Source organism: Cydia splendana, chromosome 10, assembly GCF_910591565.1.
Source record: "Cydia splendana chromosome 10, ilCydSple1.2, whole genome shotgun sequence".
Classification (NCBI taxonomy): domain Eukaryota; kingdom Metazoa; phylum Arthropoda; class Insecta; order Lepidoptera; family Tortricidae; genus Cydia; species Cydia splendana.
This window is the reverse complement of record NC_085969.1, coordinates 4,645,065-4,700,000: the sequence shown is the minus strand read 5'-3', so window position 1 is coordinate 4,700,000 and position 54,936 is coordinate 4,645,065. Positions and strand designations below refer to the sequence as shown.

General features: G+C 40.0%; 4 protein-coding genes across 5 annotated transcripts; 2 read left to right on the top strand and 2 right to left on the bottom strand.

Moving 5' to 3' along the window:
- Positions 1-17,605: 17,605 nt before the first annotated feature.
- Positions 17,606-26,010, bottom strand: LOC134794169 (uncharacterized). Of its 2 annotated transcripts, XM_063765890.1 has the most exons (5): positions 25,855-26,010; positions 25,076-25,438; positions 24,436-24,527; positions 22,545-23,621; positions 17,606-22,150 (listed from the first exon to the last, which is right to left on the bottom strand). In XM_063765890.1, exons 3-5 carry the CDS (start codon positions 24,520-24,522, stop codon positions 21,416-21,418), a joined length of 1,899 nt encoding a protein of 632 aa, XP_063621960.1. In that variant the 5' UTR covers positions 24,523-24,527; positions 25,076-25,438; positions 25,855-26,010; the 3' UTR covers positions 17,606-21,415. The 2 variants fall into 2 exon arrangements, with proteins under 2 accessions (XP_063621960.1, XP_063621961.1); XM_063765891.1 differs by lacking the exon at positions 24,436-24,527 and having other exon boundaries at positions 25,855-26,006.
- A 725-nt stretch (positions 26,011-26,735) lies between these two features.
- LOC134794127 (mitochondrial proton/calcium exchanger protein) lies at positions 26,736-44,545 on the bottom strand. Its single transcript, XM_063765834.1, has 7 exons — positions 44,376-44,545; positions 42,743-43,962; positions 42,144-42,411; positions 38,775-38,922; positions 37,310-37,583; positions 35,550-35,726; positions 26,736-27,853 (listed from the first exon to the last, which is right to left on the bottom strand). The coding sequence occupies exons 1-7, from the start codon at positions 44,419-44,421 to the stop codon at positions 27,698-27,700; spliced, it is 2,289 nt and encodes a 762-aa protein (XP_063621904.1). The 5' UTR covers positions 44,422-44,545; the 3' UTR covers positions 26,736-27,697.
- A 411-nt stretch (positions 44,546-44,956) lies between these two features.
- LOC134794484 (probable oligoribonuclease) lies at positions 44,957-48,239 on the top strand. The gene is made up of 3 exons (XM_063766297.1): positions 44,957-45,100; positions 45,277-45,518; positions 47,791-48,239. The coding sequence occupies exons 1-3, from the start codon at positions 45,016-45,018 to the stop codon at positions 48,133-48,135; spliced, it is 672 nt and encodes a 223-aa protein (XP_063622367.1). The 5' UTR covers positions 44,957-45,015; the 3' UTR covers positions 48,136-48,239.
- A 1,496-nt stretch (positions 48,240-49,735) lies between these two features.
- On the top strand, positions 49,736-54,009 carry LOC134794549 (uncharacterized). The gene is made up of 2 exons (XM_063766360.1): positions 49,736-49,921; positions 53,071-54,009. Exons 1-2 carry the CDS (start codon positions 49,736-49,738, stop codon positions 54,007-54,009), a joined length of 1,125 nt encoding a protein of 374 aa, XP_063622430.1.
- Positions 54,010-54,936: the final 927 nt, after the last annotated feature.

Genomic DNA, 54,936 nt, shown 5'->3' with positions numbered 1-54,936 from the left:
CAGCCGTCTTCGGATCCAAATCTTTCTATCCTTCTTCTCGTTCCTCTAATTCTTAGAGAGACAGCTCTGATGATTGATATTTGTATTTTGACTTTGATCCAGTTGATTATTTGTGAGTATGGTTTCGACCATTTTTCATGGAGCTTAAGGGATGTTCTTTTTATGAAGGATTCATATTCCGTTCCAACAACGCCATCACAGGAGACCACAAGAGGAGTGAATGAGGCTCTGAGATCTTCTGCAGCCAGGTCGTATTTGCGATGTTTTTCGCGAGCGTGTATTTGGGCAATCGTGGGCCATGTGAGTAGACCATACGAGGCGGCGTCGGCATTTACAATTCGAACGTCAAAGAACGCCTTCCTCGCTGGCTCCCATACACTTTCCAGTAGTAAGTCGCTTATTAGCCCTGGTTGATCTAAGGTTGCGGCTCGCATTATTGGCTCAGTAGTAGCCGAACCCCATGCTGGTTCAGCCCAACTTTTGATATCGTCTCTGTGTTGGTCGTGGCCTCTTTTTATGAGCCCTCCCTTCTTGCAATTAAGTGCATGGTTTAGGTTGAAGTTATTTTCACCACAGCCATCGCAGGTTAGTGGCAGGCTAGAAGGTTCATGCCCGTATCTGATCGCAAGGCCGTCACGAAACTGCGTTGCTGTTAGGTCGGTATCATCAGCTTTGGTCGGTAGTACTGTTAGCCACTGTGATGATTTTTTGTTAATTACCCTTTGGATGCAATTCTTTGTTTTTATTGTTAGCTTATCCATGATTGATTCTAATAATTCGTGTTGTTCATTATTTTCTCGTTTTTAGGGTTCCGTACCCAAAGGGTAAAACGGGACCCTATTACTAAGACTTCGCTGTCCGTCCGTCCGTCCGTCCGTCCGTCCGTCCGTCCGTCCGTCCGTCCGTCCGTCTGTCACCAGGCTGTATCTCACGAACCGTGATAGCTAGACAGTTGAAATTTTCACAGATGATGTATTTCTGTTGCCGCTATAACAACAAATACTAAAAACAGAATAAAATAAAGATTTAAATGGGGCTCCCATACAACAAACGTGATTTTTGACCAAAGTTAAGCAACGTCGGGAGTGGTCAGTATTTGGATGGGTGACCGTTTTTTTTTTTGCTTTTTTTTTGTTTTTTTTTTTTGCATTATGGTACGGAACCCTTCGTGCGCGAGTCCGACTCGCACTTGCCCGGTTTTTTTTTCTTTCTTCTTTTAAAGTTTCATATACATGTTTTTGATGGTCTTCTATGTTAATTTCATCGCCGGTTCGAATTGCATCTATTAGTATTTTGTTGGCATTTAATGATATTGCATGTGAGGTTTTAGCTTGCTTTGTGGGATCATTAATTGCAAGGCCTCCGAGCCTCGCTGGAAGAGCAAAGAGTTCATGTTCTATAGATGTTATTTCTCTGCCTAGTATGGAGGGTGTTGAATGAGTCTTGATTGCGTTCTTTAGGTTATTGTAGTCTTCGTCTGTAGTTATTGTAGTCATAATCATAACATATAGGGTAAATCAGTTTACCGTCCGGTGTCAGTTTCCGTCCACTTGCCGTATTTGCTACTTGCGAAATATATTTTTTAGGTAGATAGATAAATTGTTTCGATATTAAGGATTGCAATAATTCCAAATTTGTGCAGCAATAAAGGATTAAATTCAAATTTCGTCAAGTGGACGAAAACTAAAGCCGGACGAAAACTAGCGCAACGGCCCTACACGACATGTCGTTAGTCAAGTAAAATGTATTGTTTAGATACATGTATATACGTTACGTTAAAACTGTTTTAACTACTAAGTTTCTTTGCTCATCATTAAATTAAGGTGTAGAAGATTCAGCCGCATGACCTAGAAAGGCAGATTATCTTGGGCCAAACAGAGGGCAAGCGAGCGCGAGGAAAAGCACCCACGAGATGGCCTGATGTTGTGAAGAGGGTGGTTGGCGGCAACATGCAGTGCGTGACCCATATGGCTTATGATCGCACACTGTGGAGACGGAGCATACATGGTCGCGAATTCGCGATCCTCAGCAATGAGAGACCGAGGAAGAAGACGACGAGAAGGTTCAGCCGGCGGCTTTAAATCACACGGTTGCCTAAAGATATTAATAGCAATCTTGAGACTTTTCCACGCTTTTCTCTATTAACTTCATGCATTCGTAACCTGATTTCGTGACTTTCGCTCGATAGAAGAAACGAACATGGGTCTAAAAGGCGCCTTATAAAAATGTAACAATTTTTGCACAAAACCAAGCAAAAAATATGGAAATTGTCAATCATCATTTTTTTGTTTACATAATTTTTCAAAATAGACGAGCGTCCAGTCTACGTTTACTTCTAAAAGGACAATGAAAACAATTTTTAATGTCAATTTTTATTTTGGATCGTTCGAATTGAACGGCGCGCGGCGCCACTAAAAACAAGCTTTTATCTGCTACTTTAAAAGACTACAGTAGCCTTTAGTATTAAGTAGTTAAGATCGATATTAGGACTGCTTGTGAGATTGTAGGTGTAAGTATAAGTTGGTATAGCGGCGTGACAAAGGGTCCAATTGTAGCGTATCTGGGATCGCGGGTGATTCGCCTGTCTATGTCGGATATCGAATGGCTGAGATTTAGGTGTTTACTTGAACTCGGCTCTTTAGTCTGTAATTGGTATTTTACTATTTTCCTGTGTATGAACGCCAGTATTACAACAGTATTATAGATCATAGTATGAACGCCAGTATAGATCATATAAAGACAGATAGTATCATGTAAAGACAAATAGGTATGGTATAGGTATGTTACGTTTTGAGTTTGCTATAATTACGAAGTCAAATTTGTTTTCCTAAGCACAGCAGTTTAATTTCAAATTAGGTACCATCGTCCACACTGTTAACTGTACATCGGTGGACCTAATGCGTTTTGTAATTTTTAAGTCATGTTTTTGCATTTTTTCGAGAACATTTTTTTACAGCACAACAGAGGTTTCGGTTTGAATACCTACACGGTTTTTGACCACCGAACACATAGGTAAAGTATGAAAGGCTGAGTAGATTACCGCATAAAAGTATTTTCGAAAATAATGGCCTCCGAAATGAAATTCGTACGTAAATTTTAATTTCCAAAGGATCCAATTAATCCACATTTTTAAAGTATCAGGAGCTTAGGTATCCTTGAATTTTTACCTTGACCAAAAAGCAGCCAGCCGAATAAGAAATGTAGCCTATTTATAAATACCAGAATAAAGGTTTTTTCCTAGAACTAGTGGCTCAAAGACCGCGCTTCCTCGCTTTGGCGATACTTAGAATTGGTCGCTTTGACATAAAAGCACAAAATATAATTTACTAGCTGTTGCCCGCGACTTCGTTCGCATAGATTTTGATACTAATTTAATAAAATAAATACCTAATAATAAATTAGGAGCTTAATAATAAATGGACCCGGGTATGTCCTTAAACTACGTCCAAGACCACCGGTGGACGGGCAGCAGCGTCCCTCAAATTCGGTGTACTCGACTGCGATCGCCAACCCGCCTGCCAAGCGTGGCGATTATGGCATTCACCCCCCCAAATGGGGAGGCCTATGTTCAGCAGTGGACGTCTTATGGCTGAGATGATGATGAAATTAGGAGCAAAATATTTCAGTTGGGTTAATAATTTTACAACACGTCATATTAGTCTGGTTGTCTTACCTACTAACGAAATTTCATCCTTCACTCATTAAGTAGTTCTTATTACTAATACTTATTATATTAGTTCTCGATACAAACTTTCAACATCCTCTTTTTAAACGGTTCAGGCGGAGTATGTCACTTTCTTAGGACGTCACATTCTGAGGACGTCACATTCTGAGTTCGTCACTTTCTGAGTACGTCACTTTATGAGAACGCCACTTTCTGAGTACGTCACTTTCTGAGGACGTCACTTTCTGAGAGCGCCACTTTCTGAGGACGTCACTTTCTGAGTACGTCACGTTTTTTAGCATAGGTACGATATCATCATCATCATTTTTATTTTATCCCTAGTTTTAATTAAAATTTACTTTAACATAAAAAAATAAATTAAAACAAAAAATTTAAATTTAATTTGTAAATAATTACACAGTACTTAAAAGTCACATATTTTAATGTGAATTTAAATATTTACCTACTAGTTATGGTGGTATTAACTACTCTATACAGGGTGGTATGGTACAAACCTCGATGTCCAAAATTTTTAAGTGAAAACTTCTTTAGCGGCGCTGTGCACTTTTTGTGATGGGGAAAAAATGTTAAACTCGCGACAGGTCACGTGACCGTAAGATTCGTAAGACGTAAGACGGACACGTGGCCTGATCGAAAAAATGTTACAATGTCATTGAGTTTTCACTTCTGCCGGCACTCCCGGAGTGCAACCCGTTGTTTTTTTTTTAGATTCTTCACTACGTGGGCTATCAGATTACTAATTTGGGAACTTTCCACCTCGATTCCTTTGACCGGTGACTCTGTCAAATTATGACTATTGTCACTTTTTTTTACCTTTAAAAAAAACTTAGGGACTAGCAGTTTCTAAAATAACCAAAAGTCGTTGAACTCGCTTGTTTTTTTTTAATTAGGTAAAATCTAAACTTGACCTGCTTGAACGTAAAACTTTGACTTTTGTCTTTTTTTCCAACTCGCAGCCAAGTGAGGATGCTGATTTTTTTAGCAACTGCGTCGTTTGTAAAGGATTATGTTATAAAAAGAAACATTCAAAAAAGTTCAATAGTTTTTTTAAATAAATTAATTGGTTCGGCCCGGAATTTCTTAACAAAAGTTAAAAGTTCAAAAATTTATAACTCGTAAACTACGAAAAACCGGCTAACATACATATTCTATAATTGAATTGAGGAACCTAAAAAAAAATTTGGACGTCGTGGTATAGACCACCCTGTATAGTTTTGAGTATTGGATTGCAAGTTGCAACTAAATCAGTACGACGCTGTCATTTTCTATTACGCGAATACGTCCGATTTTACCCGAAAAACGAAGTTCATTCAAAGAGTTAACGGACTGTAAGTGGTCAAACAAATTTGTCATTAAATAAGAACAATAAAAACTACACTCATCCTTTTCTTTTGGGTGCTAGTACTAGTGTAAGACAAAGATAGTATGTTTATCTTTGTCTATGTTTGAAATGAGACAGTCCTTTGACAAACTTTATAACCTTTTTGTAGTTTCGGATTTTAAATAGAAAAAAATCAGCGATGTCAAATCGGCGACATGATAGATTTTTATTATCAGGCTAAAAGTACAATGTAATATTAATTTAAAAATTCATCATGTAACCTATATAGGAAGAAAACAAACAAATAAATTACATTAAATATATGCAGAACATGAGAACTATGAGAGTATGGGAGTGATCCATACGCAGAAGTGATTGATGGCTGAACATATATTCTGAATATGCCGTTGCCGATATGAAGAAAAAATCCTTTGACGCCTATTCTCCACAGGTGACACGAGAAGAAATATTGTCTGAACCAAAACTGCAAGAGCTGATTTTTATACGCAGATATCCAAAATGTACACCATCATCAGAAAAAAAGACGTGAGTGTATGGAGACATGACAGAAGACGCGGTATGTTGAAGAATATGTTGTCACGAAAGGAGCGGCAGTCCGTTTAAATGTAAATATGTGGGAATGACCTTCTACTGGTGTCAGCGAGCTTGCCGTGATACCTTCACCAGCTAATCACAGCGGCGAATGATAAAATCATGGTTCCTACTGTGCGAAACATTTATGTGTATTGAATCGAAGCTGTTGCCGGCCTAACTCCAATCTGTGGCTAAATGTTTTGGTGCTTGTAGTTTCTAAGTATTCTGAATTAAATAATGATTTAAACATAATTAGATTGTTTTTTTATTATTTATTTCTCTATTTTCACTTTATTGCACGAAACATAGGACGTTTTGCCAAATGCCAAAACCAGTCACACAGTTCTGTCACTCTACCAGTCAGGCGTAAGGCAAACAGAGATTGGTATTGGTATGTAGGATATAAAAGCGACCGTATGTCGAACAGCTAATCTGGTTGCTGGCAGTATACATTTTTCGTGCAGGTATATTATACTGTTAAATCGTACCTATGCTAAAAAACGTGACGTCCTCAGAAAGTGGCGTTCTCAGAAAGTGACGTCCTCAGAAAGTGACGTACTCAGAAAGTGGCGTTCTCAGAAAGTGACGTACTCAGAAAGTGACGTACTCAGAAAGTGGCGTTCTCAGAAAGTGACGTACTCAGAAAGTGACGAACTCAGAAAGTGACGTCCTCAAAAAGTGGCGTTCTCAGAAAGTGACGTACTCAGAAAGTGACGAACTCAGAATGTGACGTCCTCAGAATGTGACGTCCTAAGAAAGTGACATACTCCGCCTGAACCTTTTAAACTTACTAGTACGGCTACCACCCGTTTTGACATTGACATAACGCTCACGTTTACGTAACTTACTTTCTATGCATCTCGCTCGTACTCGCATATGCGAGCAATAGTGGAAGCGAGATGTACAGAAAGTAAATTACGTAGACGTGAGCGTTATGTCAATGTTAAAACTGATGGTAGAGGCTTAGGTATAGGTAGATGTAAAGTTTAATGACATAAGTGAACTTTTTTTAGAGAGAGAAGAAATTTAGTCAGTCATCGACGTCATCGTTTAGTCGTTTACGTTAGTTATGCTTATGCTCTTATGCTTAACCTGTTTCTGTAATTTGAGCTATGCGACATAAATGTCACAGTTCTTTATGACTAGAAAATGTAAGTAAGGTTAGGTTTATGTTCATTTGAAGCCATTACAAGTGTCCAGCTGGCATTCAAGGTGATAGATCGATAAAATGGAAATTTTATGAGCCGGATTGACATGACATACAATTTGTTTTTCTCGCGTCGCTCTTCTAGAGTCGGTAAAGTTATAACTGACATTATTAACTACACAGTCTAACCTTAATTTATAACACTTTACAGGCCTGATTTAGTTAAATGTTTTATCCCTTTCTTACAAATACATAAGTCAAAATGACAGATTCATAGCTATAATTCAGTAGGGCTAAGATTCGGTTTTTTATCATCTGCCATCATGCCTGTCACGTTCTAACAAGTATGTAAGGGGCTGTCCATAAATTACGTCATCGATTTTTGACCCCCCCTCCCCTAAAGTCATCCAAAAATCATGCTTCGAATGACCCCGTTTCCTCCTACGTCATGTTACCATCATCCGATGTCCAGCCCCCCCCCCCCCCCCCCCCTAATTTGAAATGACGTAATTTATGAATAGACCCTAAGTGCGAAAGTGACGCATGACATGACAAGTGATAAAAATGCGACCTGCTGACCATGGCTGGTCAGTAAGTAACGCGTTTATGTATAACGCCAAAAATACCTATAGGTCCACACGCCCCGCGTGTAAATTAGTAATTTTCACCATAGGTACTATTAGCTCGTAAAGGCTCTCAGCCACCATGAGTAAACAATTTAAATTTGCATCAAAGATATAGGGGTCAGTGGATACGCATATGGGGTGAAAAGTTACGATATGGTATATATGTTTAAAAGAAAAAAGTTAAAAACTTTGTACTGTCGAGTTTTTAACGTCATAAAAACGAATTCCACCACTTTAAGAAGCGACAGCATGCAGCAATCAGTTGACCATGCTGATTCTAACGATACCATTTTTCGGTATAAATCTTTTCGGTCCTACGAAAATCGTAAATAAGGTAGTTTCTACGAATTGGCCTCTCCTCTATAAGCCCACGTCAGTTGGATTAAGTTTGGCTCCGATCCGAAATCCGAACACTACTTTTATCATTTGAATTATAAGTAAAATCGTCCTTTAAAGTTGAAAATCGTCTTTATCCACCCCGTTTTACGGAATATGTAGAGTAAGCAGAGCGGAACGCCGAAACGCATAATAAATTATAAAGACTTTACAAATAGGAATACTTAACCTTAAAGAGGCAAACGAATATCAAGCTAAATTTAATAAACGCTCAGCTAAATTTTAAAACAATGGCAGATAAACCAACGGCATTGTATTGCATCTTTGCAGTCTGGACCGCGAAGAAAGAACCAACTGCACGCGTTTCAAACGTAGTTAATACCTTTTACAAGAGTATTAACGAAGCACAAATCAGGCTTATTAGTGTTCCTAGATTCTAGATAGCCTTAGATGAGTCCTGGCTCCTTGGATCTCATTACAATCGCTTCCAGAGTCACGTGAACCAGTCTGAGGATGATCTTTGACGACAAACATTTGTTATGTACTTGTAGTTCGAGTATAAACTGGTGAGTGCTTGGTAAGGACTTGGAATCAAGACCAGTAATTACCTATTGTCCACACCAGGCTATAAACACGATGTGTGCTTTCACTGATAGGAATCGGACTGATATTTTGCCGCTTATCGATAATCAAATGCTTCCTTCACGGCGCTTGCGTTTACCATGTTTGATAGAATTTTAAAAGATGTGTTTGATTTCTCTCACGAATATTTGCTTACATGTGTAGAGTAGGATTTAAAGTAGGGTAGAACGGAAGATGCAACGCAAAAATAAAACGGGTTTTTTTGCTTATTGAGCTGACACCCCTGAAGGTTCCAATAAATTGTGTCACTCTGTATATTATGGTCGTCTAGTACAATCGCCATCAGATATATCAGAGCGGCTAAGGCGCTCACAAATATCTGAACACGCCTCTATTGTCAGGGCGTTAGAGTGCGTGTTCAGATATTGTGAACACCTTGGCCGCTCCGATATATCTGATGGCCACTCTACTACCTATATATCTATCTTCGATACCGTCACATGGGCGTTCTAGGTGAAAAATGTATTCACGGTTCATTACTTTTCTGTTATGCAATAGTGCTTGTAGTATATTTTGACTAAGGTGTAGAGTTTGTAAAGTTAGGGCTTGTAGAGTTAGGGCGTGTCGAGTTAAAAGCTTGGCTCTACATGAATTCTGATAACATTTTGACAGTGCGAGCCATTATGGTTTCGTTATGGCAATATTTTACATGAAAATATTTTGATGGGTCTATTATACACATAAAGCTTACTGTGGCATTAAGTCAAGATTTTACAGATGAGCGTGACCTGTTTAAAATAGTACTTATCAATTTTGAACAGGTCACGCTCATCTTAATTTACTATGCGCAACGGCACAGAACAGAACACTTGCTGTCTAGTTGACTTACGACGCATGTTCTTACTTAACTAGGACTTACAAAGGACACGATTAATTAAGAACACTGAAAGCACCAACCATTCTTCATCAAGCAATTTACGTTGCAGTTCTCGTGAACAGATAATCTAAGTTGCGTACGAGGTAGTGTCGAAACTGAGGGTCTACCGCGAACGAAGTTTTGCCGCTCTGTCGCACTTGTAAATTCGTACGTAAGTGCAACACAGAGGCAAAACTTCGTTAGAGGTACGAGTGTCGAAACTGCACCGTTTCCCGTCGGTCTAGATCGCCTCTTGATTCTTATCTCGGCTATTTGGCCGTCAAAGACGTCTTCTCACGTCGACGAAAAGTCGTGCCTTAGCCTTAGACCAGACGCCTGAGACGCCACGACCACGGCGTCAGTCGTTGACGTCAGTAAGTTCCGGAAAATGTAAAAGGTATATACATACCTAATCCTACAAATGTATGAGTTTGTTTCTGTGCTTTAATTATTGCTTTTCTTCTTATCTGCCTTTCAAGAAATGCATGAACAATACATAATCCTTTGCTATCAATAGTTATGTTGTCAATAGTGTAAGGTAATTCAAACATTTTTCTTAAACTTTATTTTTAATGCGTGCAAAAGCATAATTTCCGGTTTCAACCAATTTTGCTTATCCTAGATGCGATAAAATTTCCTCATTAACGCTTACTCGCAGCCTACAATTCCAATTTGTGCATGTCGTAGTTGGTTTCACGCATTTGCGTATCATGTTACTATGTGTACCTATACCTATTCTATCGCAATAGTTACCTACTTGAGTGTTCAAGTAAGTATGCAAATAAAAAGAAATTGACATTATTTTACTTATATTTGGGACATGTCAGTAGATATCACAAAGCTGTCGACATGGTATTCCGATATGTGTAATGCAGTTTCTATGCATTTATTAGACGTGTTTTCCACACTGCGGGTCCTACACACTACACACTAGACTTCACACGCGTCATCCCGACGTCTGTCTGGTCTGTCATCACTGGGGCAGTTCCATTAACTTCTGACTGGCGGCGGTGAAATATATCCCGACTAGTTTTATATAAGAGTGAAACGGAGATTTAATAACGACCGATTGAATCCTCTAACCCACTCATCTTAAGGTTCAGAACGCCATAAAAATAAGTAGTTCTGGATATGGGATAAACGTTGACTGATATGCTTAGAAAAAAACCGGGCAAGTGCGAGTCGGACTCGCGCACGAAGGGTTCCGTACCATAATGCAAAAAAAAAAAACGAAAAAAAAAAGCAAAAAAAAACGGTCACCCATCCAAGTACTGACCACTCCCGACGTTGCTTAACTTTGGTCAAAAATCACGTTTGTTGTATGGGAGCCCCATTTAAATCTTTATTTTATTCTGTTTTTAGTATTTGTTGTTATAGCGGCAACAGAAATACATCATCTGTGAAAATTTCAACTGTCTAGCTATCACGGTTCGTGAGATACAGCCTGGTGACAGACGGACGGACGGACGGACGGACAGCGAAGTCTTAGTAATAGGGTCCCGTTTTACCCTTTGGGTACGGAACCCTAAAAACATCGCGTATATCTTCCTTATCTACTGTGAAATGGCACAGAAAGAAGCAATATTTCCTCTCCCTTGCAGTTAATATAATGTGGCGAAAGACATGATTTAAGATAAGTAGGTCAGAATGGTCAGATAGTATTTAGGATAACGAAATATAAACCACATAAACACCGTTGTTTTACCAGAACTTGTCTACGACGGTTTATGCTTTTCTCGTAAACATAACAATAATGTTCTAAATCCGCAAATTCTAGATTCGCAGACAAACATAACGGTAGAATTCAAAACATAAGAACACTGGCACAGTAGATAACTCGCGTATTTATTCAAACTAAATTACCATTCCAATTTTGAAATGTCCAATATTTTTGAACTTTGATTCTATGATTTGTCAACTAGGTACAGCTACCGTCAACTGAGATGACTGGGGATGGAGGGGTGAATAGGGATAAAAACCGGGAATGTCAAAATTGGAATATCACCGCTGAGGCTAAGTTCAAGTAGATATAGCTAAGTACGGCGCTCTATGATCACGATTCGCGTTACTCTAGGTGTCTATGCTCGCTATCTAGCATCTCCTAATGACTCAGCTTTGTTACTTCGTGCCTCGTTGAACGACCTCTCGATGTTCCTAAATTACTGTATCCACGTGACGTGAGACTTTAGTTTTTATTAGAAAGCTTACAAACTAATCACAATGACCTGGGTTGTTCGATAGCAATGTTGATTGAAAGGAAATTATAATGCGGAGGGGACACCATTATTTCTCTTAGCAGAGTCTGTGGGAACGAGTTCTTATAATTGTGTGTAGACAGTACCTTAGTAGGTACCTATAAGTACCTAACTAAAGAACTTGAACTTGAAATACCTATATAAGTAGCTTTTCAAATATCATATGTCATAATTGTATAAAAATACATTCGCGAACTGATTTGCGTATTTTTTAATTTTTTTACACCCTCTTGTCTTGTCTTGTCTTGACCCTCCCATTGGGCATCCGGGATCCGATCCGGCGAAAACGCCAGACCGTCAAAATCTCCTGATTCCTGATGATGCCTCGTAGAGAGGCGAAACACGTGTCGTTTAGTAAGTACTTTTTTAATACAGTTGCTCACAAAGTGCTACTTTACGTAGCTGTTTAGCGTGCGGAAAGTTGGTTATGTCGAACTAGTGCTTTTTACTTTTCCAATTTTTTTAAATTTATACTTGTTCCAATTCACGACTACTTATTGATGAGTGTTAATATTAGTTTCCTTTAAACGTCGTAATCAGCATAAAAACCTACTGTTAATGTAAGAATATGAAAAATATACATATTTCATATTTTAATACTTACCTCTTCATCATTATAACACGTTTATTTTTTAATATTGAATATTGAAAATTCCGTTCTTAATAAGGTGTCTGAATGGAACGGAATAGCTGCCAAACGCCCATAGATATAATATACTTAAAGACGACGTCTAAGCGAGCTGTCACTGTTACCACTTTTGTTTAGTGTACGATTAACAATGTTTTACTTATTTTTTCGCAACTGTATTAAAAAACGTCGTTCGATACACGTGCGGAAATGTCATTCTTCACTCGTCCCGAGTCTTCCCACTCGCCTGCGGCTCGTGGCAAGATATCTCGGATTCTCGGTACTCGTGAAGTAATGACATACCTTCCGCACTAGCATCGAAATGTACTATTTCACCACACCAGCTCGGAAAGGCTTACTTTGCACTTCAAAAACTGATAGCAAAGTTGCATTTTATCCACATGTGAGGCAAAGTAAACAAATGCAAATTTTGAGTTGTTTTCTTATGTTTGCTGGTAGAATTGACTTTTAAATGATGATTTTGGATGATAAATATTTAATAACATTCATTTGGATTTGATTTGGTTTGATTTTGTTTGATATTTTACGTTTAATATTTGCTTTGGGTTGGTGTGGTGAAAAATTTTGTGTTTCACTCGGGGGCAAATTTTGTTTAACCCTCGTGCTTTGAAACCCTCGCAACGCTCAAGATTCCATTTTTCGAACCACTCGCTACGCTCGTGGTTCAATTTTGGAATCTTTCGCTTGCTCGGGTATCAATATTAGCACGAGCGGTTAAACAACAACTTTGCCCCCTTGTAAAACAAATAACTATTGTTATAGGTGGGAAGGGTAGGTAACATTAATTAGGTAAGTGCATGAAAAATTTCGCTAATAAGTATAACGGGTTGCCACTTATTATGCACGTTATATATTATTTCGCGGATTAGTGCTAATTATTACTTTGTTCATAGCAATATTTTAATTTTAATTGGGTTAGTTTAAGACGTAACCGGCCCTTATCTCAGAGTCTAATGAAGATGTTTTCTCGCCATTTCACCATCCGACCGTTTTACGACTCAATGGTGCATTAGTTAAGTTAGCTTAATTACTTAATCAAGTTAAGACTAGACTAGCCATGGTGACGGTCGCCTGGGGTCACTTTTAAAACCCTGGTTTTATGGTATTTAAAATAACCAAATATCATTTATATTTTAATGGCAGTTAGGTATTTTTTAGGTCGAAAAGTGCTCGAGTGGAGACCACGGACTAGCAAGCGCAGCGTAGGACGTCCACCCACAAGATGGACAGACGATCTTGTTAAGGTCGCCGGAAGACGCTGGATGCGGGTCGCTTCCAACCGGCACGTATGGAGGTCCAAGGGGGAGGCCTATGTTCAGCAGTGGACGTCTTATGGCTGAGATGAATGAATGAATGAATGAGGTATTTTCTATAATGGAGCATACTTAGCATATTGTAACAAATATGCTACTATTGTCGCCTGGCTGACGGGACAGAATAACAACAAAAAAAGTTGATCGACTCAATTGACATTTAGGTACTTTTTTACACAAACCTTAAAGCGATTATGTAACCCTATAGGTATTACTTGGGTTCCGTATTCCGTACCTGCTAGTACACTAAACACTGTTAAAACCAGTGGCCTATTTTATAAAGCTACAAGTTACAATTTACAAGCGGAAGTCTCGTTCTAACACATAGGGTTAGAAAGAGACTTCCGCTTGTAAATTGTAACTTGTAGCTTTATAAAATAGGCCACAGATTGTCTTCCGGTCTAAACCTATTAGGTTCAACTTAAAAGTTGCAGTTAGGTACCTATATCCAGAAAGTAGGTAGGTACCTAAGTTTACATTCTTACTTCTAGACTTGATTTGAAGCCGCATGCTGCTCTTAAGGCTTAAGCTTAGGTACATTAATTAAGTTTGACAGATTAATTATATACCTATTTAAAGTCATTTGTTTACTCTTAATAGCTATATCGTGCTGATAACTTTTTCACGACTGAAGCATGAAGAAACCAACTTAACACGTTCGGTAAGTTATGAGTAGAATACCTATCTAATTTATAATTAATTTAAAGCTTTCTACCTTCACCTTAGCCTAAAAACCACGGAAGATCTAGGTCTTCCTGTCTACGGCTCTTCATAACCAATCACAAGTATCTTTTTGTAAAGCTATAGGTAGTTAGTTTAAGGTGGTTTATGTTCTGCAAACGAACGTTAAGTACCTACCTACCCAAGTTAGCACTTGCCCACAAACTTGACACTCCAACTCAAAATAGCGTAAATCACTTACCTCTTTCAAAAAAGCAAACTATATCAATTCACTCGTCGGCACGATTTCACTAACGGTCTATTCACTCACAGAATCGGTTCTGTATCACTGGTATACAAATTCGAATTAGCATAAGTTATGTTTTCGAATTTTTCGATAAATACACGAAACTTTGTGAAGGAGACGGCAAACCGGCGTGTCGCGTTGACGGAGCGCGTGCATTTCAATGGTCGAATGTGTAACCGTGGTTTTTGTATAGCTTTGTCTCGCTCGCGCGGATGTGAGAGGCTTAATGCTGTATGTTCCCATTGCTTACGTAAAACTACTGTTACTGAGACTTCGAGATCTGTAATAACTATGAGGAATCACAGAGCGCGCTATACTGGTTTAGTTAAGCCTTTTTCGAGTCGCTTGCGCTCGTTAAGCGTTTGAAACAACACCCAAGTTAGGACTAGCAAAAGCAAAGTTCGGGTGCTTGGACCAAGTGGTGCACCAAAGCCATTCATCATTACAAGGGAAAGGGATGCATTCCATTAGGAACGACAAAAAAGTTAATTTCCGAAAGCTTTCACTTTTATACCATCTACATTCTTGGATACAATTTACTTTTTTTTTCTGGGATTTAGTTCTAAGCATTTTTCAAAGCAAGCCGGAATAAATAAGTAATTTGGATAAGCGGCGCCGGGTGGAAAGACACGGGAGCTTGGTAGCTTACCCTGGATTGCTTGATACCCATACCCACGTCTAACCAAAACAAATGTTATGGATAAGTATTGAAAATATTTTTTTTCAAGTTTTTCAACATTCTTTTTTTTTAAGCATGGCCATAGGGATATACAATGCCTAAATAATTGCACTCAAATTGGAAATAATATGTTAATATCTCGTTGGTCGTGTAGTGTATACTGTATTTTTCATAGAAGGTAGGATCGATAGAAGTGGTATACGCGTGCCTCCGTGAGGGACAAAACATACGCAAATGCGACACTGTGATTGGTCGAATTCATTTGTTGCCCACCATTCTCCATACTAATAAAAAGGTGGGGAACAAACAAAAAGTGAGACTGTGACAAGGACAAGCAATAATACCGCTTTCTCTGCTACCTAAATTTTAGGTACTCATATGCATAGCATAAAAAGTAAAAATACCATGAATCTAGGATATACCTGGATCTGGCATGAGTGGTGGGGGTAACTGACAGAACGGGATAGTCTTATGTATCTTTCAGTAGGAGTAGCAGAGACATTGTCGTTTCTCAATATTACATAGCCAGAGAGGCTCGCAGGCCGCAAGTGACAGTTTCACGAGCCGCATGCGGCCCGCGGGCCGCATGTTGCCGACCGCCGACCTAAATGATCAAAATTATTTCCTTAAATATATAATTAGATTGATTTCCTTGATATCCCAAATCCCAACCAGGCGGCTTAGCACGGTCGCGTTTTTATCCCTTGTCACCATGCCTGTCACGTTCTAACAAGTATGTAAGTGCGAAAGAGACGCGCATAGTGATAGTCGATAAAAATGGAACCGTGCTGAGCCGAGAGAACAATATGAAGAGGATATTTTAGGTTAGGGTGAATAAACTATTTCTTGTTATTCTGTTCCGTCAGCCAAGGGACAACAGTACCACAGTTTCTTAGTAGAAATATTGAACCTGGTTCTACTAACATGCTCAGTCTACTACCATCTGGTCCATTATGGAAAGGGATCATAATTAGAGATGCACCGGATATTCGGTTACTATCCGGTATCCGGCCTATCCGGCCATGATTTTAATATCAGGCCGGATACCGGATAGAGACCTACTATCTGGCCGGATACCGGATAGTAACATTGCTTGATTTCGGAGTAAACTAATTGGATTTAAGAAACAGTCTTGATCATAATCGTACTTGTTTATTATTTTAAAACAATTTAAACATTCCACTGACTTGCACGCGCACTCATTTCGAACCTAGAAATGTGTCCGCGCGAACGTTCACTAGGAAACAGGTCAAACCTGCAGAATGCGCACCTGTAAAACTGAAATGTAGGTATAGTTCCGCTGGCCGGATACCGGATATTCGGCCGATGGTCAGGCCGAATATCCGGTATCCTGCCAAACATCTATCCGTTGCATCTCTAATCATAATTACCACAATAAGTATGCATCTTTGTTTAATTTAAATACCTACCTACAATAAAACCAGGGTTTTAAAAGTGACTCAAGAGAACTAACCATGGCAACGACGAGTGACAAGAATAAGTTTGATTCACCCTTTAGCATCTTAAGGCCCCAGTACACAATAGGCCATCGCCGGCCGCTCCAAGGGACGCATTTATGCGTTAGAGGGAGCAAGTGATATTGCCATCTCATTCTACCGCATGGCTGCGTCCCTTGGAGTGGCCGGCGATAGCCCATTGTGTACTGGGGCCTTTATATCGCGTCAGATGTTATATATTTTCAATTAAGGTGTATTGGGGTAACTTCGAAGGCGGGCTAATTTTGGAAAATCGCAAATATGTAGGTACCAAACTAGAAGCATTCTACTGTAGCAATAGTAATCAAGATGCTTCGACAAGCGTTAATGGCTCCTCTACACAATGGGCCAACGCCGGCCACTCCAAGGGACGCAGCCATGCGGTAGAATGAGATAGCAATATCACTTGCTCCCTCTAACGCGGCGGTCGGCAACCTGCGGCCCGCGGGCCGCATGCGGTTCGTGAAACTGTCACTTGCGGCCTGCGAGCCTCTCTGGCTATGTAATATTGAGAAACGACAATGTCTGATAAAGTCATAAATATTAACAAAGTGCGGCCCGCGTCAACTTACTCATCGTTAACTACGCTACTAAAACTACGCAAAAAAAGGTTGCCGACCGCTGCTCTAACGCATAAATGCGTCGCTTGGAGTGGCCGGCGTTCGCGTTGGCCCATCGTGTAGATGTAGAGGAGCCATAAAAGCCGTAACAGACTACCGCACCGCACCGCGACCTTGGTGTAGTGCGGTGCTGTTAGTGTGTCTGTCTTGGCATCGTAGCTCTTAACCTGTCCTATATAGACTACTCTTTGTCTTAACCTCGGAGAACCGCCATTATTATTTTTTCAAATAGGTTCCTCGTACGCGAGCGCTTAAACGGATGTACCGATTTGGATCTGGTTTATTTTATTTGAAAACAGGTTTTAATTCTAGGGGTGGTTCCGTTCTAAGACATGCTTTATCAAAATCGGTTCATCCGTTTCAATGTGTTGGGGATTTTTTTTTTAATCAGCAATGCTATAAAAAAAACACAAAAAATGGATTGTTTATTTTTTATTTTCTTCCATAGGTGGCAAGTACCAGAGTAGTGAGCACAACCTAACATTATGAAAATGGTAACTATTATCAGGGATACCACTGCTAAACAATCTTTACTGAATTCCGTAAGGCCTAGGTAAAATCTAAAGACCAAAACTTACAAATTTAACTTTACATTTCGATATTACTAGTACTTTCTATCTCTATATTTACTTACAAAATCAAATAGGGTGTCAAAAGGTACAGAAAGTGATTTAAAAATACAGAAGGCGTTTTTGTTACAGATTTAGCAGTAAATTTGATAATTTAGGAAAGGTACATTCAGCAGTAAATGAAGCTACGTAAAAGTGTTCAAAATAATCCGCACATGAATTTCGTCGCAACATACGCACACGCGATACACACGAATCATGTCGCTTTTCCGCCAGCAAGATTTTATTGCACGTTATTATAAACGTCAAACTTCTATGAAATTATGACGTATAAATAACACTTGCACTGCTATCAACATCGCTGCAGACTTTTCTTGGTCTAACTCTAATGCCTATGTGATAATGCGGCAAGTGCACATCATTTTAAAATGTTATTCTGCGTAAACACTACTGCTGACTGCACAAGATCGGTGCGAATCTTCGAATGAAGCCTGACGTGAAATCCCTGCGCAGACTGCTCCTACCCCGGTCTATAAGATAATCTTTATTTCTAATGATTTTAAACTTGGAAAAAATAGTTCGACAGGTACACAAATATGCACGTAACCAAGGCTGTCCGCTATCGGTTACAGGCCGACTTGACCGTCGAGAGCTCACGGCGGTTTAAATCGTGTGCTGTGAAAGCTACGTGTCCGAATGGAAGAAGAAAATTCGTGTCGCTCTCGACTAAACATATTATAGATAACATTATGTAAACAAAGATCAGTACAACAATTCGCTGACTGTTAAACTTTCGAATTACCGATACGTTATGGCGAAAAGCTCTTCCGCGTTGGGCGTAAGTGTAAGTGATTTCGGGGACTAGCTTGGTCCTTGAATCACTTGCAGACTTCAAAGCTGGATGATATGCTCGTATGTTCAATATGAAGTGTTTGCAAGTAAATTCGACGGCCAAGCTGTATGTTATGTTGTGCCAACTTTAATGTTAATTGGCACAACACGACGAAGTTGGCAGCAACTCGGTGTTCGTGCAAATAGCGTCCCCTTTTTTCAGCCGCCACCAACTTAACTCGCTTCGAGGTGTTACGAAGCATGACATCAAGTGCATAGGCACATTACATGAGATTAATATCTAATCAAACATAATATAATATGCAAACTTGACTCTATATAACATTTTTTTGAGATTTTTTAACATTTTTTTTATCAAGGTATCGTTTAGCGAATATTAATAAGTACAATATATAAACTTATGACAGAAAATAAAACTGATGGAATCAATGAACTGTGACGTAATAGAAATGAATTAATTAGTTGAATGACTTTAAAAATACTCCACCATACTAATGAGTTAATGTATAAACAGATTATCTGAAGCTTATTTCAGTGCCTGATATGTCCAAAACGCGACATGGTGAGTCCCGGCTGGACATTTCAACCACTCAAACAAACCAAATAAAACATACAACAATACATACATAATAAAAACTGAAAAGACTACACATTAAATTCACGATAGTATACAATATATACATTATTAGCATTTCTAACGGAAATTTTGTAATGTTTTTTTTCTATATTTTTTCGTTTTCAGTTATTACAAACAAAAGTAAATCACACTACAAAAAAATATATAAAAACACGACATATAAAGTAGCAAAATCTGCGTGAAACATTAACCTTTATGAAATTGTAACTAGGCATGGTTTTAAATGAAATAAATAAAGTATTGACGGGGCCTAACACGCGGGCTCGGCAAGCGTACCGCGTAATCAAACTCGTCAGTACCTCCCGACGCTCCGCCTAGAACCGCCCTCTATAAAATGAGGATATAAGAAAATATAACATGCACTTCTTATGCTTTACATAAACTATAATATAACAGTTACGCCTATATGAACCGTTACAATTCATATTAGCAGTAAATTATGTTACAATTTGCCGCCACCGCTTGTATTAGCGCCGCACCATTATTTCATAAGGAAAAAAAACTTCCAACAATAGGTATTCTCGGTTCAAAATTGTGGGGAAATTACAAGCGGGGGCGGCGCAAAAATCCTACCAACCATATAGGGCGCCGGGCACGCCCTCCTCTCGTTACCTCTACCGGCGGGCCTCCCCCGACCCCGAGCAGACCGTCGTGTGTACATACAAGTACAACACCGGGTACTGCCCTCCCTCAAGGGCCCGCCGTCCTAAGATTACATATTGCGGCTACTCAATAAAATCGCCGCGTATAAAACTTAGACATATGGACAAACCGCTAAAACAAACCATCCTCTCTTCGAACCGCGGACGTATCGTCGCGTACGCAATCCGACTCCGACCGAAGTAACAGAACGATATTCCTATACCGTTTCAACATTTAAAATTGAATTTAGATCGCCAGAAAACGTAAACGAAAAAATACTAACAAAAATAAAATAGCTGCTTTACCTACACTTTATAATAACAATTTTTAAACAATTTTGGACGATATTATTGTAAGAATTATATTAAAATCGTCCTCTGTGCTCGATGTGGAATGCTAGCGCTCAGGTTAGCGTTGCGACAGCTAAACTATAACGAATCTACGATTAAAATATGAACAGCTATAACTTTATGCCACAAACAATCTGAAACAAAATTTAGTAAGAGAATTACTTGAAATGAATCGCAAAATTTGAAACATTTTCTCACATTAATCAATCCACACCAAATATTGTTGATCATGTCGTCGAGCGCGAGCATTCCACCGAGCAGCGTCACATCAATATGAAATCGCTACAAAGAAAATGTTTAACTAAAATTAATGTTACATTAAACTCCTCCCGCAATATCTACAGTCATAAGATATGTTAGCACATGTCTAGCCTTGCAACACTGTCCGGTAAACTCAACTTTCAAGGCTCCTCTAATCCTATTTTATTGCTAACTTTCTTCGCATTATGCAACTCGAAAGTGTGTCGAAACACCCACATCAGTCAAGGACGCGTCAAATTGCTCTCACATAGATATTTATCGAAATAACAATACACTTGATGAATAAAAGGCGATATATACACAGAATGCAGATGGTTTCCTTTAAAGAAACTTAACTAGAGTGACGCCCCGAAATCACATCAACTCGGATACTGATGTTTTCAAACGGATGAAAGGTCTTTACAGTATAACAGTGTCACTCAAAAGTATCCTCGCCAATGCGATATTGGGGCTATCAAAAATCGAAACTGCTACTCACAAAAGATCTGCACTCTACCACATTCGACAGCGAATCGCTTCGCCGCCGAGTGTTCCACGGATCGACACCGCACCGAGAAACTCGACTGCCGGAACATTACGTAATCGAATCGTTAACGCGAATTTAATAACTCCCGCAAGGTGAATTCCTCTACTAATGAACACTGAATACTAAAACACACGTAACAGAGACTTATTGCTTCAAACTGAATGTCAACTCTTGAAAATTTTCTTCTGTCGTAGATTTGTAACAGGAACCAAAAGAACACCCAGGAATTAGTATGTTCACGGCAAGATTTTATATCCATTTTGGCCTAAGTAATCTGCTTTTCGAGGCCAGGCTTTTGTACTTTTCGAATTCCTACTCTCAATGGGTCCTCAATGGTTCCGTTTCAAGTCTAGGGGCCGCATAGGGTAGCCGAGTTTTCCGTCGGGGTGGAACTAGCGAGTCAGCGGGCGGTCGAGGAGCGTGCAGCACGCGAGGAAGCGGGCGTGCGGGTGAGAGCACGCGGCGGCGCAGCGTAGCGCCGCCGAGTGCCTCCGCTTGCGGTCCGGGGCCTCCGGCGCCGTGTAACCGGCGTGCGCCGCGCTTATGTCCGAGAGCAGCTCCTCCCAGTCGCGCGTCAACTCGTCCGGAGGCAACGCCGGTCTCGGAACGGGCTCGGCGACCGGACAGGAGTCGCAGGCGGTCACGTCGCACGTCCAGATGCTCTCCATCGCGCTCGGGCGCTTCTTCTTAGCGGAGCCGCCGCAGTCCTCGCACCAGAGCTCGGCGCGGTCCGTCTGGACGGCGGCGTCCCGCTGCCGGAGAGGGAAGCGCAGCTTGAACGCGTCGTCGTCCAAGTCGGGGCAGCGCTGGGCGGCGGTGAGGCGGAGGCGGCCGTAGTCGATGGTCTTGTCCTGGCGGTACTCGAGGTAGCGCTCCGTGGAGCCCTCGATGTAGACGCCGCCGGAGTCGCTGCGGCGGAAGGGCACGGGGTCGAGGTCGCCGCGGATGTCGAAGGTGTCGCCGTCGCGGTAGCGCGCGCCGGCGTCGCGCTCGATGGGGCGGAAGTGCGTGCGCGCCGAGCTCAGCAGGTCCGAGCCGGGGCGCGAGGGCGCGGGCTCCGCCGCCGCCGCCGCCGGGGCTGCGGCCGGCGGCAAGGGCGGCGGCCGCGGCCGGGAGCAAGGGGGTACCTAAAAGAGAATACCCTAGTATTAATTAATTGCAGAAAAAGAAGAGCAGGTCAATTATTTCTATCCGGTTAACAAAGAAACGAAGACTGGTAACTAAAAGTTAAGTAAATTTGTCTAAAACTGTTCACAAAACAAGATTGTGCACTGAAGGCAAAAAATTCAAAATACAACTCACGAACCACATAAAAGTTCAAAGTTCAAGGTGACTTCTAATACCTAAACTTTTTTATTAATTGATATGCATACTAAATTATATGTACGTATGTATTACCAAAATGCTAATAAAATACGTCAACGATGTAAAGCAAAAGACCAAAAAACCAAGTTGACTTGGATACACAAACACATTGCAAGAAACGGTGAAATACCTATGTTTCAAATAAAATGAAATTACCTCGACGAAGCCGCTGCGATCGCGGCTATGGTTGATGGCGGTGAGCGAGCGCATAGTGCAGGCCACATTCTCGGCCGCATCGTAGATGTCCACGTCGGAATAGACTGCGAAGCTATCGGCCGGGTCCGCTATCGCCACCGCTCCCACCTCTGCCTCCGCTTCCGCCTCCGCCAGCTGCAGCGGCCGCAAGCGGTCGTGCAGCGCCTCCGCCAGCCGCGACGGTGATTCGCGCTCCGAAGCATTCGACCATATGCTCTCCGTCAAGGACATCATGCTCTTCTCCACCGACGGGTCCGCGAACAGGTTGTCCGACGGCGAAGACAACAGGTCCTGAAAGTCTATCGGCAGATCCTGGTACTCGTCATCTGGAGTATTCTGATCTTTCCAAAGAGCTTCGATCGAGCGGTCAAACTTTGCCTCGAACTTCGCGTACATCTCGTCCTCCATGGGGGTGCGGACCCTAGGGTTGAGGTTGTCGTTTATGACCCACTCGGTATCTAGATCGAGGCTGTCGTCCCACGCCGGCACCATGTTCTGGTTTAATCTGAACTTGACCTGAGCTATCTCCTTCAGTTCGTCCGTGACGGTGTTCTCGCAAGTACCGTAGCCCTCGTCGAGCGCTATAGCCCTGATGAACTCTTTAACGGGGTCCTGCGTGTCCATATCCCACACACCCTCGTGCGTGACCCACTCCGGCAGACACTCCTTACTTTCAAAAGACCGACTGTAACTATTGCAGCGCTTCTTGTTATTTTTCCTCTGCCCGTGGTAAGAGTTGCGACGTTCCTTTAACTTCTTCTTGGAGTTCCAATCTTTACTGATCATAGACAGTTCACTTTGCATGTTGACTTTTTGATCTGCGTCTGACTTGCGACACCAGGCGGGAGGCGGTAGATAGTACTGCAGCGGCGACTCTTGCCCTTTCTTTAGCGCCGGGAAAGCAGCGTAATATCGACGTACGGCCTCTGTCTGGTCCACTGAACAAGTGGGCATGCCTGCACGAAGCGTGCTACCTTGTTCCTGGATGTCTTGGTATCTTGTGCACTGTTGATCAACAATGTTGTCAAGATTGTAGTCCTGGAAATAACACAAATGCAATTTTAGAAAACTATACACCTGCAGTTGCTGTTAATCCTTGAAGCGAATTTGCCTTATCTAAGAAAGATAAGTCATATCTCGAGTAAAAATTACTTATTACTACATAATTATGATGTAATTTTTCTTTGTAGGCTTTACAAGCACTTAATGCAATAAATCAAAAGTATAAATAAAAGATTGCAAGTCATACTAAAACCTAAATAATACTTCCAATTGCAAACTGTTCTCTATCTACAATTTTATTGTTATTACAAATATTAAAATGATTATTATACTAAGTTATGTATTGTTATTTACATATTATGTAGTTTAATATTTGTGACAAGACTGGACTAGGGACTACAAAGCTAAAGGGGCCCACTAATTAACAGTCCACCGGACGGTATCGGCCTGTCAGTTAGAACAAAATTTTAACAGTTCCGAACAGCTGACAGGCTGATACCGTCCGGCGGTAATCTGTGGAGCCCTTTAGTCTTAAAACTATGGTGAACTTGCAATAAAATGAATATGATGCATGTATAGATACATATATAAATTAAATATGCAGCTTCAGACAATGGAACAAAGGAACAATACTCCCAAACTAAAGTGCGATCAAATCAAGGGGGAACAGCAGAATGTGCTACCAACCAATCCTGGCAAAATAAGGGGAGTGTACAATGTGCAAATGCAAAAAATATCACAATGTATTTAATTTATTCACACCTCACACAAGACTCTTAAAACAAACTTTAAAAATGCACATTGCAACACTTTACCAATGGATTTATCCATAACATGATGCCAGACCGACCTTTTTGCTAGTATTCTTAACATTGTTAACCATCTTCACTATTTTCCCACCGTTTACATCTCTTTCCAATGTTATCGAGCACTGCATATCCTCTTGATAGTGAAAACAGAAGACAATGAGTTAAAATAACACCAACCCATAAGCTCATATCATAAGGCAAATGTTTATTAATTAGCTTTTCCTCCATTGAGTAATGTGAATTAATTTAAATTGTTTCCTACCTAATCACCGAGCTATTTATTATTTCACATAACCATTATCAGCCTGGCCATAGGCACACTTTGTTCATTAGTGTTGATGTTTATTTGTTTTCGTGTAAACAATGAACACAACTGATTTGGAATTCCCAGTTTGTGATAACTTGATAAATCAAACAAACAAAGGTTATGTGGCACCACATATTATGCCATTTACAATTTTTAACTACTTCAAATGATAAATTAATGTATCAGATTCAGCTTTGTTGGAAACCATAGCCATTAGCCGTAAATTAATAAGAACTGGCGTGTTACAAAAAACATTAATGGCAAAGTACAATAGCTATAGAAAAAATGACATTGAAAATAATTATTGTATGTACGGCAGATAAAATAGACAAGAAATAGCAGATAACAAGGAAATTGTTGTTTGAATCGGTTACCTGTGTGGCTTGTGTGGGTATCAGATGAAGGAGCTTGGAGTCTGGTTGCGTTCTCGGGATGTGGCGGGCCTGCAGGCAAGTGCCTGGCTCTCTCTCTTGTGCTTACGCATGCTGCCCGGGATACTCTCTGCCGTTATCTAACACCATCATCTGGCTCAAAAATCGAGGGTCCATTTTACAATTGCCGTGGGCCGTGTGATTAAAATCGATCCTTAAGAATACCTTCGTACTAATACATCATTAATTTCTTTGGCGTATTCTTTGCTTGTGGTTCGATTTTAGACGGTACCGCGTCTAGTGCATGTGCAATCGCATTGTCACTAGCTATTTTCGCAAATGACGCACTCGGTGCACCCCCTTTATCTGCAACACAGAACGTTTTATTTATTTTTCGATAAACACGTGATGTTTATTTATGTACAAAGGTCACTGGGAATAATAAGTACGCGGAGTAAAACCCACATAGCCGCCCCGCCGCGCTAAATGGGTCGATGGCGCCAAAACGTCATAGTGGTCGAGGGTGGATAGCTACGTTACGATACGAAACCTCCTCGAGGGAGACGTCACCACAGAACCCACTTATCAACAAAGCAAATCACGTCGGGCACGTACCAGACAGTTTGTGATTATTTTTCACTGAGTCACAATCACTGGTTCAACAGATATGATGCAGTTTCACAAGAGGTGACAGTATTACATGATGCACTTTCACTATGGACGAGGGACTTACTTCCGTGTTGTTTAGTGAAAATGGACTGCTTAGAACAATAGACACTCACCTGTAATAGTTTATATGGGGTTAAATTAACATGATATATTTTATACACACAAACCCCACATGAAAAAAAACATGGCAGCCGTGATGAGTGAGAGTCAAAAATGCTAATTTTTGCGCAACTCGGCAAAGAATGGAAGAGACAACTTATCGACCAATCCAAATGCTTAGTTTTTCAATTTTTTTCAACATGGCCGACTAACTTCTTCTCTCGTAATTGTTGATTGGCGGAAATGTTGCGCAAGCATCCTATTGGTTGTTGGCGTTGTATAACTTCCAATAGAATGTTCGCTTGCGAGCCGGATGTACAAGTTCCTTGCGCCATGTTTTACCGCGAAGTTTAAAATTTAAGAATGGTTGTCATGCGGTGATTGGCCTCATGAAACAAGGACAAAGACACGAGTCAGACGTCCTGGCAAGGTCAACGTTCTAATAAGCGGACACCTTTATTTTTTTAAAGATATATAATTCTAGGTTATCTGAACTATCTGAAGGTTTCAGGTAACTAAAAAATGTAGGTACGCTACATCCAACAGCAAACCCAGTATTATGGGTCGTATACACTCACCGACCTATCCATAGTGTACGTATGTTGTTGTTTGATGGATGATGATAGGTACTATCCGAGGGTACTATCAAGAAAATAAATCACCACCAGCCGAGCTTACAATCCACCATTTCACTTTTAGTGTGATGTTGGTTGGAGAAAACATAGAAGTATTTATTCTTATATCCTCACTTTGAGTGGTTAAATACATATCTCAGCCTTTACATTTAGTATTTTGCAGGGATTATAACAGTAACAGTCAAAAATGCCTCAACATTGACTGACATTAACAGGTCAAATGTCTTGTAATTGAAGGTTGTGATAATAAAACCAAGTAATTCATATAATGATCTGTTTATTCTCTTACTTTAACATAAGTAAGTTCGATTCTCAGCACATCCAATGAGTACAGACAAATGAACTAGCTATAACATTGAAGTCACTATAATTTGTTATACCCGACAACAGTTGTTTTAGAACAAGTTTTTTCATATAAATGTATATTTAGTTGTGTTAATACCTGCATTAGATGTGCAGATAGGGTCGTGATAGCTTAAATTATAGACAGCCAAGAATCACATGATACAGGGTTATGAAACCAGTTTTGAAATCATATAAAATTAATCTTCTATATATTTTATATACACAAATCCGTCACATTTTAAATGCAACTTGCGAGATATTTTATACTTGAAGTAAATCCCAATTTCTGATAATGTAAGCCGGTGCCGATCAAAACTCGAATACATACAGACATACAATTTGTGCAACGCTGTTCCAGCGCTAATATACACAACTAACACAAAACTTACAACAGCGATCACAGAAATGCATAAACAATAAAATAGAATTTTATAAATAACGAAACCGGAAATAAATAAAAATCTGAAAATAAGTTTGTACGGTGCGAAACGGAATAGGCATTATTTAACTATTTACATGCAGTAATCGATTACATGTATACAAATGCTTATTGTCATTAGGGAAACATTACATAACAGTACATTACACTTTACATATGGGATCAAACCTTGCAACTTTGTTAGAGTCAGACCAAGCTAACAAGATAGCAATGTCATCATTATTGTCAAATTTCTATGAAAATATGACGTTCATAATGACACTCTCTCACTTTGTTCTATTCGTCGTAAAGTCAACTTAAGACGGACTCTGCCCTATATATTCAATAAGTATTTATGGGATCGTCATTTCTGCTGGTCGCTCGACTAGCATAAGACGTAAACGCCACCGACAGCCACAGTATTTACAACTTTACTCTAATATTCCTAGGGTTGAGTTTTCAGTGGCTCTCGGGCCGTTTACTGCTGTCCTCTTGTTTGGTGGTCTTGGTGACGATGTCTTCGCTCTTGGGGATCGAGGGTTGATCGCTGAACTTCTCCACTGCTTTCTTCATCTCCCGTCGCTTCTGTGCTTCTCGGATTAAGTCGAATAGACCCTGGAATTGACAAAAAAAATTAAATATAGTTTATACAAAAAATATGTGTAAAATGGTAATGATATAGGACGTAGGTATAGGAAATTCGGCTGAATGTCATTGACCGCAAAGAGTTTTAGGTTAGTATACACTTCAAGTTTACTGCGTCATAATAAAAACTGTAAACACTGAATCATAACGGCGGCCAAAAGTTGTAAACAAATAAGAAATGGAATTTCCCAGAACAAAGCATATTTTTGGTCAAAGTATTTAGAGGTTGAAAATGAAAAATTGTTTTGCTTTTGGCAACTGTATTTGCCAGCTGTCACCCTTATTTTATAATAATAATAGAGGCCACTGAAAAATATCAATCATGTGAGTGGCATGACTAATGATGCCATCTACATTATCTACAACAGGGGTGAGCCAAGCGACGTTCGTTGTATGCCGTTGGAAGCCGATGGTCCCGGGTTCGAATCCTGGTAAGGGCATTTATTTGTATGATGATACAGATATTTGTTCCTGAGTTATGGTTGTTTTCTATATATTTAAGTATTTATATATTATATATCGTCGTTGAGAATGCCAAATCCGTTATGTGCACGATTTTTGATTGACAAATAGTTACCTAGCAACAAAATACATAAGGTATTAATTAATTTGATTAAAATCGCGCACATACCGTATTTGGCATTCTCAACGACGATATATCGTTGTCTGAGTACCCACAACACAAGCTTTTCTTGAGCTTACCGTGGGACTTAGTCAATTTGTGTAAGAATGTCCCTATAATATTTATTATTATTTATTTATTATTTGTATAGTTGTATGGAATTATCAGGCATAGGCTACCGCTGAAATCTAAGAAATTCGAAAATCATCTATTTGCCTCTCTATCGCTATTGCATATTATGATTTACAGGCCAACGAACGAAATGATTATAGTCAAGTCTTGTCTCCCGCTCTTGCGTATTCGACCGACAGAGAGGCGAATAGGACGAACGAAGTGATGCGCTATCTTTCTATACTCGTCCCTGATATATACAATGATGTTGACGTGTGGTGGCAGTGAACTTGGCGGACGGCCATGACGGTTGATGGCCGACGGGCTATTGCCCTACTGGACTAATGCCCGCCCGATAAGGAACTCATAAATTAATGTCGTGGAACCTTTTCCGGTCACAAAGATTGAGGCGAAACATTTTGAAACTGCGCACCTCTTACAAAGACACCTATGCCTATATATCGGGTGGAACAGAACAAAGGACTTTTAGGCAAACGGGGAATTGTGTAGGCTAATTGTAAGTACTTTATTTTTCACTTATTAATCACGTTAATATTTCTAATCGTTTTTGAGATACAGTTTGTTAAACATTAGATAGTGCCAAAATCTGTATGTTTCAACCCTAGCAAGTAGATCCTATTGAATGGCATGACATGTGTCAATTTAAAATGTAAATAACTTTGTAGGGTTGTCACTGTTGTAAAAATTATTAATTTTAATGAGTTTGGTTTACTTTTTAATCCAGCTTTACGATTATAATACTGAGGGTGTCTCGTAAATAATGTCGGTTTCAATGTTCACTTTCGTTTATTAAATGATCATATTAAAAGAAAACCTTAATATTCAAAATATAGTCCATCATATTCTATAGTCCTAACCCAACGTTCAGCCAACTCTTTGAGTCCTTGATAAAACCATTCTTTGGGCTTAGGGGCTATTCATAATCGAAAATCGTCAAAAATCGATGACGTAATTTATGGACAGCCCCTTAGATGCCAAAAACTGCCGCACTGCATTTTCAACATCTTCTTTTGACTCGATTTTTTTCCCACGAAGGAATTTTGCCATGGATCTAAATAAATAGTAATCTGACGGTGAAAGGTCCGGACTAAATGCTGGATGTGGCAGGAGTTCAATACCACCAAGTTCATCGATCTTAGCACGTGTAACTTTCGCAGTATGTGGTCTAGCATTGTCTTGTTGTAAGAGCACCTGCTTTCGATTTACTAAACCTGGATATTTTTGCGATAAAACCTCATACATTCGTGTCAGTTGGCCACAATATATCTCGGCAGTGATAGTTCGGCCCTCTGGAATTATCTCGAAATACACCAAACCTTCATAATTCCACCAGACACATAACAAGACTCAAATCGACTTCTTTTCGCGACAGGTTCAGGTGATTGATTCCTGTCCAACCACTGATGCGCCATGTCTGGGTTGTTCATGTAAATCCATTTCTCGTCACAAGTAACGATTCGTTTATGAAAACGATCGTCTTGCGGCAGGGCAAGGAGTTTTTTGCAAACCTCTACTCGTCGTGTTGCCTGAACTTCGTCTAATTCATGGGGCACTATTCGACAACTTTTATAGGTCTTACCTAATGACTTTAAGTGGCGATGTATATTGTCTTTAGAAGGTCCAAGTGAGTCCGATAATCGACGAGTGCTGGTACTGGGTTGGTTTTCAACAGCTTCCTTTGTAGCCTCAATATCCCACACGGGTGGCCGACCAGAGCGCGGCCGATCTTCAAGGGTCAAATTTCCACTATTAAAACGATTAAACCAACGCTGTGCCGACCGTTCATTTAACATGTCTCGCCCTTCAACGTCACATATTTTTCTTGCTGCTGCAGCTGCTTTAAATTTTTGTTTCCAATAATGTCTCAACAATACACGAATTTCGTATTTGTCGCCCTCCATACTTTTTATTGTCAAAACGTGTTACGCCGTCAATTAACTAAGACAGTATGACTTAAATATATGTAGTACGACAATCGCACTCTTTACAGAACTAGATAATTGTCGCCTGTGCTTGCTGCATCCTCAGTTGATGATAAAGTTTCAGCCTTCAATAAAACAATCCTCCAGCTGTTTGATGCACATGCGCCGGTGCGCGAGGTCCGGTTGAGGCGGCCCCCAGCTCCATGGATCACCGGGGACGTCAGGATGGCGATGACGAGGCGTGACAGGGCTTTCCGCAAATACAAAAGTAATCGGTGCGACGAAAACTGGAGTGTCTTTAAAGTGGCTAGAAATCGCTGTAACCAGTTGGTGAGGGCCGCCAAACGCCATAATTACATACACGATAATGTGTCGACTTCATCTTTAGCGGAGACATGGCAATTCTTAAAATCACTCGGCGTAGGCAAACCGAGTAGCCATTTCGTCCCCTCGTCTTTCTCTTTAAATGAACTTAATGCCCATTTTTCCAACACTACAATGTTAAGCTCAACAGATAAGTCCACAACAATCTCACACATAGCTTCACTTCCGTCTCCCAATATTTCTCCGCTCACTCTTACCCCAGTCACAGCTGAGGAGATCTGGAAGATAGTTGGCACAGTTAAATCTAAAGCCGTCGGCCACGATGACATTGGACGAGTTATGGTAATGCTTATTCTAGATAATATACTGCCTGTACTCACCCACATAATCAATTTTTCCCTCATATCTGGGGTTTTTCCGTCTTCTTGGCGCAAAGCCTATGTTCTCCCGCTTCCCAAAATCTCTAACCCGAGCTGTCTCAATAATTTCAGGCCTATTTCGATTCTTCCTTTCTTTTCCAAAATTCTAGAAGCGGTAGTCCACAGCCAATTCTCTAAATTTATCAATTCTAACACCCTATTGTCTAATTACCAGTCTGGTTTTCGTGCGGGACATAGTACCAGTACTGCGCTTCTGAAAGTCACGGAGGATATCAGGGTTGGCATGGAATCCTCAAAAGTCACGGTACTGGTACTTATTGACTTTTCTAACGCTTTCAATGCAGTTGATCACGACCTTCTTCTCGCTACCCTCTCTCATCTTGGGATCTCGTCGGCTGCGTCTGCGTGGTTCGCCTCATATCTCGGTAACAGAGCCCAGGCGGTGCGTGCTGGTCACTGTTTCTCGGAGTGGTGCGATTTGAAAGCCGGGGTACCGCAAGGTGGTATCCTCTCTCCTCTTCTTTTTTCGGTTTTTATTAACCACATCACTTCGGGAATCAGGGGCGCTCACCATCTGTATGCAGATGATTTGCAGTTGTACACACAAGCCGATGTTATTGATATTAACTCTGCCATAGCAGCCATCAATGATGACCTGAACTTCATAGCCGATTGGTCAAATCGCTTCGGCATATATGTAAATCCATCTAAGTGTCAGGCCATCATTGTGGGAAGCCAGCGTCAACTCCTGAATTTGGACACCGCCTCTGTATCACCAATAATGTTTGATGGTTCGTCAATACCTGTCTCGAGCCAGGTTAAGGATCTCGGTATTATAATCGACAGGCATCTATCTTGGGACGGGCAACTTTCGGAGGTTAGTCGAAAGGTCACTGGTACTTTACGCTCTCTATATCCCTTAAAAAACTTTCTCCCAATATCCACCAAAAAATTACTTGTGCAGTCACTAATACTACCGCTCATCGATTACGCTGATGTGTGCACAACAAACATTTCACAGAGTTCACTTAACAGGCTCGATCGCTTGCTCAATAACGGCATTCGTTTTATTTTCGGTCTACGCAAGTACGACCACATATCTCATTACCGTCGCCAGCTTAACTGGCTCCCTATTCGGCAGCGTAGGACTTTCAGAATTCTTTGTTTGCTTTTTTCAATACTGTTCGAGCCATCTGCTCCCAGTTATCTTAAATGTAGATTCAGTTTTGTAACCCCTCGCCCGGGTTGTGAACTTCGTTCCTCCCGCTCTCTTAAACTTTCGGTATTTCCTCACCATAGTGGTTTTCTCTCTTCTTCCTTCACCGTACAAGCAATCCGCCTCTGGAATTCGCTCCCTCTGACGATCAGACAGGCTCCAAGCAAGTTAACTTTCAAACGTTTGCTTTATAACCACCTGCTAAGGCAGGCACAGTAGGAATTAGTAGGTAGGTAACCCTTAGCGCACGTGCAATTATATGTATTTGTATATATCCTTGTTTATATGTATGTATATATGTATGTATATATATATATATATATATATATATATGTATGTATTTAGTGTACTCGTAGTCATAAGGTATAACACAATTATATATAGTAGGTATTTATTTAGAATGTTGATATTTTACTTCGCTCAAAAGTTACGTTTTTTTTCTGTTTATTTCTCACTGCACCCACATGGACTCTTTTCTGTTTCGCCCTATGGTTGACTGGTAGAGAATGCCTATAATGGCATTAAGTCCGCCTGTTGTACTTTTTGTATGTGCAATAAAGTTTAAAAAAAAAAAAAATAATAATAATTGTCGTAACAGGTTACGACTTGCACCAATCGTGGTGTAGTAAGTTTTTAGTTACAAAACCCCACATTACTTATGAGACACCCTCAGTAACTCGATTGTAGATCACTTGGGTAACACTATCCTTTCAGCTCGGTCTCTAAAAATGTTCCACCCTGTATACCTATCGCTACGAATGATGGTCCACTTCTGTATCTTGCTCTCTAATTCTAGAACCTCCTGCTAGCCCAGCAGTTGAATCTTTTTCTCTGACAGGTTCAAAGGATAACTCACCTTGCTAGCTTCCAGAGCTTCAATGTTCTCCACCTTCTCCGCTGTGGCGGCCTTGTCCAGCGCCTTCTGTATCTTGCTCTCTACTGCTAGAGCCTCCTCCAAGTTCAGCATTATCAAACTCACCTTGCTAGCTTCCAGAGCTTCAATGTTCTGCACCTTCTCCACTGTGGCGGCCTTGTCCAGCGCCTTCTGTATCTTGCTCTCTACTGCTAGAGCCTCCTCCAAGTTCAGCATTATCAAACTCACCTTGCTAGCTTCCAGAGCTTCAATGTTCTGCACCTTCTCCACTGTGGCGGCCTTGTCCAGCGCCTTCTGTATCTTGCTCTCTACTGCTAGAGCCTCCTCCAAGTTCAGCATTATCAAACTCACCTTGCTAGCTTCCAGAGCTTCAATGTTCTGCACCTTCTCCACTGTGGCGGCCTTGTCCAGCGCCTTCTGTATCTTGCTCTCTACTGCTAGAGCCTCCTCCAAGTTCAGCATTATCAAACTCACCTTGCTAGCTTCCAGAGCTTCAATGTTCTGCACCTTCTCCGCTGTGGCGGCCTTGTCCAGCGCCTTCTGTATCTTGCTCTCTACTGCTAGAACCTCCTCCAAGTTCAGCATTATCAAACTCACCTTGCTAGCTTCCAGAGCTTCAATGTTCTGCACCTTCTCCACTGTGGCGGCCTTGTCCAGCGCCTTCTGTATCTTGCTCTCTACTGCTAGAGCCTCCTCCAAGTTCAGCATTATCAAACTCACCTTGCTAGCTTCCAGAGCTTCAATGTTCTGCACCTTCTCCGCTGTGGCGGCCTTGTCCAGCGCCTTCTGTATCTTGCTCTAGACTTCTAGAATCTTCTCCTAGTCCAGCATTATCAAACTCACCTTGCTAGCTTCCAGAGCTTCCATGTTCTGCACCTTCTCCGCTGTGGCAGCCTTGTCCAGCGCCTTCTGTATCTTGCTCTCTACTGCTAGAGCCTCCTCCAAGTTCAGCATTATCAAACTCACCTTGCTAGCTTCCAGAGCTTCAATGTTCTGCACCTTCTCCGCTGTGGCGGCCTTGTCCAGCGCCTTCTGTATCTTGCTCTCTACTGCTAGAGCCTCCTCCAAGTTCAGCATTATCAAACTCACCTTGCTAGCTTCCAGAGCTTCAATGTTCTCCACCTTCTCCGCTGTGGCGGCCTTGTCCAGCGCCTTCTGTATCTTGCTCTCTACTGCTAGAGCCTCCTCCAAGTTCAGCATTATCAAACTCACCTTGCTAGCTTCCAGAGCTTCAATGTTCTGCACCTTCTCCGCTGTGGCGGCCTTGTCCAGCGCCTTCTGTATCTTGCTCTCTACTGCTAGAGCCTCCTCCAAGTTCAGCATTATCAAACTCACCTTGCTAGCTTCCAGAGCTTCAATGTTCTGCACCTTCTCCGCTGTGGCGGCCTTGTCCAGCGCCTTCTGTATCTTGCTCTCTACTGCTAGAACCTCCTCCAAGTTCAGCATTATCAAACTCACCTTGCTAGCTTCCAGAGCTTCAATGTTCTGCACCTTCTCCGCTGTGGCGGCCTTGTCCAGCGCCTTCTGTATCTTGCTCTCTACTGCTAGAGCCTCCTCCAAGTTCAGCATTATCAAACTCACCTTGCTAGCTTCCAGAGCTTCAATGTTCTCCACCTTCTCCGCTGTGGCGGCCTTGTCCAGCGCCTTCTGTATCTTGCTCTCTACTGCTAGAGCCTCCTCCAAGTTCAGCATTATCAAACTCACCTTGCTAGCTTCCAGAGCTTCAATGTTCTGCACCTTCTCCGCTGTGGCGGCCTTGTCCAGCGCCTTCTGTATCTTGCTCTCTACTGCTAGAACCTCCTCCAAGTTCAGCATTATCAAACTCACCTTGCTAGCTTCCAGAGCTTCAATGTTCTGCACCTTCTCCACTGTGGCGGCCTTGTCCAGCGCCTTCTGTATCTTGCTCTAGACTTCTAGAATCTTCTCCTAATCCAGCATTATCAAACTCACCTTGCTAGCTTCCAGAGCTTCCATGTTCTGCACCTTCTCCGCTGTGGCAGCCTTGTCGAGCGCCTTCTGTATCTTGCTCTCTACTTCTAGAATCTCCTCCTAGTCCAGCATTATCAAACTCACCTTGCTAGCTTCCAGAGCTTCAATGTTCTGCACCTTCTCCGCTGTGGCGGCCTTGTCCAGCGCCTTCTGTATCTTGCTCTCTACTGCTAGAACCTCCTCCTAGTCCAGCATTATCAAACTCACCTTGCTAGCTTCCAGAGCTTCAATGTTCTGCACCTTCTCCGCTGTGGCGGCCTTGTCTAGCGCCTTCTGTATCTTGCTCTCTACTTCTAGAATCTCCTCCTTGTCGAGGAGCTCGATCAGCTCCTGCACCTGCTTCTCTGACAGGTTCACGTTTTCGTTGCCTATTATTTCAACCATCTGAAAGTTTAATAACAATACTTCCGTGAGACACACACATATTATAGTTATTTACGATACAAGTGCAGGAATAAGCACTTTCCGCGCGCGCCTCTGTCGAAAATGTAAAGGACCATATGTTAAAACGTTGTACAATACACGTGCGAAAAGGTAATTCGCAACTCGTATCGATTTAAAACACTCCCTTAGGTCGTGTTTCAATTTATCGCCACTCGTTGCGAATTTCCTACTTTTCGCAATTGTATCGTAATGTACTAATTACGACGGACGGCCGACGGCCGGCGGGTAACTACGGAACCTTACACAAAACCCGACATGCTTTTGGCCGGTTGCGTTATATGATGACGACCCAACCAAGACGGGTATGGGGTTGGCCGGTCGAAGTATTTAGCAGATGGCGCTAGCATAGCTTGCCCTGTCAATCCCTAAAATTGTGTCAAATTCTTGTTTTTTTTTAAATAGAATTTTATACCCTGGATGTCAGCCCTTTAAGCCAAATCTCATAGAACTCAACTAGCGAAACGGGCAAGCTATGATGGCGCCATCTATGCAAACCTTTGACAGTTGCCAACCCCATTGCAGCTGCGCCGAAATCCGTCTGTGTCCACAAAAATATTTACATAAGATAAAATTACACTCGAACATGTAAAAATATTCTATTTCTAACGTCACGTCATTTTTTGTGCTGCGAGTCTAACGAGGTCATTATCATGTTAAAACGACCAATTTAGCCGAGCCACGTGGAGTGTTTGCGCTAAAAACGTGTTCATGTGCTTACGTCATCTATTCATTTCGTAGGTGTCATACACAAAAGTCTGTGTACAGTACGGTCATCAGCAGAATTACTTAAGCGGATGACGTTTTCAAAATGATCTGCATACACTTATACAGTCATAAAATATAAAGGTTTATTCAGATTGTTCTGAACATTTGTGTCTTTCTATCAGAACAGGGTCCTTATGTGCAATAAGGATCTTTCTGTCAGAATTTCAGATTTAAAGGTGCTTATTGCACTTGAAGCATAAGGACCCTACTGTGGTAGAAAGCCACATTTTTGCCAGCTTAGCTTCTACTGCTGACTGTACATCTTTGAAGTGTTTCTTAGCCAAACTAGAGACGTTTGTGGCTTAGACACCTGCCGCGATAGCATAAAGACGCTGATTCGATTCCAACCCTGGGCACCGGAGGCCCTGGTCACTTTTTCGTCTTCTTCTTCCTCGCGTTGTCCCGGCATTTTTGCCACGGCTCATGGGAGCCTGGGGTCCGCTTGGCAACTAATCCCAAGAATTGGCGTAAGCACTAGTCTTTACGAAAGCGACTGCCATCTGACCTACCAACCAAGAGGGTAAACTAGGCCTTATTGGGATTAGTCCGGTTTCCTCACGATGTTTTCCTTCACCGAAAAGCGACTGGTAAATATCAAACGATATTTCGTAGGTACATAAGTTCCGAAAAACTCATTGGTACGAGCCGGGGTTCGAACCCGCGACCTCCAGATTGAAAGTCACACGCTCTTACCGCTAGGCCACCAGCGCTCCTCTGGTCACTTTTTCGTATACGACATTAATTTCGGTTCAACTCACCTTCAAAACGTCATCGACCTTCAACTGCCCGTCAAAATCATCGTCCAACCTCCCCAAAACATCCTGAATCAGCTTCAGCTTGGCCTCATCTGGTACCTTCTGTAGACTCTTAATGGAATGCATCAGTTCATCGATATGGATCAGCTGTTCCTTGGCCTTCTGCGGCTCGGACTTGGTCTGTTCCAGGGTTTTCTGGAGCACTTTCTCTTTGCTCTCTAGCTCGACTAGAACGGAGTCCAGTTTGCTGATCATGTTGTTCACTGCTTTGTATAGTCTGGGGAAAAAACATAAATGTTATTAGATTCATTTTCACCCCTTGAGACAGGTATCTAAATAAGCTAGCCTGAAATCGACCTTGAGGTTTTAAATAAAGAATTATTTTTTTAATTCGATTGAGCCTAACATCACATCCATACAACGGGTTAAGATATATTAAAGATTCACAATATGTTATACTCAAGTAGGCCTAGCAACAAGCTCTTTCGAATTGTAGTTTCGACTATTACTAATACCTACATGTAGTTAGACACTCGTAATATAGTTTATTGAGTAAGGTCTGCGTGTTTACATCATATGCAAGATATAATTTATACAAATTTAATAACAATTATTTTAAAATTTAATTGAAACTCAAGAAAAAACTAAAAGATTTTAATATTTTGTCATCAAGCAATGAGTACATAATAAAGTATTAGCAGCAAGCAAAAAGCAGTAGAAACACATGAATCTACATATGTAAACGTGATATAACTAATAGCCTCCCGTCATCCATAAAAGTGTGGTGACGTAAGTTATAATAGCCATAATAAGAATATTTTTAATATCCCAACATTTGCAGTAAGATTATCTATCAATGCTAGGTCACCGACTCTAGATATTGATAAATTATCAAGTTTGTTCACGAATCTAAGTATTACCGGTAGACGTGCACGTGCACGTCTTAGCCAGCAAGCACGTGCTTGCTAAGGTTATCTGTGGTAACTACGACCTTTATTTTTTGCGATAATGATGACAAAGAAGTGTCTCATTTCGCTTATGACGCTGTTTAATATTAAAACATCATCTTGAAGTAAAATTATCCCAAAAGTGTAACTAATACGATTTTTATCAAGCTTTTCTATTAGGTAGGTACTTTCTTTTCTAGTGTTAAAAGAGCATAGGCATCCATAAGACATCTTCTTCTTGCTGTCCTTATCCCACGTTATGTGGGGTCGGCACAACATGTCTATCTCTTCCATTCTCCTCTATCTTCCGTCACCTCAGCACTCCTTTCTTTCTCATATCCTCTTTCACAATCCATCCGTCGTTTTTTGGGTCTACCATTCGCTCTCCGTCCATCAACATTCATCCTTAACATTCTTTTGCCTCTATGGTATTCATCCCTCTTCATTACATGCCCATTACCACGCCAGTAAGTTTACTACGATGAGGAAGATATTTATGACAATGATTGTAAAGTACATACCTTCTAGCGCCCTTGGAGACCTTGATGTCTGCTTGCTTGGTCTTGACAATCTCCTGCATCTCCTTGACATCCTCGCTGTACTCAGAGAGCTCCAACTTCAGGTCTTGGATGCTCTCCTTCTCGAGGAGCAGGGATCTCTTCTGTTCAGCTGTAATGTTAGGCAATATTTTGTGAATGGTTTTATTAAGGATTAACGTACTGATTAACTAAAAAGACTCAAGAGGAGTTATGACTTAAAGGTAAAAACCGGAACATAAAATTCAAGGTCTGAACTGCAATGCAGTTTTATGTTTTATTAAATTAAAACATATACTCGTTTACGCTTCCTATTTAAGGACTTTACAATTTTGGAGTTGGTAAATGTTGACCGGAATGGCCTGCAGTACTGTACAGTCAGCAGCATAAGTTGCTAAGCGGGCGAGGTGTTCAAAATGATCTTGACGCGACTTTGTTGTTAAGAGAATAAGAGCGTGTCAAGGTAATTTTAAACACCTCGCCCGCTTAGCAACTTTTGCTGCTGACTGTACCTACTATATACATTGACTCAAAGTTCTCGAGGAGCTAATTCGAAAAACATCCTGATCTCTCATTACTGGACTGGAATATATTCCAGTTCAATTAAATATCATTCCATAGAGTGATATTTAAAAGTGCAATATCATAAAATGTGCCACTGTTGCCGATCCATATTAAAATTTAGCCGAAGATGTTTCTTATTGGCAAACGTATTGTTAGGCATTGCGTGATACTGATATCCTGTTACTGATAACATATCTAGTGGATATCCGTAGACAAGGATTTGCGATAAAAATGCAGAAAACGAAATTAAAAATAGAATTAGGGCTAATTTATGTAGACGATGCGAGAACTCGCATGCGAGTTTCATTACATTGCGGGTTTTGATCGGTCGGTTGAATTAGACGTAACCAACAGTCCGCAATGTGGCTAAAATCGCATGCGAGTTCGCGCGCCGTCTAAATCAGCCCTTATATACAGATCCGCTATCTTCTCTCAGAATCTTTTTCTAGAAGAAATTATGCTTGTATTGAAAACAATTCATTGTAAATCAAACTCGAGTCACTGGGTTGGTAATAAAATAAATAAATATTACACTGTATTGATTTGATTGATATTATGTAAGACCATACATAATATGTATCAATATCATGAAGTATGTATCATCGCCCACACTGTTAACTGTCCATCGGTAAAACCTTATTTCAAAAGGCATAAAGTCCACCGATGGACTGTTAAGTGTTGCTGTTTGTATTACCTTCATAATCCAGTCAAATATCAACCTTACTCTTACGGAGGAAGATTCAATTTGCAATAAAACTCTACTATACTATATGCATGAAATTAGATAATTAATGGATAGTTCTGAAAGTTCTGATAACCGCGATAATAATATAGCAACAAGGAAATTTACTTTATCAGGCCACTGATAGGAACTACTTTCCGTCTGACACACATATGTATTTGCTAATGTATGACCTTCAATAATTTATTATACAGTATGAATAATATAATGTAACAAACAAACAATAGTCATGACTCATGACAAATAAGCCATATGATTGTAACTGTGGGCAAATTATTATGGACCGTAAAGCTTCAGTCATAAGGATCAAATTGGAATAGTTTGCAGAAAAAAAATGTGTACCTAATCTTTTTTGTTATGCAGATCAACTAGGTAGACATAATAAGATTATAACTCATTGATGTTGGTATTTTCATAGTGCTTTTCGAATACGATGACACAGTCAGATAGCTAAGCATTAAAAAAAATTCTACCAAATAACATCCTCGAATTTAAACTGTTGTGAGACATACTAACATTGAATAATTTTACGGTTTAGACTCACTTGTTTTTAGTCACTCGCGCGACATGTTTCGGAGAGCCTAGGTCTCCTACACGGCCGTCGTGTAAGCTGCTCGCACCGTTAGTGCTTGAGAAAGAAGACCTATGCTCTCCGAAACATGTCAAAGTGACTAAAAACAAGTGAGTCTAATCCGTAAAATTATTCAAATAACATCTTATTCCTATTCTAAATAAGTAGGCAGTTTTATTATTTGAAACGCGTAGTAATGACTTTTGTAGGGAGAAAAATCGAAGAGATTATTTAAAATTCAAGAAAATTTTACTTCGCAAACTTGACACTTTTTTTTTCTGAAGAAGGAAAAATCCCAAAATAATAATGTCATAGCTTGTTCGGAACTTTTTGGCAAGCGCAAGGAAATGATTGCTACATACTATGAATTCATAGTGATCTTGAGCTTCCCGTTATGGCGTAATGCCAACATTAAAAGATCATTTACTAAAGGCATGATGCTTTCACAAATATTTGTGTTCTTAGAATGCTTTTTCAGAATAGACTATATTATTGTCCATATTAATTGGATCTTTTGTTGCATTCTTTGTTGGCAGTAATGTAATCTACCTAGTCATCGAGGTAAACACTTTGTTGCAAAACATACTATAATTATCAAAAGGCAAAAAACAATGAGGCACTTAACCTAGTGCCTCATTGTTTAAGTGCTTGAATTTAATTACCACAGGCAGCCAGCAGGCCTAACATGGTTGCACTGTTGTCTAGTCATTACAGCCATCACTTTCTAACATGTATGTCTGTGATAGTGACAAATCATAAGAGTGTAAACATTATATCCTTTTAGACACCAATGTGGGTAGAATAGACTCTGATCAAGTTGTGCAGATATTTAAGTGAGGTATCTCTCACTATACAGCCAGTTCAAAAGTACTAGCTAGTGAAACTCTTGATAATGAAGATTGTAAATAAGATTAGGAGGAATAACTTGGGGTAGAGTGGCTATAGAAAGGCCAGAATGGACAAGATTGGAGGAGGCCTTTGCCACCTGGTAAACGGATACACTTTTGTGTGTCCATTTTTATGAAAAAAAAGTGAAATATACGAACATGAATATGTGTATATACGAAATGAATTGTCCGACTAAAGGCTAAAGAATAAAAAATAAAAAAGATTCAACAAGTAAAACCCTTATTGGCATATAGACTGTAACTAAAAATGCAATGCTGATCAGTGCAACCCCACATTCAACAAAGACATGTCGTCATTAAGTTCGTGTTTTGAAAGTAAAGTAGCACACAAAATGATTTGGAAAAGGGTTTGGAAAATTCCCGGAAAAATGGGGCAAGGTCGCCCACGTCCACGCTGGAGGCGCCCAATGGAAAAGGCTGGGCGGAGCTGGAGGAGGCCGCGTTGGACCGCGAAAAATGGAAAGCCCTTCTGAGAGCCCTATGTCCCTGATGAGGGATAAGAGGATAACATCATCATCAGCATACAAAAGGTTATAAGTGGTAAAGAGTAAAGGTTCAAAAGTACTTACCTAATTTTTCTAAAGCATCCTCAATGACCTCAATATCCTTGCCAGACAGACCCTCCTCCGCGGGTTTAGGACTATCCACATTCAGCACCTTTGCCTCATCCTTGGCCGCAACTTCTTGTTCAATATCAAGTATGGGGGCTTTGTCTTTGAGTTCCTCCTTCTCTCTCTTCTTTGCTTCCAGTATTTGTTTCTCTTTCTCAGCTTCAAGCATCTCGGCCTGTTCTTCTTTGATCTTCTGTTCTTCAAGCTTAATGGATTCCACTTTAGCCTGAAATTGAAGTACGAAATATGAGTATAATATCTAATGACAAATTGATTTGGTTACTACTGGTTACTGGTAATAGTTGACTGGCAGAGAATTAATCAAAGGTACTACCTTGACTTTGCCGCTTTAACAATTTTGTATTGTGCAATATATGTAAAAAATAAACTGAAAATTAAAAAAAACCAGCTGGCAATATGGGTAACTATTCAAAATTAAGACTGAACCCACTACCATTCTCCAAAACTCCGATGTGAATATAAAACACATTTTGAAAAGGAATAAAAATCAAGGTTTTGTGATATTCTGAAAAAAAAAACAGCTATACAAAAATTACCTTGAAGTCAATTTTGCCTTCCTTCTCTCCAATGGCAGCCTTAGTCTGCATCACAACAGAGTCGGGCAGTGCTGAAATGGTAGCCTTCAACTTATATGTTGTCGGCACATGTTCTGGCACCATCAACGCTCTGGACAGCAGCAAGAGTGATGGCGGTACTTTTTCGTTCAGTGATAAGTCTAGCCAGTTCCTTAATTCCTTCCTAAGGCGCTCTTCTGACACGCCGTAAGCTCTCATTCCACGTGCTTGGCATGCCTGTTGCAATTCGCTAAAGTTTAAGCTGTCCACACCTTCTTTAGCTATCATTTTGTCATCAGCAGCCAGAGACCGCAACTTCATCCTTAGATTCCACCGTAGCATGGCACTTGTACCAATAGAAGTCACTCCTAACACTTTGCAAAGTGCAATCAGATGTGGCCGCTGAAGTGAATCTAATGTGATTTCATCTTCAAATAACTTTGAGAATTTCATGATTTCCTCGCTAGTGGCCACATCACCAGTAGTTCTGACTTTCGTGAAGAAGGTCTGAAATTCTTTTGCGAGTGTTGAGTGCCTATTACTCGCCTGAGGAGCCATCTGATCTAGTGTCTCTTGGAAAAACTTAGCCATTTCCAACTTAACTTTCAAGTGCTGTTTCATTTTTGTTTCTTTTTGATCTTTGCTCTCAAATGTGGATGGCAACATGTTAGGGAACACTTTTATGAATACTGGCAGCAAGAATTCTAGAAAGGGCACAATGACAAATACTATAAATGGTACCATTCTGAATAAGTCTCCAATTGTAGTGATGAGTAGCTTGTGCTCTCGCCGAGTTAATGACTTGCCTCTTAGAATCTTAAAGCATAAACCTGTTGAGATCCTGATTTCAATGAAGAGTAGTTTGAAACCATATGCATAATGCCTGAGCTCAGCCATGATGCGTTCCCCTATACTTTTCTTCGGTACTTCCTTCACTGGGAGCTTCTCTTTTTCAGCTATTCCTTTCTTTATACTTTCAACTGCTGCTTCGACTTTTGAAGAAGGTTTAAGCGGTTCCTTTTCATAGTGGCAGGAGCTCGTGGCTATTCCTCTGAAGTAGAGTGGTGTGTACAGCACTCTGGCATTTAATGGCCGCTCTATACAGCCAAAATGAGGCTCACCTGGCTGGATAGCATATGACAGGGTCCTTGCATGTCTTACATGTGAAAAATACTGATACTCTTTGATTTCCCATTTCAGAGCTAAAATACAAACAGGAAATGTTTTATGGCATAAGCTTATTAGAAATTACATAAGAATTTCATACGCGAGAAATTGACCCAAAAATATACACAGAAATGTCAAGGAAATCGGCGAATAGGATACACAATTGATATAAGCAAACATTGTTTATGCAAGTGGGTTAAACATATGAAATCGTTACAAGTGTAACAACAAACTCGTTTTATGTCTTTACCAAGCAGGCAGGCAAGCAATTAGTTAATAATTCTATGATTAGCCTCACTAACAGTCACTAAGTAATTGTGTTTTCAAAATAAAGTACTTTTTAATGGAAACTCCAAATCGATCAATCAGAAGACTGCGCCACCCGAATGTAGAGGTTATGGAAGGTCCTTAATATTCTTCGAGTTTCCAGAAGTTACTCAATACTTACTTGATCTTTTTAAGCACCGGCACGGATTCAAAATTAATCTGTTCATGTTTACGTATCGAGGGGGTGATAGTATCGTTTATATGAATGAAAATCTAATAAATAAAAACAAAATCAACCTTTAGACACCATGACAATCGAGAGGAAAATGCACAGATAACGCAAATAACACAAGTAATGTGTACATCATACGATATAATCGCTTTGCCAATCACAATGTTTGAAATTTTCCAACAGGTCAAGGTCAACAATCATGATCTTAATATAATTTAAATCTATAATTTAACTAAGTATATTAGTTTTACCTATATTTCTAACACAAGCATTATAATTGCAAAAATATAGGGGCAGAAAACGTCCACTACAAGACATCACTTCGTGGTTCGTTATTCTCCAGTTGTGTAGTATCTCTTTCCTCAATATGTGAAATGAAAGTGACGCCACAATACTTATTCTCAATGTTGGCAGCACAATTTTTTATCTCGTTGTGATAGCAAGTTTGATTAGTTTGGTTGGCAACGCTTTTCACTGACAGTGACAGTACTGACAGTTACATGACATTACGTCCATTACGCTGACATGTGTCTTACGACATTATCATAAGGCTAGATTTTCATATTTAAATTTAATTAGAACCTTATAAATGCTAAGCTTTAGGCAATCTCTTACTTTCAGTATAAACGGTGTAGTCAAGTATTTCATTCGGCCGATGTCTGCCCACAATAGCAGTAAGTGTCTTAAATTTACAAAGGTTATATTGTCATTTATTTACATCGTACCTCGTGTTACCTTTTCTATAATATCATAAATAAAATCTCGCTTCTCACAAGTAATTAATAATACCCATAAATTTCAACGTTTTTATACCACAACACGTTTTTATTACGTGAAATTTTTGTTACAGAAAGCCAACTAAACCACAACACTTTACCACATGTTAAAGCCAAAGACGCGGCAAAACGAATAGTATGGGTAGACTTAGAGATGACAGGGCTGAACATCGAGAAGGACTATATCATGGAGATTGGCTGCTTAGTGACCGACGCTCAGCTGAATGTTGTCGCAACTGGGCCCAATATTGTCATTCATCAGCCCGACCATGTCTTGAAGAACATGGATGAGTGGTGTATCAATCAACATGGTGAGGTATAGACTTAAACTTGAATTACTAGGGTCATCATCATTTGCTCGGCCCCTGTCCCATTCAGGAGCAATACTCAGCAAGTATTTTATTCCATTCTACTCTGTCACCTGTTGTGATGGCTTTTAGAAATCAAGTACTTGGCCGTCATCTTGAAAATTTAAAATGGAAATAATATGTAATAAAAATCTCCCTGATAACCCACTAAACAACAGAAAAAGTCTGGGAAATCTTTGATTCCGTAATGAATATCCATGCTTTAAATATTTTCATATCATCTCTCACACAGTACATACATGTTTTTCTTGGCTTGCTTTTACTATTATAAATTCTTTCCTAATACCTTCCTCCTCCCATGAATTTCCAATAGGCCATATTTTTTGACAGAAAGTTTGCTATAGCCAGTCAGATATAGATATTAAAGATCTGCAGATGTTCATGTAGTAGAAGATAAGTGCTAATCTTATCCTTAAAACGTTTTGACATGTAATGTATCCATGCATATACGAAATAAATAAATATGAATATGAAATATAGAGAACTGTTGCTACACCAATTTTTATGAATACCCCTCTGGTTGCATAACAACTTTTGTCATATTTTTAATTGTCATAACACTTTACGTATAAAATTGTAAGTCATAAAAATCTTTAGTCAGAATTATTCCTGAGCATAACTGGGTTTTTGTCATAAATTAGTTATGTCATAATTTTTGTAGTCATTAATTTAATTCGCATAAAATTTTAAGTCATCTGCTTGATATCCATAATTGTTTTTCGTTCGAAGTATTGCAGTGCATAGTATTAATATAGTCATAAAAAATTAAGTCATACAGTTTTATCTTCGGATCCGCATCCCAAAGTATTAACTCCCGCTCATTTTTTGATGTCTACACCGCTCCAATACTTACCCGCGACTGACCTGTCTACCGAGTGTCGTAACCTCAACAATCGGAAAAGATTGCTGGAATCGATTGTGCATTCCTATTGGAAAAAATGGCGTTTGGAGTATTTGCACACACTGCAAGTTCGGAACAAGTGGTGCACTCCAGACCGTCCGGTTGTCCAAGGCACTGTGGTTCTGATGGGTGATGATGACATACCGCCCTTACATTGGCCGCTTGGCATTATTACTGCCACACATCTTGGACTAGATGGTGTAGTTCGGGTCGCTACTGTTAAAACCGCTGGTGGGCTATTTAAACGCCCTATTGTAAAACTTTATCCGCTGCCTTCGCAATAATCTGTTCCTTCCTCTTCCTTATATATATATAAATTCATTTACCGCATCATATCATTTTATTTTAGAAATTCTCCGCATTTCAAGGCCGGGAGCATGGTGGCGCTACTGCGCCAAATTCCCTTTCGACCTATTTTAAATCAAAAACTCTACGGTGACTGCTAGCCACCTAGACATGACGTTGACATACTGACTTACTGACAACAGACTTCAATATTAAAAATCGCCGCATCGAGTACGGATTTCTTCGTGCTATTATAAGATTAATATTTTTACAAGTTAATATATAAATATCGCTCCGCTCCGCTCCGCCCGCTACAATTACTAAACCGCTTTTGGATATCGTGGACAAGGACGACGGACAAACTGGTAAGTCACCTGCGAGTATAAATATTGTTTAGATCCGCACCGCAGTATCGGCTCCAGTTCCCGGATTCTCCGTATTCCTCCAAATTCTAAAGTCCACGACAATCTATCATTTTTAGTGGTCATAAAAGAAACTAATCATAATAGGTAGGTTAGGTTCGTTAGGTTGCTTTAGATGCCCGAAGGGCAAACTACGCAGAAATAGGAGCCCCGCGTGAGCGGGGCTCCGTCGAATTAAGTGTTTGGATGGAGATTAGGGAAAAGGTTTTTTTCGAGGAGTTGTTGAGAGGCTAAAATTAGTTGAAAATTATTATGCTACAAAACGTTATACGAAAAACCTTATAAATATCGATAAATATGCTTTTAGCTGGTATGACATTTGATTCATTATAATCAAAACCTTTATGCACAAAAAATTTATGACAACTGCTGAGTATGTCATCAAATGTTATGGCTAAAAATGTATGACACAATATAATATGACTTGTCATTTGTATGCGCAATGATGATTATACACAAGTTGTTATGCGCATCAAAGATATGACCTAAACTTGTATGCAACCCAATATGGACCCGCATTTGAAGCTACCCCAATGCACCTTCAATCTGATCTATTTATACAACATTCCTTTGAGTTTTAAATAAATTTGTAAATGGCCAAAACATTTACAGAGTGGCCTGACTGAGTCCTGCCGCAAATCCACCGTATCAATCGAAGACGCCGAAAAGCAGATACTACTATTCATCAGCTCCCATGTACCTGAGAAAAAATGCCCGCTGGCCGGCAACAGTGTTTACATGGACCGTTTATTTATACGCAAATACATGCCGCAGTTCAACCAGTATTTACATTATAGAGTAATTGATGTTAGTACAATTAAAGAACTCGCGAAGCGTTGGTACCAGAAGGACTTTTCTAACATTCCTCAAAAGAAGTTTTCGCATCGCGCTGTTGACGATATTCTGGAGAGTATTGAGGAGTTGAAGTATTATAAAGAACATATATTTAAATCGTGAATGCATTGTGCGTTTTAGCAAATTTTTTTCATGTTTAGATTAATTTGACATAATAAAATATTTTCAAGTGTATCATGGATGTTTGATCATTATAATTTATTACTTACTGTAATAATAATAACCAATCTTTTTATTACTCTTCCTTCTTGTACTAGTTTTTCATAGTACCGTACGCCTTCCGTACCGCCATTGTTATCTGGTAATAAATATCGTTCTACACATACACACACGTACACGCTCTAGGGGTTATTATTAAATCTATCATTGTTAGAAACAGTGTTGGCCGAAACGTTAATGCAATTGACAATTTTTGACGATTAACCATTACAAATTGAACCGTAAACTGTAACCGTCCGTTACCGTTTACGGTTCAATTTGTAATGGTTAATGGTCAATTGCAATTAACGTTCGGCCAACACTGGTTAGAAACAAAAACCCGGCCAAGAGCGTGTCGGCCCACGCTCTGTGTAGGCTAATGCCACTATTGCATGCAAGCCGTAGTACCTCCCGCGAAGTAATAAGTGAAAAACTGGTTAAACAAAAGCTAGATACTTTCGACTGGTCTCAGTTACTTACAATTACATGTCCGCTCGTTTTATTTCGAACATTATGTTTAGTGTTTAATCGTATCTATAAAGAAAGTACCATTGTAGTTAAAGTGCAAAACAATAGCAAAAGGAACACACAGCCGTGGATAGACAATTACTTATATAAATTATTAATGCGTAGAGATTACTTATTTAGAGCATGGAAATCTCAACCAAAATGTATGAGTAAAAGACTGGAATATACAAAATTTAGGAATAAGGTGAATAAGTTAGTATTTGAGGCTAAAAATAAATATAGACAATCCGAAATTTTCAAATGTAATGGGGATTTTAGAAAAATTTGGTCGAACATAAACTCTTGGCTGGGGAGGGGTAAAATGAGTCTAGACGGGGTTATATTGAAATACTTAGGCAGAACTGAAAATACTACTCAAATCTGTACAAACTTTACAAAAACATTTACGCAAGAAATACGTGAGATCAAACACGTCTGTAACACAAAATTTCTTGACAGAAACAATTATGTAATACCGTGTGACGTCAGCTTTAGGTATAGTAAGGTGAGCCCTGCTGACGTGGAAAAGGTCATCAATACATTGTCCTGTGATAAGGCAGCTGGAGCTGACGGCATACGTGTTAAAGACATCAAGTATCTTCGAAATCAAATTAGTCCTATTATATCCAACCTGGTGAATTCTTGCCTAACTAGTGGTATTTATCCCGACCAATTAAAAGAAGCAATTATAAGGCCCATATTTAAGTCAGGGAGCCACTTAGAATATGCTAACTATAGGCCCATAGCTATATTGTCTGTTATTGATAAGATTGTGGAAAAAATTGTTGTTAAACAAATAAGTTCATTTCTGGAGCGCCACAAAATACTTTCAGAAACGCAACATGGATTTAGGAAAGGGCGCAGTACTGTTTCGGCCTTACTGGGCTTCGCTGACTATGTAAATGAATGTCTAGATTCCGGTAAACAATTAATAGCCCTTTATATTGATTATAAAAAAGCTTTTGACACCTTGGACCACGATATTTTATTACAAGCGATGGACGAATGCGGAATTCGTGGTCCCACAAATAAGTGGTTCAAACAGTTTCTGACCAATAGAAGGATACGCACGAGCGTCGCGGGAGTGACCGGGGAAGCAGCGGTCGTGGAGCTCGGGGTGCCGACCGGCTCGGTGTATGGTCCCGTGGGATATGCGATGCACGTCAATAGTGTATCCAATGTGGTAAATAACTGTCGAGTGTATATGTATGCAGATGACATGTGTCTACTTTATGCCTCAAAGGACGTATCAGAGATACAGAAGTGTGTTCAAGAAGACTTTGAAAGTATTACGAAGTGGGCACATGATAACGGAATCATCCTGAATTTCTCCAAAACTAAATGCATGCATATACACTCGCCATACAATTATAAAGCAAAAACGATTAACCCACAGAGTTTGGATATATTAGGACACACATATGACTGTTTACATGCCAATAAGCGTAACTGTAACTGTGATAAGCTAGTATATGTAGAAACGTTTAAATACCTAGGTTTAACAATTGATAAGAACTTTAATTGGAAGCCACATGTCAACGATATATGTAATAGATTAAGGTCGGTACTGGCAAAGTTTTATCAACTAAAGAGTACTTTAAATAAAAGCACATTACGAGTAGTATATTACGCACTTGCCGACTCCCTAATTAGTTATGGTCTTATTGTTTATGGCCGAACATTTATAACGTACATTAACGATATTAAAAAACTACAAATTAGATTAATTAAGTTCCTCGTTAGCAAAAAAGGTATGGAAGAATGCAACAAAGAGTATGATAAGTTATTCCCATTATGTAAGATCTTACCGGTACACAAAAAAGTTGAATATTTAATAGGTTTAGAGCATTACTACAGTGACGATCACAAAATAAAAATTAGCAATAAGTATAATACAAGACGTGTAAGAGAACAAAAACTAATACAATTAAAAACTACAAACTATTATGGCAAAAGAATGTCGCAACATATAGTACCAAAAATATTCAACAACATTAGTATACTACGGCAAACTCCCAAAGTAAGCAAAACTATATTAAAGTCTAAGTTAAAGGGTTTTCTGCTTGGTAATGAGACTAATGAGTCACCGTCAAATAGCTATAGGTAAGGTAAAATAAATGCTCATTTGTTTGTTGCTTAATTTAGAGATCATAATGTAAATCACAGAAACAACTGTAAACTTGTTAGAATTAAGTAAATGGGTCAAACACGTTTTTAGAAAAGGTCACTTCTGTGGACAATACTATAAAAGTTAACGACTCTGGTACATATAATATAACCCGTTTTTCATTATTATTATTATTTATGACTTGAGTCTCAAGTACTAGATACTATAAAACGGGTGTGACCCAAATAGGTTAAGTTACTTGCATAAAAAAGAGCGTATCTCGCCATCAAACTTCACAGTTTGGCGAGTTTTATGTTATTTATAAAATGTATTTTAGTGTATCATGAATAAATAAATAAAAAAAAAAAAAAAATTATATACTTACATACCTACTCTCCTCCTTGTTTCAGGCTTAATTAATCGAGACATACATATGTATGTATAGGTATTTAGTTAACAATTAAACATGCGGAGTGGCTGACGCGTGTAATAGCGTGTATAACGTTAATTACCCAGACGGAGACACTTGTCTACGTCACTCGTCACAATACCGACCGCACAGTTAAATTACAATTCGTATACCTTAATTCAAAGACATAAGGTCCATAATGCAGACTCTTTAGAGTGTTGCTGTTATTACATTCGAAGAGAGAAGTCATGACGTCATGTTTAATTTACCTTTCTTGTAGGTTATTGATTTATCCTAGGGTTTCCGGTATTTTCAGTCGGGAAACGTATGATGGGTTGAAATATTGTTTGAAGATTAGAACGTAAGAGATCAACGACTTGTACTCTTGACGTTTAAAATAACACTTGCACTGCGAGGGCTATCAAAATCTTTGCCAACTTTTCTTGGTCTAATGGCTCCTCTACACGATGGGCCAGCGCCGGCCACTCCACCTGCTGTTTTTTGTTTTTTTCTTCTATGGCGACCCGCAGTGTAAAAAAGACTACCGATAACCGACATTTTGAGTTTAAATCAATTGGTAACATTTTTATTCCACTCTCAATATCCACGATCGGTCGCCGCAGAAATCAAGTAAGCTTCATGAATAGCATCCCCGAAGCCTGACCTTTATTTATATTTCATTAAACATCCCTAAAGGCCCGTTAGGGATGAAACTGTGCCACGGATTCGACTACGCAAGGCGTTGATGCGACGCATTACGTTGCTTTTGGAAACTAATCAGGGACCAACCCTGATTCACACACCACACACAAAAAATATCTAGGTATCTATCTAGCTTTGCATGATGTTAGCATGTTATGTAGACTATACCCCATATTCATAAACTCGGGAAACCTTTGTTAAATTTTGTTCCTTTCTAACAAACAAATATCAAAAATAACGGATAAGGACAAAAGATTATCAACAGGCGTTAAAAATATCCACGTATCTTACTCACCTACCCTGACCTGCCTTCACTTTACCCTTTACCTACATCTCGTCATATAGCACCTAACCTATACAGTCATTATAGGTACCTCTAACCAACTAACCTTACCCCTCCTTACCCTATACCTTAGTAATATCTACTGCGTATTCTTTAGCTGTATACTTTGCGTGTATCGTTGAGATGCTCGATCGCTTTGAATATATTCGTACTTAATAGTCTTCATACCTGATGGGACCCTGTATCTCTATGGAAAAATGCGGCGAACAATGTAGGATTGTTCATTTTTTTTAGACCCCCATTTTTATTTTATTTTCTGAAAATATAGGTTAATTTAAGATACCAATTTGAATGATTTATTAATTCAAGGCTCGGTTGAATATTTATAATTTATTGAAAATATGAGATACGACTTCTCGTAAATTACATGTAGTGGCTGATTTGATAAAGCACAAGCAATAACAAACATTAAAAAAATAGTTGTAATTGTCAATTGATTGTAATGTCACCTGTCTACAATGTCAGTGTCACGCGTTTCTATAAATAATATCGTCTGGAAAACTCGTTTATTTTGAATCCCTAAATCAATAATTTCAAAATACCTACGCTATAAATTTGTGAAAGCTGATTCCAGAAATCTGCCCAAGTTATATAATATAACTTAGTTTTATTGGAGTATGTATCCATATAGCATCCAACTCCAACCATAACTTGGCTGAAATCAGGGGAGCAAAAATACAAATGTAAGTTACATCATATATTTTTTAACTGATTCGATTCGTAAGATGATTGGATTCATAAAATCGTTATAAGCGTCCATTGCTAAGGTAGCACCCAGTGGGTTCTACCGGCTTGTCACCATTGCGACTGGCGATTACGATTGGCGACGCGGAAGAGTTAAGACAGGATGTTGCCGTTATTCTAAGGAAAGCCAAACTTCCAAAGAGTAATACCACTGCGGAGGAGCGATCAGCCCTTAGGGATCTAAAGGAAAATGAGGACATCCTGGTTCTTAAGGCTGACAAGGGAAACGCCACTGTAGTGATGGACTCAACGGATTATGACAGCAAAATACGGCACTTACTGGATGACAGTCTCGTATACAAGCCTGTTTCGTACAACCCTACGGCTAGGGTCTCTCGTCGCATTAGGGCTGTCATCAAAGACAACAGGGAGTTGTTCGAAGAAGACGTGTTCGATCGGTTGTACAAACCCAAGATCGTACTGCCACCTAAACTGTACGGATTGCCAAAAGTACATAAAAGGAATGTGCCTTTGCGGCCTATCGTGAGTCAAATCTCTTCTCCCACTTACGATCTTGCAAAGCATGTTGCGTCGGTGTTGCAGCCGCTTGTGGGTAGTACGTCGTCTTTTGTGAAGGACTCTCGTCACTTTATAGATATTCTCAAGGGAATAACGCTGGAACCAGATGAGGTAATGGTGAGCTTTGACGTTGAGTCGCTCTTCACCAATGTTCCCGTTAAAGAATGTCTAGAAGTAGTCAGAAGGAAACTGAGCGATGAGGGTATATCGGAGTCAGTAATGGTGTTGCTGAGGAACTGCTTGGAAGGAAGCTACTTTTTGTATTGTGGAAAGCATTACCTCCAGATTGATGGGGTAGCCATGGGTAGCCCTGTAGCACCGGTTTTGGCAAATATCTGGATGGAGCATATCGAAGCCAGTATAAACTTGCAGCCTTGGGCGGTGAAGTTGTGGAAGCGCTATGTGGATGATGTTTTCTGTATTATGAAGGGTTCCCACCCTTCATAATACAGAAAACATCATCCAGCAGGAGGTGGAGCAACTACTCCGATATCTAAATTCAATTCATCCGAAGACGAAGTTCACGTATGAATTGGAATCACAGCGCAGTTTGCCGTTTTTGGACGTGAAAGTGATTGGTCGAGTGGATGGAACCCTAACTCATACTGTTTATAGGAAACCTACACACACTGACAGGTATTTGAACGCCCTTTCTCACCACCATCCTCGTCACTTACAATCGGTGGTTACCTCGCTAGTAAACAGAGCACATGATCTGTGTGACCCTGAATATTTAGAGAGTGAGATGTCGCATATTCAGGAGGTACTAAGGAGGAACGGGTACAAGGTAAAAAAGTGGCAACCCAGACGAAAGGCAACGCGGAAACGTCCTGATGTCTCCAGACAGCCGGCATTTTTGCCGTATGTAAAAGGGGTAACGGATAAAGTTGGCAAAGTACTTGGGAAGTACTCTATAAAGACGGTGTACACACCTTTATCCAAAGTAGCAGGGAGCCTAAGGTCACCGAAGGACGTTATTCCGTTCCAGTCACCTGGCGTTTATAAAATAGATTGCAGTTGTGGTAGTTCCTATATCGGAGAAACTAAGCGCACCATAGCAGAAAGAGTTAAGGAACATATCGCAGCTGTCAAAAATCGTCAGGTCAACAAGTCTGCGGTGGCTGAGCATTTGCTGGAGTCAGGACCAAACCACTGGATTGAGCTGCATAACCCTAAAATCCTCTCCACGGATCGCCATTTCTACAGTAGAAAAGTGCGGGAAGCCATTGAAATCAAAAAACATTGCAATTTTAATCGGGACGAGGGTTTTAAGATCTCATCCACATGGAATCCAGTCATTAGTAAATGTAAGCGGAAACGAATATCGACAGTCGATAAATCGAATATCGTTAGTGTTGTGTGTCGACAGAGTGA

Bases quoted from the DNA above. Each gene is read 5' to 3' on its own strand.
- LOC134794169 (XM_063765890.1), bottom strand. From the start codon at position 24,522: ATGCAGTGCTCGATAACATTGGAAAGAGATGTAAACGGTGGGAAAATA. The intron at 23,622-24,435 runs GTCGGTCTGGCA...TGTTATTTCCAG, and splicing joins TTAAGAATACTAGCAAAAAG to GACTACAATCTTGACAACAT. The intron at 22,151-22,544 runs GTAATTTCATTT...ATTCTCTTTTAG, and splicing joins ATCGCAGCGGCTTCGTCGAG to GTACCCCCTTGCTCCCGGCC.
- LOC134794127 (XM_063765834.1), bottom strand. From the start codon at position 44,421: ATGAACAGATTAATTTTGAATCCGTGCCGGTGCTTAAAAAGATCAA. The intron at 38,923-42,143 runs GTAAGTACTTTT...CTAACATTACAG, and splicing joins GGATGCTTTAGAAAAATTAG to CTGAACAGAAGAGATCCCTG. The intron at 37,584-38,774 runs GTATGTACTTTA...TTTTTTCCCCAG, and splicing joins GTCTCCAAGGGCGCTAGAAG to ACTATACAAAGCAGTGAACA.
- LOC134794484 (XM_063766297.1), top strand. From the start codon at position 45,016: ATGCTAAGCTTTAGGCAATCTCTTACTTTCAGTATAAACGGTGTAGTC. The intron at 45,101-45,276 runs GTAAGTGTCTTA...TTTTTGTTACAG, and splicing joins GATGTCTGCCCACAATAGCA to AAAGCCAACTAAACCACAAC. The intron at 45,519-47,790 runs GTATAGACTTAA...AAACATTTACAG, and splicing joins GTATCAATCAACATGGTGAG to AGTGGCCTGACTGAGTCCTG.
- LOC134794549 (XM_063766360.1), top strand. From the start codon at position 49,736: ATGGACGAATGCGGAATTCGTGGTCCCACAAATAAGTGGTTCAAACAG. The intron at 49,922-53,070 runs GTAAATAACTGT...TTGCTAAGGTAG, and splicing joins TCAATAGTGTATCCAATGTG to CACCCAGTGGGTTCTACCGG.